Source organism: Lepidochelys kempii, chromosome 1 (genome assembly GCF_965140265.1).
Source record: "Lepidochelys kempii isolate rLepKem1 chromosome 1, rLepKem1.hap2, whole genome shotgun sequence".
In the NCBI taxonomy this organism is placed as follows: Eukaryota; Metazoa; Chordata; order Testudines; family Cheloniidae; genus Lepidochelys; species Lepidochelys kempii.
Window position 1 is genome coordinate 5,727,584 of NC_133256.1, and position 72,089 is coordinate 5,799,672.

Consider the following 72,089-nt stretch of genomic DNA (forward strand, 5'->3'; position numbering starts at 1 on the left):
CCCCCTGCCGCAGGCCAGAGCCTGCACTCCAACCCCCTGCCCCAGTCCAGAACTCACACCCAAACTTTCTCCTAGAACCTGACTCCCCACACTCCCTCCCATACCCCAACCCTCTGCCCCAGGCCAAAGCCTGCACCCCGCACCCAAACAACCTCCCGCAGCCCAACCCCCACACCCATTCCCACACCCCAACCCCCTGCCTCAGCCCAGAAACTGCACCCCGCACCCAAACGATCTCCCAGAGCCCAACCCCCACACCGCTTCCCACACCCCAACCCCCTGCGCCAATCAAGGTACCTCACTTTATTTTCATATACTTCCTATTACTTATAACAGAGGAGGAGGAGGAAGAAAAACAGAATGAAAAATGGGAGGGGCAGATAAGAGAGAATGTTCTTTTCTTGGCTGGGTCCCAAAGGGGGGGACCCAAAGATAAAGCGACGCATGGGGGGCCCCACTAACTCTATGTCCCCCACTGGTAACGACAAGCCCGGATTCCAGGAATAGAGCCTGTGGCAGGGCTGGAGCTGCCGTCCAGTTGGGCAGCATCACCGGGCGTCCCCTGTGAATTGGCCTCCGGCAGTTTGCCATTGGTCACACCAGGGGTTAAAGCTGATGCGTACAAAGCCAGGCAGCTGACATTCCCTGATGGCCAAGAGGCCCCCGAGGGACTGTGCCGGCAGGCTTCATAAAGACAGTTGCCTCCCTCTCTGAACAGAGACTGCCTGCTGCTGATGCAAACGCTCCGATGACTCCTTGTCCCTTAGGGTGAAGACCTCGGGTGTCAGCGGCTCCCCTTCTAGCAGGAATTGGGTATGTTGGCAGGTTTCACTATCTTTAAAACGTGAAGTGGAGGGGAAAGGCTGGAAGCTGTTTCCATTGGCAGATGTTCTGTGCAGTGGCAGAGGACACAGCGGGGCTGTCGGGTGACTCAGTGAGGGCTTTGGAAGACAGGCAGCATTAGGCAGCTTGGGAACTGTGCTCCACGGTGGGCTCTTCAAGCTACACAGAAATCTGACATTCAAAGTGACCTCAGGCTATGACAATTCCCATGCCCTGCATCAGGATTTCTCAAGGGGTCCTATTTCTAGAGGTGCCGTATGCTCTGGGCCCGATCCTGCCTGGGGCTCAGCGAGAGGAGATCCCACCGATTATCAGTGACTAGTTCCCAAATCACCTCAGGTTTCTTTGCTCCTGGAATTTTATTCAGCAAATGCATTTTGAAAGGTTTTATTGTCTGGCTCAATTGTGAACGCAGGAATTCAGAGCTGCAGATGCTCCGGGTACAGGCTACAGACTGACAGAACAGAACCTGAGGAGACCCAGTCAACTGTGAACCCACGGACAGGGGAGCTATTAGACTTTTGCTTGCTGACAAGCGACTGAATGAGGGTTGAGACACTGTGATCTTTTCAGATTCTGAAGAAATCCAGATGAAAGACGCTCCATTTTAAGTCCCATTGTATCCTGAGAAATCATAGAATATTATGGTTGGAAGAGTCCTCAGGAGGTCATCTAGTCCCAGCCCCTGCTCAAAGCAGGACCAATTCCCAACTAAATCATCCCAGCCAAGGCTTTGTCAAGCCTGACCTTTAAAACCTCTAAGGAAGGAGATTCCATCACCTCCCTAGGTAACCCATGCCAGTGCTTCATCACCTTCCTCGTGAAACATTGTGTGTATTAAAGGACAGATGTGCAAATGTTATATCAAAACTTGGCATTGTAATACAAATATTACAAATCAAACTTTCATGGCATGCCTGTATATTGATAGCCAGCAGTAGAATTGTTGGAATCTCCACAGGAAAGAGTAGTGGAAACTTTACTGCTTAATGGCTTTTGCATTAGAAAATATTTCGGAAATACTCCACATACTGGTTGTAACGGGTTTCTGCTATGAACTCTTTGTTCAGTGAACAGTTTTATAATACTGTCTCCTGGTTAACTGACCAGAAGCTGTTTCTAACACTTACATTCAGGGTCATGTACACACTCCCTCTGCAAATCTCTCTTTCAGTAGTACAAAGCTCAGGTGCAGGAAAGAGAAGTGTTATAGAGGTTGTATGAAATTTACAAATATCACCTCTTACATGAGCATGGCAGAAGTAACTTGGACACTTGATTGGATATTAGGAGAATCCTAGTGTTTGCACACGTCACCCATGTCTGACGCCAACCCCTCCCCCATCCAGCTGAAGTAACTGTCCATGTTAGCTTATAACTTGCCAGATAACTACAATCCCTTGCATGGGGAAAGGATGCAGGTCCTATGAGGATGAAGAGGAGGCTGTAGGATGATCCACATCTCTGGATTCAGACAACACTATTCAGGCAAAGCACTTCAGCTTCTCTTGGAGGGATTCTTGGGGCTCAGATTGTATCACCGGGAGCATTTGGTAAGGGAAAGTTGATAGTTCCCAGTTCTGATCAAATTTACACATTGAAATCAAGAGTGATGCAGTTGAAGTCACTATTATTGAATTAAGATCCTGGCCCTAAGAATTTATCCCATGTACCTTAAGAGACAGTGGCATAATTTGGACTCTCAGGAAGTGAAAAAATATATAATGAGGCATTGAAACACGTTTATGAATAGCTTCCATGCAGGGCAGATAAATACAATGACCATTTTCACCATGCACTTGCCATATGTTTCCACACATGACATGATACAATGGGCCATACTCAGAAGTTAAGAGCCAGAAAGGGTGTCTCTGCGAAGGTCACAACTGTAAAATAACAGCGTTCAAGTAGGCTGCAGAACTCAAAGCCACAAGACATCAATGGGGCCAAGAGCTTAGAAACTTTCAAAGACTGACTGGGTGTGTATATGGGTAACCAGAAAATACAATTCCAGTACTGAGGATTGTTTTTAAAAGTCTAGGAAGGGCCCACAACCTTCCTGATTTATACCAAAAAATATGTCTTACTAGTGGGTGTCAAGGGAACCTTTTCCTGGGAGCAGGTCATCTCATAGCTGCCTATTACAGGGCTTCTTGCACCTTCCACTGAAGCATCGAGAACTGGTCACTGGATACTAAGCTAGATGGACTGCAGGTCCAGTCTGGCAGTGCCTATCTTCTTAACCATGGTGTAATACCAAGACTATGTTTTTGCTGATCTTCCTTGAGCTCCTGGGAGTCTCTAGGATTGCACAGAGAGCAGAATGATGTCTCATTAAATATCACCTTGTCAACTGTTCTTTTTCCTTTCAGGAAGGAAAGTCCAAAACTCTTGGGACCTCCCGTGTACATTATGTCAGCTGTCAATGACACCAAACTCAACTCTGCAATGTTCCTTCTCACTGGCATAACTGGGCAGGAAGAGGCCCATCTCTGGATCTCTATCCCCTTCTGCTTCATTTATGTTTTTTCAATATTGGGAAATTCAACCATTCTGTTCATTATAAAAACAGATCCAAGCCTCCATGAGCCCATGTACATTTTACTTTCCATGTTGGCTGTCACGGACCTTGGCTTATCGATATCCACCACACCGACTCTAGGCTTAACTCTAGGGAGATCAGCCTCAATGCCTGTTTTGCCCAGCTGTTCTTCATCCACTCACTTGCAATGATTGAATCCTCCATACTCTTTTTGATGGCGTTTGACCGCTTTGTTGCAATCTCTAACCCACTGAGAAATGCTTCCATCTTAACCCTGCCGAGGATATTCAAGATGGGACTGGTATGTGTGCTAAGAGGGGTGGCTGTATCATTCCATTTCCCCTTTCTCCTGAAACGGTTCCAATACAGTCGAGTCAATGTCCTCTCCCATTCCTACTGCCTGCACCAGGATGTCATGAAGCTGGCTTGTTCGGATATCACAGTCAACTACATCTATGGCTTGTTTCTTACAGTCTCCACGGTGGGGTTGGATTCACTGCCCATCTTCCTCTCTTATGTGATGATCCTCAAAACGGTGCTGAGTGTTGCATCCCACACGGAGTGCCTCAGGGCCCTGAACACCTGCGTCTCCCACCTCTGCCGTCCTGCTCTTCTACACACCAGAGATCGGCTTGTCTTTGATACACAGCTTGGGGAAGGGCTCTTCTCCCTTACTACAGATTGTCCTGGGCTACATCTACCTGCTCGTCCCGCCCTGATGAACCCAATCGTGTACAGTGTGAAAAGCGAACACCTTCGTGGGAGGATAATCAGAGTGTTCATCAATTGAGTGGTCAATGCTGGCTACAGTGCTGCTGACCTGGGAGATGAAAACCATGGGCCACCTATTCCTTGTTGGACCCTTACATCTGAGAAGACATGAGCTACTGATCTCCAGTCTGTAGAGAGAGGTTCACACAGTGTTTAAGGTCTGGAGCAATGGGAGAGGGGCTGGTGAAGGAGGACAGCTCACTGCGGGATGGAGACCAAGACAGTCAGCAGCATTTACAAAGGGCTTGTCTACACTTCCAAGTTTTGTCAATGAAACTTATGTTGACCCGAAAACAATCGACAAAAGCAAAGTCGCCAAAGCAAATCTACATTTGCTCCCTCTGTCAACAGATTGTGTCCACATTCGGGGCACCATTCTCGACAGCATGAGCGATGCATTGTGAGTTTGTATCCCACAGTGCCTGGTGACACCATTCTGACATTTCACCCTATAATGCTTTCTGGAAATATGCTCATGAATGTAAATATAACTGGACTATGTTTGATTCTACGTATGCCATGTAACATATCACTGTAAAGGTTATGATCTACTGAATATATTCATCCTATTTGTATGCATGTGTCATTATTGTGTTAGAAGTTATGAATAGTGGCTGTGTACTTGTTTGATTTTAAGTAGCCTTAGTAAGGCATTTGGTTAGCTTTTTAAGAAAGGAATTTGCAAGTTAAGTGCCCAATCAAGAAACACTTAATTGACAATGAAACCTTGGAAGACTCCAATCCACATAAAAAGTCTACTTATGATGTTCAAGGTAGCATGTGAACAATGGCTGCCACTTGTAAAGTTCTGAGTCATGCATGGACATGTGACTTGCCCATTTGACTCAAAAACTGCAGCTTGTAGCTATGGATTCTGCATAGGAGAGAGAAGGGGTTTCCACCCACAAGAGAAAATCTATTTAAGCCTGGGGGAGACCCCTCCATTTTGTCTTCAGCTGGCTCAAGAGATAGCCTTTCCACCCCCAAAGGATACCTGAAAAAAACTGGAACAAAGGACAGGAACCACAGGGGTGTGAGTGATGGTTGGACCCAGACTAGAAGGAGGCTAGTCTGTCAAAGAAACTTACTGGAACATCTCTGAGGATGAGATTTCATCTGTAATCATTTTCTTACTTTACTAGGTTTAGACTTGCATGCTTTATTATATTTTGCTTGGTAATTCACATTGTTCTCTCTGTTATTACTTGGAACCACTTAAATCCTACTTTCTGTATTTAATAGAATCACTGTTAACTTATTAATTAACACAGATTATGTTTTAATACCTGGTGGGGGGGTATTTGAAATACAGCTATATAGTCCATGTTGATAACTTCAGGTAGAAAAATGAAACATGCACACAAATAGGATAATAATATTCAGCAAATCCTAACTTTTCCAGTGACACTTCACAAGACCTATCTTATACCAGATGCATCATAATTATGTCATAATCATGTCATAATTTACCACTATCATCAATATGGGGTGTAGCATCACAACCTCCTTTACTGACACCTCAATGTGGGACTCAATTTGTCTCCTAAAAAGAGGGACTCGGGTGTGGGAATCTCCCTCACATCCTCTGCAGTGAACACCAATGCTTTCATAAATAAAAAGGGAAGGGTAAACCCCTTTAAAATCCCTCCTGGCCAGAGGAAAAATCCTCTCACCGGTAAAGGGTTAAGAAGCTAAAGGTAACCTCGCTGGCACCTGACCAAAATGACCAATGAGGAGACAAGATACTTTCAAAAGCTGGGAGGAGGGAGAGAAACAAAGGGTCTGTGTCTGTCTGTATGATGCTTTGGCCAGGGACAGAACAGGAATGGAGTCTTTGAACTTAGTACGTAATCTAGCTAGGTATGTGGTAGATTATGATTTCTTGAAATGGCTGAGAAAAGAGCTGTGCTGAATAGAATGACTATTCCTGTCTGTGTGTCTTTTTTGTAACTTAAGGTTTTGCCTAGAGGGATTCTCTATGTTTTGAATCTAATTACCCTCTAAGGTATCTACCATCCTGACTTTACAGAGGTGATTCCTTTACTTCTATTAAAAGTCTTCTTGTAAGAAAACTGAATGCTTTTTCATTGTTCTAAGATCCAAGGGTTTGGGTCTGTGGTCACCTATGCAAATTGGTGAGGATTTTTAGCAAACCTTTCCCAGGAAGTGGAGTGCAAGGGTTGGGAGGATTTTGGGGGGAAAGACGTTTCCAACCTAGGTTTTTTCAGAAACCCAGATAAAGTCTGGTGGTGGCAGTGGAAGTCCAAGGGTAAAATAGTGTGTACCTTGGGGAAGTTTTAACCTAAGCTGGTAAAGATAAGCTTAGGAGGTTTTCATGCAGGTCTCCACATCTGTACCCTACAGTTCAGAGTGGGGAAGGAACCTTGACCGGGGCCACTGGGTGACTGAGGTGCTAAAGGAGCATTCAAGGAAGATGAGGCCATTGCAGAGTGGCTAAATGAATTCTTTGCATTTGTCAAAGTTCCTCCCCCACTCTGAACTCTAGGGTACAGATGTGGAGACCTGCATGAAAACCTCCTAAGCTTATCTTTACCAGCTTAGGTTAAAACTTCTCCAAGGTACAAATTAATTTTACCCTTTCCCCTTGGATTTGCACTGCCACCACCAAATTTTATGTGGGTTTACTGGGAAACGTAGTTTGGACACGTCTTTCCCCCCAAAATCCTCCCAACTACTTGGATCTTAGAACAATGAAAAAGCATTCAGTTTCCTTACAAGAAGACTTTTCATACAAGTAAAAAGAAAAGAATCACCTCTGTAAAATCAGGATGGTAGATACCTTATAGGGTAATTAGATTCAAAACATAGAGAATCCCTCTAGGCAAAACCTTAAGTTGCAAAAAAGACACACAGACAGGAATAGTCATTCTATTCAGCACAGCTATTTCAAGAAATCATAATCTAACACATACCTAGCTAGATTACGTACTAAGTTCTAAGACTCCATTCCTGTTCTGTCCCTGGCAAAATCATCATACAGAAAGACACAGACCCTTTGTTTTTCTCCCTCCTCCAAGCTTTTGAAAGTATCTTGTCTCCTCATTGGTCATTTTGGTCAGGTGCCAGCGAGGTTACCTTTAGCTTCTTAACCCTTTACAGGTGAGAGGATTCTTCTTCTGGTGTTAAAGGGGTTTACCCTTCCCTTTATATTTATGACAGCCCCACTCATTGTTTGACAGGCTTCCTGCTTCTGATGTACTATAAAAAATTGTTCCTAATTTTTATGACTTTTCCTAGTTTCCCTTCACATCTTTTGAACTACTTGCGCAGTATTGCCAAGCCCAATTCAAAACTATGAGCCACACCCCAGAAAATCATCACATGGTTCAAAATAATGAGATTTAGAACTATACTTATGAGAGCCCTGTTATGCCACAGACCTCCGGACATAACAGTGACTACCTCGCAGAGCCATTTGGTACCTGAGACACAACTCAGTCTCTCCCCTTCTTCAGCCAAGAGACATGCAAACACTGGGTAAGCAAGGCTATGTACATTCTGAATAGAAAGAGGCATGACCCAAATCCAGCTACAACTCTCTGTTGGAACCAAACAACCCCCTCCCCCTGATCCAGCTACCCCCAAACTGGGTGATAATGGAAATTTGGATGCAGAGTGTGAGGTCTATCACCAGCACTAGAGCAGCTCTCACTGATCATGGAGCAGGTGGGTGTCAGGAACAAAGTGAGGGGCAGCCCAGCAGGGCTCTGTTTGCCCAGGCAACACTCTCCACATCCTTCACTCTCTGAAACCACGTCCTGATTCTCCCTCTTACTGCCGAGCTGCAGGAGGGGCCCAGAACTCCCTCATCAAAAGGCGCTGTGCTAATGACAGGCCTCATCACCACGGGGTGTTGGGAAGAGTTCAGGTTCTCCACCCAATACTCCAAATCGTCCTTAAGAGGCATAGAGCTGAAATCTCTCTAAAGCTCTTAGCTCCAGCCCCAATTATCGTAGCATCCGAGCGCCTGTCAATCTGTGACATATTTATTAATACAACACCCCGTGCGGCAGGGCAGAGCTACGAACACCACTGGGCAGATCCCAAAGCCAGAAGGCACCACTGCTATCTCGTAGTCTGACCGCCTTTACAGCACATGGCAGAGACCTGCACCAAAATAAGTCCTTGAGCAGAGCTGTTAGAACTACATCCTGACTTGATGTAACAATTGTCAGTGATGGCAAATCTACTACGGCCTTGGTAAATTCATCCAATGCTTAATTACCCTCATTATTAGAAAATATTACACCTTAGTTCCGGTCTGAATGTGTCTAGCTTCGACTTCCAGCCACTGGATCCTGTTATAACTTTCTCTGGTAGATTGAAGAGCCCATTGTTAAATGTTTGATCCACATGCAGGCACTTACAGACCGTGATTAAATCACCCCTTTACCTTCTTTTCCTTATGCTAAATACATTGAGCTCCTTCAGTCTATCACTCTAAGCCCTTGTCTAAACTTGGAGTTGAGGTTGAATTTAGCAGTGTTAAATCGATTTAACCCTGCACCTGTCCACACAAAAAAGACCTTTTTTTCCACTAAAAAGGCTCTTAAAATCGATTTCCTTACTCCACCCCTGACAAGAGAATTAGCGCTGAAATCTGCCTTCCTGGGTCAAATTTGGGGTATTGTGGATGCAATTAGACGGCATTGGCCTCCAGGAGCTATCCCAGAGTGCTTCATTGTGACCGCTCTGGACAGTACTCTCAACTCAGATGCACTGGCCAGGTAGACAGGAAAAGGCCTGCAAACTTTTGAATTTCAATTTCCTGTTTGGCCAGCATGGCAAGCTGCATGTGAGTACAGAGCTCATCAGCAGAGGTGACCATGCAGAGCTCATCAGCAGAGGTGACCATGATAGAGTCCCAGAATCACAAAAGAGCTCCAGCATGGACCGAACGGGAGGTACGGGATCTGATTGCTGTATGGGGAGAGGAATCGGTGCTATCAGAACTCCGTTCCAGTTTTCGAAATGCCAAAACATTTGTCAAAATCTCCCAGGGCATGAAGGACAGAGAACATAACAGGGACCCGAAGCAGCACCGCGTGAAACTTAAGGAGCTGAGGCAAGCCTACCAGAAAACCAGAGAGGCAAATGGCCGCTCCGGGTCAGAGCCCCAAACATGCCGCTTCTATGATGAGCTGCATGCCATTTTAGGGGTTTCAGCCATCACTACCCCAGCCATGTTGTTTGACTCCTTCAATGGAGATGGAGGCAACACGGAATCAGGTTTTGGGGACAAAGAAGATGATGATGATGAAGTTGTAGATAGCTCACAGCATGCAAGCAGAGAAACCGGTTTTCCCAACAGCCAGGAACTGTTGTTCATCCTGGACCTGGAGCCAGTAGCCCCAGAACCCACCCAAGGCTGCCTCCCAGACCCGCCAGGCACAGAAGGGACCTCTGGTGAGTGTACCTTTTAAACTACTATACATGGTTTAAAAACAAGCATGTTTAATGATTGATTTGCCCTGGCCTTTGCGGCTCTCCTGGACGTACTCCCAAAGCCTTTGCAAAAGGTTTCTGGGGAGGGCAGCCTTATTCCGTCCACCATCGTAGGACACTTTACCACACCAGGCCAGTAGCACCTACTCGGGAATCATTGTAGAACAAAGCATTGCAGGGTATGTTTGCTGGCATTCAAACAACATCCGTTCTTTATCTCTCTGTGTTATTCTCTGGAGAGTGATATCATTCACGGTCACCTGGTTGAAATAAGGTGCTTTTCTTAAGGGGAAATTCAGAGGTGCCCATTCCCGCTGGGCTCTTTGCCTGTGGCCAAACACAAATGTTCCGCGCTGTTTGCCACGGGGAGGGGGGCAGGGGAAGCGGCTAGCCACGCACTGGTGGGAGGCAAAATGCGACCTTGGAACGGAAGCACATGTGCTGTGCATGTAATGTTCACAGCAAGGTTTACCCTGAAAGAGTGTACCCCTTGTTCTATAAAATGTGTCTTTTTAAATACCACTGTCCCTTTTTTTTTCTCCACCAGCTGCATGTGTTTCAAGGACCACAGGATCTTCTCCTTCCCAGAGGCTAGTGAAGAGTAGAAGGCGAAAAAAACACACTCGTGATGAAATGTTCTCTGAGCTCATGCTGTCCTCCCACACTGACAGAGCACAGACAAATGCGTGGAGGCAGACAATGTCAGAGTGCAGGAAAGCACAATATGACCGGGAGGAGAGATGGCGGGCTGAAGAGAGGGCTGAAGCTGAAAGGTGGTGGCAGCGTGATGAGCGGAGGCAGGATTCAATGCTGAGGCTGCTGGAGAATCAAACTAATATGCGCCAGTGTGTGGTTGAGCTGCAGGAAAGGCAGCAGGAGCACAGACCGCCACTACAGCCCCTGTGTAACCAACCGCCCTCCTCCCTAAGTTCCATAGCCTCCTCACCCAGACGCCCAGGAATGCCACTCCACCCCAGAGGATTGCCCAAGCAACAGAAGCCTGGCATTCAATAAGTTTTAAAGTTTTATACTTTTAAAGTGCTGTGTGGCCTTGTCCTTCCCTCCTCCACCACCCCTCCCGGTGCTTCTCTCCTCCACCACCCCTCCCGGGCTACCTTGGCAGTTATCCCCCTATTTATGTGATGAATTAATAAAGAATCCATGAATGTGAAGCAACAATGACTTTATTGCCCTGCAAGCGGTGATCAAAGGAAGGAGGGGAGGGTAGTTAGCTTACAGGGAAGTAGAGTGAACCAAGGGACGGGGGATTCATCAAGGAGAAACAAACAGAACTTTCACACCACAGCCTGGACAGTCATGAAACTGGTTTTTAAAGCTTCTCTGATGCGCACCATGCCCTCCTGTGCTCTTCGAACCGCCCTGGAGTCTGGCTGAGTGTAACCAGCAGCCAGGCGATTTGCCTCAACCTCCCACTCCACCATAAACGTCTCCCCCTTACTCTCACAGATATTGTGGAGCATACAGCAAGCAGTAATAACAGTGGGAATATTGGTTTCGCTGAGGTCTAAGCTAGTCAGTAAACTGCGCCAACGCACTTTTAAATGTACAAATGCACATTCTACCACCATTTTGCACTTGCTCAGCCTGTAGTTGAACAGCTCCTGACTACTGTCCAGGCTGCCTGTGTACGGCTTCATGAGCCAGGGCATTAAGGGATAGGCTGGGTCCCCAAGGATAACTATAGGCATTTCAACATCCCCAATGGTTATCTTCTGGTCTGGGAAGAAAGTTCCTTCCTGCAGCTTTTGAAATAGACCAGAGTTCCTGAAGATGCGAGCGTCATGTACCTTTCCCGGCCATTCACGCTGACGTTGGTGAAACGTCCCTTGAGATCCACCAGAGCTTACAGCACCATTGAAAAGTACCCCTTGTGGTTCATGTACTCACCGGCTTGGTGCTCTGGTGCCAAGATAGGGATATGGGTTCCGTCTATCGCCCCACCACAGTTAGGAGAATTCCATTGCAGCAAAGCCATCCACTATGACCTGCACATTTGCCACGGTCACTACCCTTGATATCAGCAGATCTTTGATTGCGTTGGCTACTTGCATCACAGCAGCCCCCACAGTAGATTTGCCCACTCCAAATCGATTCCCGACTGACCGGTAGCTGTCTGGCGTTGCAAGCTTCCACAGGGCTATTGCCACTCGCTTCTCAACTGTGAGGGCTGCTCTCATCTTGGTATTCATGTGCTTCAGGGTAGGGGAAATCAAGTCACAAAGTTCCATGGAAGTGCCCTTACACATGCAAAAGTTTCACAGCCACTGGGAATCGTCCCAGACCTGCAACACTATGCGGTCCCACCAGTCTGTGCTTGTTTCCTGGGCCTAGAATCGGCGTTCCATGGCATGAACCTGCCCCATTAGCACCATGATGACTGCATTACGAGGGCCCATGCTTTGAGGGAAGTCTGTGTCTATGTCCTTATCGCTCTCGTCACCACGCTGACATCGCCTACTCACCCGGTTTGCCAGGTTCTGGTGCTGCATATACTGCTGGATAATGCACGTGGTGTTTAATGTGCTCCTAATTGCCAAAGTGATCTGAGCGGGCTCCCTGCTTGCCGTGGTATGGCGTTTGCACAGGTAACTCAGGAAAAAGGCGCAAAACGATTGTCTGCCATTGCTTTCACAGAGGGAGGGAGGGAGGGCCTGATGACATGTACCCAGAACCACCCGCGACAATGTTTTTTGCCCCATCAGGCATTGGGATCTCAACCCAGAATTCCAATGGGCAGGGGAGTCTGCGGGAACTGTGGGATAGTTACCCACAGTGCAACACTCCAGAAGTCGATGCTAGCCTTGGTACTGTGGAAGCACTCCGCCGAGTTAATGCACTTAATACACTTAGAGCATTTTGTGTGGGGACACACTCAATCAAGTATATAAAAATGATTTCTAAAAAACGACTTCTACAAATTCAACCTAATTTCAAGGTGTAGACAGAAGGCTGGTTTTCTAATCCTTTAATCATTCTCATGGCTCGTCTCTGAACTGTCTTCAATTTATCAACGTCTTTCTTGAACTGTAGACAAAAGAACTGGACACAATTTTACAGTAGTGGTTGCAACAGTGCCAAATATAGAGGAAAAATAACCTTTGCTCAAACTAGAGATTCTCTTGCTTGTACATCCTGGATTGCACTAGCTTTTCCTTTCTTAGTGTAACACTAGGAGCTCATGTTCAGCTGATTAAAGACTCTGACCCCCCCAAGTCTTTTTCAGGATCACTGCTTCCCAGTTATGCAACCCCCATCTAATAGGGATGGCTAGCATCCCTTGTTCCTAGATCTACAACTTTACATTGAGCCGGATTAAAACACATATTGCAGAGGATAGATGGACTAAGTGAGTTGCCCAAGGTCACAGAAGAAGTCTTTGGAAGATCATGGAACTGAAGCCACTTCTTAGGAGCCCCGGGTTCTCATTTTAACTCTGAACCATCCTTCCTCTCTGGCCAAGTGACTGAGTGGGGGCAGCTGGCAGCTCAGCATGCTGCGATTACCAGAAACTCATGCAATTACACTCCTGTGACAACACTAAACAGGAACCCAAGAACAATTCCTTTTCCAGACAATAAGGCTGAGTCATGCTTTCTCCTGAATCTCCTGAGGGACAGATCCATCGGCCAGGGCACAGAGCAGGGTCATAGTGGACAAGCAATTCCACAGGAGATCCCAGTGTGACTCAGAATGGCCTAATGTGATCCATAGGGACATGAGACAGGAATGGACCTCCTGGGTCAATGAGCCCAGTCCCCTTTTATGGCAGGCGACGCTGCCATATCACCCAGTGCATAAACCTGTCAAGCTCTATTTTCAAACGTTGTTTCCCCCCCTTTCTGTTGGGCAGCTGTTCCAGAACGTCCCTACTCTAATGCTCAGAAACCAACTTCTCATTTCCAGCCTCAGTTTGCTCTTGGCCAGTTTCTCCTCATTTGTTCTTGTGCCAATGCTGTCCTTTAGCTTCAGGAGCTTGGCTCCCTCCCTGGTGTTTCCCCCTTCCCTGACCCGATGTATTTATAGAGCAATCTGATCCCCGTGCAGCCTGCATTGTCTTATGCTGAACCAGCCAAATTCTTCCACTCTCCTCCAAAAGCCGGGCCCTCCATTGCCCTGACCATCCTTAGAGCCCCTCTTTGCACCTCTTCCAATCTGAATTCTTTTTTCTGTAATATGCGTGACCAGAATTTTACATAGTTTGCCAGAGGAAGTCTGACCAGTGTCTGTTATAAGGATCTTAATACTTCCCTATCTCGCCTCACACTTTCTAGGATCTCATTTGCTTTGTTCACTCCTGCAGCACACTGGTGGCCCACAGTCATCCTGGGACTGACTAATACATCCTCCTCGGTCACTTCCAACTTACCCTTGGCTGTATAAACTGGCATGTAGTGAGTCGAACTCGGGAAGATTCAGAACTGACTTGATAATAGTGTGCAAGCCCTTTTACAGGAATGAAATACCAGGTACTAAAGTGCTCTTTAACCTTGCCAGGAAATGTATAACAAGGACCAATGGCTGGAAACTGAAGCCAGAGAAATTAAATTTGGAAATGAGGCACACGTATTTTTGACTGTGTTGGTCATTAACCAGAGGAACAAACTCTCAAAGGACGTTGTGGATTCTTCTGATATCTCCAAACCAATATTACATGCCTTCCTAAAAGATACGCTTTAGAGGAACAGAAGTGATATTTTAGTCAGATACAAGTCATTGGGCTCATATGGGGGTAAACTGGGAGAAAGTGTCCAGGAGGTCAGACTCGATAATCTAATGGTCACTTCTTTCCTCAACTTCTATAAATCTTTCATTTATTGTCTTGAGTGAATTTCTATTTTGGATGCAACTGAAGAAAATTGCTATTCTGAATGCTTAAAACCACTCAACAAGAATATATGCTGGCCTAGAAGACTCAAGACTGCCACAGTGAAACCAGGATATATGGTCTCTTTACCCTGTAAACCAGATCCTTTCCTGTCATGAGAGGAATCTCACAATTTAATCATGACGGGTGTGGAGAAAGTACACAGGGAAGTGTTATTTACTCCTTCTCATAACACAAGAACTAGGGTCACCAAATGAAACAAATAAGCAGCAGGTTTAAAACAACAAAAGGAAGTCTCTCTTCACACAACGCACAGCCACCCTATGGAACTCCTCGCCAGAGGATTTAGTGAAGGCCAGGATTATAACAGGGATCAAAAAAGAACTAGATAAATTAGTGGAGGAGAGGTCCTTCAATGCCTATTAGCCAGGATGGGCATGGATGGTATTTCTTGCTTATGTTTCCCAGAGGCTGGCAATGGACGACAGGAGAAGGATCACTTGATGATTCCCTGTTCTGTTCATTCCCTCTGGGGCACCTGGCATTGGCCACTATTGGAAGACAGGATACTGGGTTAGATGGAACATTTGTCTGACCCACTATGGCTGTTCTTGGATTCTGATGTTTTTAGTTGTCCCACTCTTTGAGCTGGGAACAACATCCCATCAATGATAAAAGCTTATCACCCAGCAGCACTGAATGGACACTTGACACTCTTACTTGTGACCAGAGCTATACAGTCACCCCCAGACTCCTTGAAATGAGGAGCTTTCGTAGCAAACAGAACTGGCCCAACTTACATTCTTTTGGGACGACAAGAAGCTCTTGGGACCCAGCCTAGTTTCCCTGTGGCTCTTAGAGCATCGTCCCATCTGTCTTTCCTTTTTGGGTGGAAACAACCTTTGCTGAAACCTGTATGAGCCTGGGCGCAGCAACCATAGTGCTCAGTCTCGTCTGTGTTACAGGGCCTAGGTGTGAAGCTGACCTTTGCCCTCAGACTGCTTTCTCTCAACCAGACAATCAAAGAGCAGGCACCCGAGGCCATAGATCCATAGTTTGGCAGTGAGACCCATTTAGCCTCAATGGCTTACAATCACTGGTTCTGTGACTGTGCTGAACCTCCCTACGACACTCCAACATTTCCCTCAGAAATCCACTACTTAACCTTCACTGTCGCCCCCACATCTGCCACAGACACTAAGGGGCTGGAGTCATGGGGCTTCCCAGAAGCCAGCTGTCACAGGAGGTTGTGGTAAGAGGCCTTTTATAGACGAATATCAGAGGTGTTGCTCTGTGGAAACCTGACACAGCCCTGATCTTAGGGTCTCAGAGTATCGAACTGCATCGAATGTATTTATCCTCCCACCACCGCTGTGAGGCAGGGCAAGGCTATTATCCACCTGTGCAGAGATATCCAATGGCTTGTCCACAGTCATGCATGGCCTGGGAATCAAACCCAGCTATCTGGAGTTGTAGAGCCATGCCCAGACAACAGGACCAGCCTTCCAGACACCTGAGCAGTGACAGGCCTGGTTGCATTCTCTGAAGCACCAGCAGACCTCCCCCCTGCGCTGTATAGAGTGGGGATGGCCATGGGCCAGTTACAGGGCTTTAATTCACTGGCCTGTTTTCTCCTTCCCTCAGCAGAGTTTAGAACAGCCTGCGGGCTAGGATGACATCTGCCCATTGGAAACGACTTCCAAGAGCACAGCCCACTTTGGCCAAGTCCCTGCGGATGGAGCCACCCCAGAGTGCCCCCTTGGGGTCTGAGGTGGCCCTGCAGGAACCCTGCCCATCCCTCTATGGTCCTTGCAATCACTTACTGTCAGCCTCGGATATTTAAAACAAGAGCCCCCTTCGTGGGGTTGCATTTCTTTAGTCTTCTCCAAAACACAACATCTCTTACCCTCCAGCCCCAGCCTTCTCCTGCACTCAGGATCACCCCCACGGTCCTGATTACTACAGTCAGCGTTGGTTCAGATCCTACTCCCCTTTTTCCCCTGAAGCCCTGTCCTCTGCCTCATATCTTCTCATGAAGCCCAGCCTCTTGCTCCTCCACTTTCCCCAAGGCTCTCCCTCTGAGCCAGACCAGAGTCGGGCCATTGAAAGAGCTGCTCTGGGAGTAAAGGTTGCTGTGGGGAGCCCAAGACTCTCCACATTCCCTGACTTGTACATCCTGGGGGATAAAATGTAGAGGGTGTAGTGCACCTCACCGCGGCTCTGGCTCCCTGTGCAACTCTTAGAAAGGCCTGACGCTGGCTAAGGGGCAGAGTCTCGGGTAAAGGGGAATAGGAGAGGTGTGGTCTTTGGAGAAGAGATGGGCCAGAGGAAAGGGCTTCATGGGCAGAGGATAAAGGATGGAATTCGTGGCCATGCCCATCGCTCCTGTTTTTCCTCCCCCATGTCACCAGCACTGGAGCCAGGTGATGAACTGACCCTTCACTTGACAAATGCCCTGATTATCCTCTCACGCAGGTGTTTGCTTTTCACACTGTACACAACTGGGTTCATCAGGGGCGGGACCAGCAGGTAAATGTAGCCCAGGATAATCTGAAGCAAGTGAGTAGAGCTATTTCCAAATCTGTGTATCAAAGACAGGCCAATGTCTGATATGTAGAAGAGCACGACAGCGCAGAGATGGGAGACACAGGTGTTCAGGGCCCTGAGGCACTCTCTGTGGGATGCGATACTCAGCACTGTTTTGAGGATCATCACATAAGAGAGGAAGATGAGGAACGAGTCCAACCCAACCGTGATGACTTTAACAAACAAGCCATAGATGCTGTTCACTGAGGTGTCTGAACAAGCCGCCTTCATGATGTCCGGGTGCAGGCAGTAGGAATGGGAGAGGACATTGTCTCAACAGTACTGGAACCGTTTCAGGAGAATGGGGAGTGGGAGTATTAGGGCCACCGATCTCACCACAGCCACCAGGCCCATCTTGGATATTCTCGGTGGAGTTAAGATGGAGGTATATCTCAGTGGGTTACAAATTGCGATGAAGCGGTCAAAGGCCATCAACAAGAGGACAAAGGACTCAATTTTTGAAAGCGAGTGGATGAAGAACATCTGGGCAAAACAGGCCTCGAGGCTGATTCTCCTAGAGTTAAACAAGTATATGCCCAGTATCGTCGGTATGGTGGTTATGGATAAGGCAAGGTCTGTGACGGCCAACATGGAAAGGAAAATGTACATGGGCTCATGGAGGCTTGGATCTGTTTTTATAATGAATAGAATGACTGAATTTCCTACGATTGAAAGAACATACATGAAGCAGAAGGGGATAGAGATCCAGAGGTGGATGTCTTCCAGCCCAGGTATCCTGGTGAGAAGGAACATTACAGAGTTGAATTTAGTGTCATTGACAGCTGACATAATGTACTGGGCAGGTCTGGGGAGTTTTGAACTTTTCTTCCTGAAAAAGAAATAGAAGAGGAAACTAGGTGATAGTTAGCGAGAAATCTTTCTGCTCTCAGTGCAAATCAAAAGATTCTCAGGACCTCCAGGGAAAATCAGCAAAAACATTGTCTTGGATTTATACCCTCAATACAAAGATAGACTGTAGGTCTGATCAGTCCAGCAGTGCCTGTCTAGTCAAGTCTCCACTAGGCGTTACGAGATGCTGCAAAGGAAGGTGGAAGAAGCCCTGCAATAGGGAACTAAGAGATACTCTGATCCCAGGGAAAGTTTCTCCCTGACACCCACTAGTTAGACACATTTTGTCATGTAAGTCAGGAAGGTTTAGAATACTTACATCTGTAGTCTGCAAGGTCTTGGAGAAAATTTTGAAGGAGAAGGTAGTTAAGGACTTTGAAGTCAATGGTAAATGGGACAAAATACAACATGGTTTTACAAAAGGTAGATAGTGCCAAACCAACCTGATCTCCTTCTTTGAGAAAGTAACACATTTTTTAGACAAAGGAAATGCAGTGGATCTAATTTACCTAGATTTCAGTAAGGTGTTTGATACTGTGCCACATAGGGAATTGTTAGTTAAATTGGATAAGATGGGGATCAATAGGAAAATTGAAAGGTGGATAAGGAATTGGTTAAAGAGGAGACTACAATGGGTCCTACTGAAAGGTGAACTGTCAGGCTGGAGGGAGGTTACCGGTGGAGTTCCTCAAGGATAGGTTTTGGGACCATTCTTATTTAATCTCTTTATTACTGACCTTGGCACAAAAAGTGGGAGTGTGCCAATAAAGTTTGCGGATGACAGAAAGCTGGGAGGTATTGCCAATTTAGAGAAGGACTGGGATATCCTACAGGAGGATCTGGATGACCTTGTAAACTGAAGTAATAGTAATAGGATGAAATTTAATAGTGAGAAGTGTAAGGTTTTTACCTTTAGGGATTTACATTTACATTTAGGGATTGTCAAGGTTCCTTCCCCACTCTGAACGCTAGAGAACAGATGTGGGGACCTGCATGAAAACCTCCTAAGCTTATCTTTACCAGCTTAGGTCAAAACTTCCCCAAGGTACAAAATATTCCACCCTTTGTCCTTGGATTGGCCGCTACCACCACCAAACTAATACTGGTTACTGGGGAAGAGCTGTTTGGAAATGTCTTTCCCCTCAAATACTTCCCAAAACCTTGCACCCCACTTCCTGGACAAGGTTTGGTAAAAAGCCTCACCAATTTGCCTAGGTGACTACAGACCCAGACCCTTGGATCTTAAGAACAATGAACAATCCTCCCAACACTTGCACCCCCCTTTCCTGGGAAATGTTGGATAGAAAGCCTCACCAATTTGCATAGGTGACCACAGACCCAAACCCTCGGATCTGAGAACAATGAAAAAGCATTCAGTTTTCTTAAAAAGAAGACTTTTAATAGAAATAGGAGTAAATAGAAGTAAAGAAATCCCCTCTTTAAAATCAGGATGGTAGATACCTTACAGGGTAATTAGATTCAAAACATAGAGAATCCATCTGGGCAAAACCTTAAGTTACAAAAAAGATACACAGACAGAAATAGTTATTCTATTCAGCACAATTCTTTTCTCAGCCATTTAAAGAAATCATAATCGAACACATACCTAGCTAATTTATTTGAGCATGAGCTTTCGTGAGCTACAGCTCACTTCATCGGATGCATACCGTGGAAACTGCAGTAGACATTATATACACACAGAGATCATGAAACAATACCTCCTCCCACCCCACTGTCCTGCTGGTAATAGCTTATCTAAAGTGATCATCAAGTTGGGCCATTTCCAGCACAAATCCAGGTTTTCTCACCCTCCACCCCGCCACACACAAACTCACTCTCCTGCTGGTAATAGCCCATCCAAAGTGACAACTCTCTACACAATGTGCATGATAATCAAGGTGGCCCAAGTCCACGCAGTGTGCAGCGGCAGTCAAAAAAAGCAAATGAGCTGTTAGGAATCATTAAAAAAGGCATAGAGAATAAAACGGAGAATATCTTATTGCCCTTATATAAATCCCTGGTGCACCCACATCTTGAATACTGCGCATAGATATGGTCCCCTCATCTCAAAAAACATATACTGGCATTAGAAAAGGTTCAGAAAAGGGAAACTAAAATGATTTGGGGTTTGGAAAGGGTCCCATATGAGAAAAGATTAAAGAGGCTCGGACTTTTCAGCTTGGAAAAGAGGAGACTGTGGAGAAAGTGAAAAAGGAAAAGTTATTTATTTGTTCCTATAATATAAGAACTAGGAGCCACCAAATGAAATTAATGGGCAGCAGGTTTAAAACAAAGAAAAGGAAGTTCTTCTTCACTCAGTCAATCTGTGGAACTCCTTGCCTGAGGAGCTTGTGAAGGCTGGGACTATAACAGGGTTTAAAAGAGAACTGGATCCATTCATGGAGGTTAAGTCCATTAACGGCGATTAGCCACGATGGGTAAGGAATAGTGTCCCTAGCCTCTGTTTGTCAGAGGGTGGAGATGAATGGCAGGAGAGAGATCATTTGATCATTACCTGTTCGGTTCACTCCCTCTGGGGCAACTGGCATTGGCCACTGTTGGTAGACAGGATACTGGGCTGGATGGACCTTGGGTCTGACCTAGTATGGCCATTCCTATGTTCTTATGTAATTGGATTTCCTGATTACCCATTTAATCAGCCCTTCCCTCTTTGAAGCCTGCTACGTTCTTCGCCACATTGATATCTTGTGGCTGCGAGTTCCATAGCCTACTTGAGTACTATGTGATTTTACAGTTCTGACTTTCATACAGACACTCTTTCTGGCCATGCACTTCTGAGTTGGTCTATTGTATTATGATGCACATGGCAAGTGCATGGCGAAGACGGTCATTTTATTTATCTGCCCTGCATTGAAACTATTTATAAACGTGTTTCATTGCCTCACAGATATACTTTTTATTTTCTGCACTCCTGGGACTTCAAATTATTCCACTCTCTCTTTCCAGCACATGGGATAAATTCTTAGTGCCAGGTTCTTAATTCAATAATCGTGACTTCTACTGGGTAGCTCCAGATTTACATGTGTAAATTCAGTCAGAACCAGGCTATGTTAACTTTCCCTTACCTTATGCTCCCGGTGATAGCATCTGACCCCCAAGAATCCCCCCAAGGGAAGCTGAAGTGCTTTGCCTGGCCAATGTTAACTGAAGCCTGAGCATTCGATCTTCCTCACAGGACCTGCATCCTCTCCCCAGGCACGGGTCTATAGATACTTGGCAAGTTACAAGCTAACACACGCAGTTACTTCAGCTGGGCGGGAGAGGAACTGGTGTCACAAACGGGTGAATATGCAAACACTACATTTGCACTAATACCCACTTGTGTGTGCAAATTACTTCAGGCATGTTCATGTAAGAGGTGATGGGTGCAAATTACTTACAACTAATAGAACACTCCCCTTTCCTGCACCTCAGCTCTGTAACATTACTGAAACAAAGACCAGCGGTTCTGTTCTCTCAAAACTTTATGGAAAGACTTCCAAAGACTTCCAGCGGTATTTGTGAGGAATTATGTTCATGATCAACAGCTTCTGGTCAGCTACCAGGGGATATGATCATACAGCTGTTCACTGCACAAGAGTTATTAGCACAAACCATTGCAAAAAGTATGGAAGAACTTCTGAAATACTTTTTAAAGTAAAAGCCATTAAGCAGTAAAGTTTCCACTGCTCCTCATGAAAGTTTGGTTTGCAATATTTTATTACAATGAGAAGTTTTGGCAGAACATTCACACATCTGTCGTTTAGCACACACCTGTCAACCCATTCCTTCCCCTCTGATCTTCTTTCAGAGATGATTTCTCAGCTTACAATGGGACTTAAAATGTAGGGTTTGTCATCTGGATTTCTTCAGAATCTGAAAAGATTGCAGTGTCTCAGCCCTCATTCAGTCCCTTGTCAGCAAACAGAAGCCGAGTAGCTCCTCTGTCCCTGGGTTAATAGCTGACTGGTTCTCCTCAGGTTCTCTTCTGTCAGTCTGTAGCCTGTATCCAGAGTGGTAACAAGCCTTGGAGTCAGGATAGAAAATATTCATTCCCTGAGCTCTGACTCACTCGTACATCGTAACCCCAGCACTGGTTATTCATCCATGGTGAGGGTTTGCAGGAAGTGGATTTGAAAGTCAAATGCATGAGTATTCATGGAAATGGAACTTCATTTCCCCATGAAAGTAGTCTATTGCTCTCTCTCTCTCGCTTGCGCTTTGACTGTCTCCGTCCTGTATTCATAAACTATGTGGCATCTGGGAACAGCATTGTGACAGACATGGAGCTGAGCTGCCATAATGAATGTGTATGTTAAACCCAGTTCTTGGGATGTTTGCTGCAGAGCTATATTGAGTTAACATTTGTGATGTTTATGTTATGGCTCTATTGGGTGAAATCAATATGGATCTTCCTAGTTTCATAGCAGGCTGCTGGAAAACAAGCAAGAAGGGAAGCAATAGCTCAAGAAAAGCCATCGCTCAGTCCCCACCCCAGGGAGGACAAGAGACAACACAGAAGCTACAAGCTGGGAAGAGCCCGTTTCTGAGTTCCAGTTGCATTCCACAGCTTGTTTTGCCAGTTCTGTCAGTCTGTCCAGAGGTGGGGCAGCTGTTGTGAGAATCTCTTCAGACTGACAGGCACAGACACTGCTGGGAAGTCTGAAGGCCCTCAGCCTGCCTGGGTCCCTGTCGGAGCAGAAGGGCTTGGGGTCAGAGATCTGTACAGATTGCTGTTTTAAAACTCTCTGATTCTCCCATGTTCCACTTTCTTCCTGCTGTTCGGATTCAACAGTATTTTGGTTCTCGAAGGCTGGCTGGTCTCTCATCTCACCACTGGTCACAGACTCCCAGAGGGGAGAACCACAGACACTCGGACCTGCTCACCAAGCACAGTCGACCCGCAGTGTGTTGTAGCCCAGAGCCTAGTCTGAGGGTGGGAGAATCGTGGGATTCCACCCCATGAGAGGGAAGACTACAAGGCCTGACATCTGGCATTCAAAGACCAGAGAGGGGACAGAGATACTGGTAGCCCTGTAACTCTGAGGGGTAGCTACAATGTAGAAACAATGGAGCCCTCAGCCAGTCAGGAAATGGAAATATGCCCTAACATTTTGTGGGTGAGGAATGAAATTTGGGCATAGGAGGAAGGATTTCCAGCAATTTGCCCAAAAAAGAGGCGACCCACCTCGACAGAGTACTCCATTTTCTATTCTTTCTTATTCTATTTCTACTCTATCTCTCTCTATTTAGTCTATCGATCTGCAATGCCTGCTACTATTAGTAGGCTATACTTGTTCTTCTTAAACTTTAAGTTTCAAAGGAAATAGGCGAAGCTTGGTTTCCCTAAGTTTTTATTCTTTGTTTATTAGGTTTTGATTTTAAGTTTAAGTTAGTCAAGTAAACCTTAAGTTCACTTCAATAGCTCGTAGCATTTGTGTCTTCTACGCACTGCATCCCTCAAGAATTCAGAAACCTGAACCGCAAGGCTGTTCCTGTGTCTCTTACCACCAGGTTATCAAGGAAGGCTGTGAGTATATTAAGCAAAGCTTTGTTGCATATAATACCATATTATCAAATGTATCTTTTGAATAGCAGTAATGCAACTGTAACTTTGAAACTCTGAGTATTTTACCATTGACTTACTATTATTCATTTTAAGAAAAAGTCTTTAAGGCTATATCTGTCTCAGCGTGAGCTTCCCGTGATACCCCGAGGGTCCTTTGTAAATTCTGTGGAGCCTGATTTCGGACAAGAACTTTTATCTTCTGATCAAACAGATTGGCAAGCCTAAAATCCATACTATTAATATTTGTAATTAATTAGTATTAATATTATTAATCAAATTAAATTAAATTACATTAAAATAAAATTGAGCAGACGTAGGGGAGGGGTTCCCAAGCTACCTAGCGCTGCCTGCCCTTCAGCCTCCTCACTGAGTCACCCCGACAGCCCAGCTGAATTCTCTGCCATTGCACAGAACATCTGCCAATGGAAACAGCTTCCAGCCTCTCCCCTTCACTTCACATTTTAAAGAAAAAATGAAACCTGCCAACGTACCCAGTTTCTGCTCGGCGTGGAGCTGCCGACACCAGAGGTCTTCACCCAAAAGGACACGGAGTCATCAGAGAGGGGGCACAGGCAGCAGGCAGTCTCTGTTCAGACGGGGAGGCAGGTGTCTTTATGAAGATGCCGGCACAGTCCCCTGGGAGCCACTTGGCCATCAGGGAACCTCAGCTGCTTGGTTTCATGCGCATCAGCTTTAACCCCGTCATGGCCAATGGCAAACTGCAGGAGGCCAAATCACAGGGGATTTGTGGAGATGCTACCCAACTGGACTGCAGGCCAGCCCTGCTGCAGGCTCTGCTCCTGGACTCCGGGCTTGTCATCACTGTTTATGGTTCCAATTAGTCTCAAGGCTACCTCGAGGGCAGCTGAGCGGTAACGATGATCATAGAATCATAGAATCACAGAAGATTCAGATGGAAGGGACCTCTGAACTTCATCTAGTCCTATCCCCTGCTCAAAGCAGGACCAACACCAACTAAATCATCCAAGCCAGGGCTTTGTTAAGACGGGCTTTAAAAACCTCCAAGGACGGAGATTCCACCACCTCCCTAGGTAACCCATTCCAGTGCTTCACCTCCCTCCTAGTAAACCAGTGTTTCCCAATATCCAACCTAGACCTCCCCCACTGCAATTTGAGACCATTGCTCCTTGTTCTGTCAGCTGCCACCACTGAAAACAGCCGAGCTCCATCCTCTTTGGAACCCCCCTTCAGGTAGTTGAAAGGTGGTATAAAATCCCCCTTCTGCAGGTATCATAGAATCATAGAATATCAGGGTTGGAAGGGACCCCAGAAGGTCATCTAGTCCAACCCCCTGCTCGAAGCAGGACTAATTCCCAGTTAAATCATCCCAGCCAGGGCTTTGTCAAGCCTGACCTTAAAAACCTCTAAGGAAGGAGATTCTACCACCTCCCTAGGTAACGCATTCCAGTGTTTCACCACCCTCTTAGTGAAAAAGTTTTTCCTAATATCCAATCTAAACCTCCCCCACTGCAACTTGAGACCATTACTCCTCGTTCTGTCATCTGCTACCATTGAGAACAGTCTAGAGCCATCCTCTTTGGAACCCCCTTTCAGGTAGTTGAAAGCAGCAATCAAATCCCCCCTCATTCTTCTCTTCTGCAGGCTAAACAATCCCAGCTCCCTCAGCTTCTCCTCATAAGTCATGTGTTCTAGACCCCTAATCATTCTTGTTGCCCTTCGCTGGACTCTCTCCAATTTATCCACATCCTTCTTGAAGTGTGGGGCCCAAAACTGGACACAGTACTCCAGATGAGGCCTCACCAATGTCGAATACAGGGGAACGATCACGTCCCTCGATCTGCTCGCTATGCCCCTACTTATACATCCCAAAATGCCATTGGCCTTCTTGGCAACAAGGGCTCACTGCTGACTCATATCCAGCTTCTCGTCCACTGTCACCCCTAGGTCCTTTTCCGCAGAACTGCTGCCTAGCCATTTGGTCCCTGGTCTGTAGCGGTGCATTGGATTCTTCCGTCCTAAGTGCAGGACTCTGCACTTATCCTTATTGAGCCTCATCAGATTTCTTTTGGCCCAATCCTCCAATTTGTCTAGGTCCTTCTGTATCCTATCCCTCCCCTCCAGCGTATCTACCACTCCTCCCAGTTTAGTATCATCCGCAAATTTGCTGAGAGTGCAATCCACACCATCCTCCAGATCATTTATGAAGATATTGAACAAAACCGGCCCCAGGACCGACCCTTGGGGCACTCCACTTGATACCGGCTGCTAACTAGACATGGAACCATTGATCACTACCCGTTGAGCCCGACACTCTAGCCAGCTTTCTACCCACCTTATAGTGCATTCATCCAGCCCATACTTCCTTAACTTGCTGACAAGAATACTGTGGGAGACCGTGTCAAAAGCTTTGCTAAAGTCAAGAAACAATACATCCACTGCTTTCCCTTCATCCACAGAACCAGTAATCTCATCATAAAAGGCAATTAGATTAGTCAGGCATGACCTTCCCTTGGTGAATCCATGCTGGCTGTTCCTGATCACTTTCCTCTCATGCAAGTGCTTCAGGATTGATTCTTTGAGGACCTGCTCCATGATTTTTCCAGGGACTGAGGTGAGGCTGACTGGCCTGTAGTTCCCTGGATCCTCCTTCTTCCCTTTTTTAAAGATTGGCACTACATTAGCCTTTTTCCAGTCATCCGGGACTTCCCCCCTTCGCCACGAGTTTTCAAATATAATGGCCAATGGCTCTGCAATCACAGCCGCCAATTCCTTCAGCACTCTCGGATGCAACTCGTCCGGCCCCATGGACTTGTGCACGTCCAGCTTTTCTAAATAGTCCCTAACCACCTCTATCTCCACAGAGGGCTGGCCATCTCTTCCCCATTTTGTGATGCCCAGCGCAGCAGTCTGGGAGCTGACCTTGTTAGTGAAAACAGAGGCAAAAAAAGCATTGAGTACATTAGCTTTTTCCACATCCTCTGTCACTAGGTTGCCTCCCTCATTCAGTAAGGGGCCCACACTTTCCTTGGCTTTCTTCTTGTTGCCAACATACCTGAAGAAACCCTTCTTGTTACTCTTGACATCTCTTGCTAGCTCCAGCTCCAGGTGCGATTTGGCCCTCCTGATATCATTCCTACATGCCTGAGCAATATTTTTATACTCTTCCCTGGTCATATGTCCAACCTTCCACTTCTTGTAAGCTTCTTTTTTATGTTTAAGATCCGCTAGGATTTCACCATTAAGCCAAGCTGGTCACCTGCCATATTTACTATTCTTTCGACTCATTGGGATGGTTTGTCCCTGTAACCTCAACAGGGATTCCTTGAAATACAGCCAACTCTCCTGGACTCCTTTCCCCTTCAAGTTAGTCCCCCAGGGGATCCTGGCCATCCGTTCCCTGAGGGAGTCGAAGTCTGCTTTCCTGAAGTCCAGGGCCCGTATCCTGCTGCTTACCTTTCTTCCCTGCGTCAGGATCCTGAACTCAACCAACTCATGGTCACTGCCTCCCAGATTCCCATCCACTTTTGCTTCCCCCACTAATTCTACCCGGTTTGTGAGCAGCAGGTCAAGAAAAGCGCCCCCCCCCAGTTGGCTCTTCTAGCACTTGTGCCAGGAAATTGTCCCCTATGCTTTCCAAAAACTTCCTGGATTGTCTATGCACCGCTGTATTGCTCTCCCAGCAGATATCAGGAAAATTAAAGTCACCCATGAGAATCAGGGCATGCGATCTAGTAGCTTCCGTGAGCTACCGGAAGAAAGCCTCATCCACCTCATCCCCCTGGTCCGGTGGTCTATAGCAGACTCCCACCACTACATCACTCTTGTTGCACACACTTCTAAACTTAATCCAGAGACACTCAGGTTTTTCTACAGTTTTGTACCGGAGCTCTGAGCAGTCATACTGTTCCCTTACATACAGTGCTACTCCCTCACCTTTTCTGCCCTGCCTGTCATTCCTGAACAGTTTATAACCATCCATGACAGTACTCCAGTCATGTGAGTTATCCCACCACGTCTCTGTTATTCCAACCACGTCATAGTTCTTTGACATCACCAGGACCTCCAGTTCTCCCTGCTTGTTACCAAGGCTTTGTGCATTTGTATATAAGCACTTGAGATAATCTGTTGATCATCCCTCATTCCCAGTATGAGGCAGGAGCCCTCCCCTCACAGACATTCCTGCCTGTGCTTCCTCCCGGTATCCCACTTTCCCACTTACCTCAGGGCTTTGGTCTCCTTCCCCCGGTGAACCTAGTTTAAAGCCCTCCTCACTAGGTTAGCCAGCCTGCTGGCAAAGATGCTCTTCCCTCTCTTCGTAAGATGGAGCCCATCTCTGCCCAGCACTCCTCCTTCATGGAACACCATCCCATGGTCAAAGAATCCAAAGCCTTCTCTCCGACACCACCTGCGTAGCCATTCGTTGACTTCCACGATTCGACGGTCCCTACCCAGGCCTTTTCCTTCCACGGGGAGGATGGACGAGAACACCACTTGCGCCTCCAACTCCTTTATCCTTCTTCCCAGAGCCACGTAGTCCGCAGTGATCCGCTCAAGGTCATTCTTGGCAGTATCATTGGTGCCCACGTGGAGAAGCAGGAAGGGGTAGCGATCCGAGGGCTTGATGAGTCTCGGCAGTCTCTCCGTCACATCGCGAATCTTAGCCCCTGGCAAGCAGCAGACTTCTCGGTTTTCCCGGTCAGGGTGGCAGATAGATGACTCAGTCCCCCGGAGGAGAGAGTCCCCGACCACCACCACCCGCCTTCTCCTCTTGGGAGTGGTGGTCGTGGAACCCCCAACCTCAGGACAGCGCATCTCATGCCTTCCAACCAGCGGAGTCTCCTTCTGCTTTCTCGCCCCAGACATATCATCTGGTCCACTCTCCGCAACGGTACCTGTGGAGAGAACATGAAAGCGGTTAGTTACCTGTGTCTGTGTTACTAGAACCCGGACATTCCGCTTACCTCTTCTGTAGGTCACATGTTGCCAAGCTTCTTCACTGGCCTCTTGGCTCCTCTGTGCAACCTGCTCTATATCTTTAGAGCTTTGTGCCCCTAGAAGCCTATCCTGAGTTTTGTCCAGAAAATCCTCAGTTTCTCGTATGCAACGCAGGGTCGTTATCTGTTGCTCCAGACCTTCAATCTTCTCTTCCAATATGGAGACCAGCTTGCACTTTGTACAGACAAAGTCGCTTCTGTCCTGTGGAAGAAAGACAAACATGGCACATCCAGTGCAGGTCACAACAGCTGAACCCCCCCCTTCCATATCACCTTCCTACTATGAGCTTCCTCAGAGCAGTTTGCAAGACGTAAGCCTCACTGGGCTCACTCCAGGCGAACTCCCAGGCAAACTCCTGCTGTGTGCTGCTCTGCTGTCCCCCACTGCTCAGCTGGTTCGCCGCCGCTCAGCTGGTTCGCGAAGCTCTGGCTATTTTTAAACAGAGATAAGTCCAATAAGTCCAATAAGTCCAGTTCATTTGGCCTCTCCTCAGAAGTCATGTGCCCCAGACCACCTAATCATTTTCGTTGCTCTCCACTGGAGTATCTCTAATTTGTTCACTTCTGTAGTGGGGGGAACCAAAACTGGACACAATACTCCAGACGTGGCCTGACCAGTAATGAATAGAGAGGAATAATCACCTCCATCTGCTGGCAATGCTCCTACTAATACAGCCCAATATGCCGTTGGCCTTCTTGGCAACAAGGCACACTGCTGACTCATATCCAGCTTCTCGTCCGCTGTAACCCCTATGTCCTTTTCTGCAGAATTGCTGCTTAGCCAGTCGGTCCCCAGCCTGTAGCAGTGCATGGGATTCTCCCTTACTAAGTACAGGATTCTGCACTTGTCCTTGTTTAGCCTCATCAGATTTCTTTTGGCCTAATCCTCCAATTTGTCTAGGTCACTATGGGCCCTATCCCTATCCTCCAGCTTATCTACTGCTCCCGAAGCTTATTGTCATCTGCAAACTTGCTGAGGGTGCAATTTATCCCATCATCCAGATCTTTAATAAAGATGTTGAACAAAACCTGCCCCAGGACCAACTCTTGGAGCATTCCGCTTCCTACTGGCTGCCAACTAGACATCGAGCCGTTGATCACTATTCATTGAGCCGGACAATCTAGCCACCTTATAGTCCATTCATCCAATCCTTACTTCTTTAACTTGCTGACAAGAATACTGTGGGAGAACGCATCAAAAGTTTTGCTAAAGTCAAGGATAACACGTCCACTGCTTTCCCCATATCCACAGAGCCAGTTATCTCATCATGAAGGCAATCAAAATGGATTCCTGCAGGACCTGCTCCATGATTTTGCCAGGGACTGAAGTGATGCTGACCAGTCTGTAGTTCCCCGGATTCTCTTTCTACCCTTTTTTCAATACGGGCACTATATTTGCCTTTTTCCAATCATCCGGGACCTCCCCCAGTCGCCACGAATTTTCAGAGATAATGGCTAATGGCCATTTCATGGGGTCAACAAGCTGGTGAACAAGGGGCATTCAGTGGATATAGTGTCCTGAGTTTTATCAGGGTCCCTCAACAAAGGTTCTTAAGCAAATTAAGATGTCAGGGGATAAGAGAAAAAACAATGAGGAGTCCTTGTGGCACCTTAGAGACTAACAAATTTATTTGGGCATAAGCTTTTATGGGCTAAAACCCACTTCATCAGATGCCTGGAGTGAAAAATACAGTAAGCAGAATATATATCAAAGCACATGAAAAGATGGGAGCTGCCTTACCCAGTGGGGGTGGGTCAGTGCTAATGAACCAATTCCATTAAGGTGGAAGTGTTCTATTCTCAACAGTTGACAAGAAAGGGTGAATACCAAGGGAAGAAAAATGCTAATGAGGCCAGTGGAATCAGTTTGGCCCATTTCCAACAGTTGACAGGAAGGAAAATTACTTTGTGTAGGGAATTTCTTCTCATGGATTTGTAACTGGTTAAAAGATAGGAAACAAAGGGTAGGGATAAATAGTCAGTTTCAGAATGGAGAGAGGTAAATAGTGGTGTCCCCCGGGGTGTCTGTCCTGGGACCAGTCCTATTCAACATCTTCATAAATGATCTGGAAAAAGGGGTAAAGGGTGAGGTGGTAAAATTTGCAGATGATAGAAAACAGCTCAACATAGTTAAGTCCCAAGCAGACTGCAAAGCACTTCTGAATGATTTCACAAAATTGCATAACTAGGCAACAAAATGGCAGATGAAATTCAATGGTGATAAATGCAAAGTAATGCACACTGGAAAACATAATCTCAACTACACATATAAGATGTTGGAGTCTAAATTAGCTGTTACCACTAAAGAAAGAGATCCTGGAGTAATTGTGAAGAGTTCCCTGAAAACATCCACTCAATGTGCAGCGGCAGTCAAAAAAAAAATACCAAAATGTTGACAATCATGAAGAAAAGGAGAGATAATAAGACAGAAAATATAAATCCATGGTATGCCCACATCTTGAATACTTGTGCAGATGTGGTTACCCTATCTCAAAAAAGATATATTGGAATTGGAAAAGGTTCAGAAAAGGGCAAGCAAAAGGAATAGGTGAATGGAACGGCTGCCATGTGAGGAGAGATTAATAAGACTGGGACTTTTCAGCTGGAAAAGAGACGACTATGACAGAGGTCTATGAAATCATGACTGGCATGGAAAAAGTAGATAAGGAAGTGTTATTTACTCCTCCTCATAACACAAGATCTAGGTGGCAGCAAATGAAATCAATAGGCAGAAGGTTTAAAACAAACAAAAGGAAGTATTTTTTTCACATAACACACAGTCAACCTGTGGAACTCCTTGCCAGAGGATGTCATGAAGGCCAGGACAATAACAGGGTTCAAAAAAGAACTAGATAAATTCATGGAGGATAGGTCTATCAATCTATATTGACCAGGATTGGTAGGGATGGTGTCCCTAGCCTCCTTTTGCCAGAGGCTGGGAATTGGGAGACAGGAGATGGGTCACTTGATGATTATCTGTTCCATGCACCGCTACAGGCTGAGGACCGACTGGCTAAGCATCAGTTCTGCAGAAAAGGATCTGGGGATTACAGTGCATGAGAAGCTGGACAAGAGTCAACATTGTGCCCTTGTAGCCAAGAAGGCCAACTGACTATTGGACTTTATTAGTCGGAGCATTGCGAGGAGATCGAGGGAAGTGATTATTCTCCTCTACTCAGCACTGGTGAGGCCACACCTGGAGTACGGCCTCCAGTTTTGGTCCCCCCACTACAGAAGGGATGTGGACAAATTGGAGAGTGTCCAGAGGAGGGCAATGAAAATGATTAGGGGGCTGGGGCACATGACTTATGAGGAGAAGCTGAGGGAACTGGGATTATTTAGTCTGCAGAAGAGAAGAGTGAGGGGGGATATGATAGCAGCCTTCAACTACCTGAAGGGGGGTTCCAAAGAGGATGCAGCTAGGTTGTTCTCAGTGGTTGCAGCTGACAGAACAAGAAGCAATGGTCTCAAGTTGCAGTTGGGGAGGTCTAGGTTGGATATTAGTAAACACTATTTCACTCGGAGGGAGGTGAAGCACTGGCATGGGTTATCTAGGGAGGTGGTGGAATCTCCATCCTTGGAGGTTTTTAAGACTTGGCTTGACAAAGCCCTGGCTGGAATGATTTAGTTGGTGTTGATCCAGCTTTGAGCAGGGGATTGTCTAGACAATCTCCTGAGTCTCTTCCAACCCTAATATTCTAGGATTCTATGATCATTCTCGTAGATTGGTGAGGCATGATTTCCCTTTACAAAAAACATGTTTACTCTCCCCCCCGCCCCCCCCCCCAAATTATATTCAACTATATGTCTGACAATTTTGTTCTTTACTATAGTTTCAACCAGTTTGCCCACGACTGAAATTAGTCTTACCAGCCTGTAATTGCTGGGATCATCTCTGCAGCCCTTTTTAAAAATTGGCTTCAAAATTAGCTACCCTCCAGTCTTTTGGTACAGAAGCTAAGTGATAGGTTCCAAAACATAGTTAGTAGTTCTGCAATTTCACATCTGAGTGTGTGGTAGGGTGCCCATTGGTCCCGTTTTGGCTTGTACAGTCCCTTAGTTAAGTCCTCTCACAGCTGACCTGACATTTTTTTCCAAAAGAGGCTTTTGTCCCATATGCTCTTGCTGACTTCCTAAGTGCTAACAGGAGAAACGTCTGTTCCTGTCAAAACGGTGGGGAGCAGAGGAATGTTCGTTGGAGATGAATGGAGACGCCAGCTCCCTGTATGGGGTAGGCAGAGCTGGAGGCAGGGAGGCAGGTTCCAGCCACAGGAGACAGCCTTGCACAGGAGGGGACAGGGGTGGCCTCTGGCGAGCAGCTGGGTGTCTCCTGTTTTCTCTTTGGAAATATGGTCACCATAAAGGACTGCCCAGTGTGGGAGTGCTGCCACCCAGGGCTGTGGTCCTATAGCACAAGGGAGAGAGGCTGATGCTGGGCTGGAAAACACCGTAAATAACTGAGATTCAAACTGAAATGTTCCCCTTTCACCCATTTATTCAGGAGGAGTTTTCATAGGAAACGGATCATTTTTCTCTGAAAGCTCAGCTGTCATGGTGCTGCCGAGCTGCAGCTGCCTGGATCCCCAAGAGAAATTGAAGGCTTTTCATCTGCCTGGTCCTTATAACATCAATGAAGGTTGCACTGACGGAGTCTATGGCTGCACAGTGGGTATGGAAATGTCAGAACCTCCTGACCAGTCTGTGGCTGGGGTACTGTGCCCCTCAACTACTCTACCCAGCCCTCCCATCTCTGTGCAGTCCCCTCCACCCTGTACCATACCACTTCAGCAGATCCTGTGGGCAGTGGCTGCTGTGACAGGCCTGGTAGCAGATCTCTGATGAACCTGTGCTAGCAGGGAGCTGGAGAGGGTCCTAGAGCAGTTGTGGAGGCCCAGAGACTGGGGTGGTTGGGCCTTTCTACCAGTGGATCACTGAGATCTGTGCCGAACTCTGGTTATCCCTGGAGGCTGGGTCCTCCTTTTCATTCCTCAGGGAAAAGGTAAGGAAAGCTCTCCACAGAACAATCCCAGGGAAATTTCCCTGTACGGAGCCTTGTGGAAGCTCCCTTCCATGGCCTGCACCCTGGGTTTGTAATGCAGGAAAGGGGGCTGACGGGGAGAAATCAGGTCCCATATTATTATTCTATTTTAGTTTATTTCAGCACCATCACACCTCTGGCAGCATCCCCGAGGTAGCCATGTGACTAATCGGAACCATATGAAGAGTGATGACCAGGAGTGGATTAACCATGAAACAAACCGTGTGGTGACATGGGTCCCCCAACAACAGGAGGGGCTCACAACATGCAGGAGAAATCTCATCTGACAACCTGTCCCCGAGTCCTGGCTGGAGGCGTAGCAGGCCTCAGGCAGGCAGCCTGCTTGCATGCTGTGGCTGGTGGCCCCATGCCACGTCCAGTAGCAACCAACTGCTGGCACGTCTCTGTGCACCCCTGGAATGGGGTGGGAGGTGTGACGGTGCCCCCCATAAGGCTTTATGGAAATATGCTTATAAATATATATGATATAACTTGAATATGTTCTAGGCAACATATGCCATGTAATATATCTATGTAAAGGTTATGATCTACTGAATCTATTAATCCTATTTGTATGCATGTCTCCTTTCTGTATTCAAAGTTATCAATATTGGCCATATACTGGCTTGATTTCTAAATAACCTCAGTAGAGCATTTGGTCAGTCCCTGGAGAAAGGAATTCACAAAGTTAAGTGCCCAATCAAGAAGCACTTAAGGAACAATGCATCTTGAAAGGCTCCAGTCCACAAAAGAAATCTTCCTGGAGACATTCAAGATGCCACGTGGGCAATGGCTTCTGTCTGTCAAAACAGTGAGTCATGCTTGGACATGTGACTGGCCCAGGTGACTCCAGAACTCCATCTTGGAGCTGGACTGTATTCAGTTTGATTCAACATAGACTTTTGCCATTGGTCACGACAGGGGTTAAAGCTGGTGCGTGCAAAGCCAGGCAGCTGACATTCCCTGATGGCCAAGTGGCCCCCGAGGGACTGTGCCGGCAGGCTTCATAAAGACAGTTGCCTCCCTATGCGAACAGAGACTGCCTGCTGCTGATGCAAATGCTCCGATGACTCCTTGTCCTTTAGGGTGAAGACCTCTGGTGTCAGCGGCTCCCTTCTAGCAGAAATTGGGTATGTTGGCAGGTTTCACTGTCTTTAAAACGTGAAGTGGAGGGGAAAGGCTGGAAGCTGTTTCCATTTGCAGATGTTCTGTGCAGTGGCAGAGGACACAGCGGGGCTGTCGGGTGACTCAGTGAGGGGTTTCGAAGATAGGCAGCACGAGGCAGCTTGGGAACCGTGCTCCACGGTGGGTTCTTCAAGCTACACAGAAATCTGACATTCAAAGTGAGCTCAGACTATGAAAATTCCCATTCCCTGCATCAGGATTTCTCCATGGGTCCTATGTCTAGATGCCATGTTCTCTGGTTTCAATCCTGCCAGTGGCTGAGCGAGAGGAGATCCCACGGATTATCAGTGACTAGTCCCCAAATCGCCTCAGGTTTATTTGCTTCTGGAATTGTATTCAGTAAATGCATTTTGAAAGGTTTTATTGTCTGGCTCGATTGTGAAGTCAGGAATTCAGAGTTGCGTTGCTCTGTGGTAACAGGTCCGATAGGGTGTATGTCTGTTTCCTGAATGGCTGAGGGCTATAGAATCTCTGCCCTGTAGAAACCCCTCAGAGTTACAGGGCTCGCAGCATCTCCGTCCTCTCTCTGATTTCCTAGTGCCATTTTCAAAGATTTTACTCTCTGGCTCAATTGTGAATGCAGGAATTCAGAGCTGCAGATTCTCCATGTACAGGCTGCAGACTGACAGAACAGAACCTGAAGAGACCCAGTCAGCTGTGAACCCAGGGACAGGGGAGCTACTAGACTTTTGTTTGCTGACAAGCGACTGAATGAGGGTTGAGACACTGCAATCTTTTCAGATTCTGAAGAAATCTAGATGACAGACGCTCCATTTTAAGTCCCACTGTATCCTGAGAAATCATAGAATATTAAGGTTGGAAGAGACCTCAGGAGGTCATCTAGTCCAATCCCCTGCTCAAAGCAAGACCAATCCCCAACTAAATCATCTCCACCAGGGCTTTGTCAAGCCGGGCCTTAAAAACCTCAAAGGATGGAGATTCCACCACCTCCCCAGGTAACCCATGCCAGTGCTTCACCACCCTCCTCATGAAATAATGTGTGTATTAAAGTACAGATGTGTAAATGTTATGTCAAAACTTCGCATTGTAATACAAATATTACAAATCAAACTTTCATGACATTCCTGTACATTGAAAGCCAGCAGTAGCATTGTTGGAATCTCTACAAGAAAGAGTAGTGGAATCTTTACTGCTTAATGGCTTTTGCTTTAGAAAGTATTTCGGAATTACTCCACATACTGGTTGCAATGGGTTTCTGCTACTGACTCTTTGTTCAGTGAGCAGTTGTATGATACTGTCTCCTGGTAACTGACCAGAAGTTGTTTCTAACACTTACATTCAGGGTCATGTACACACTCCCTCTGCAAATCTCTCTTTCAGTAGTATAGTGTATATATCACCTCTTACACGAGCATGGCAGAAGTAACTTGGACACTGGACTGGATATTAGGGAAATCCTAGTGTTTACACACGTCACCCATGTCTGACGCCAACCCCTCCCCCATCCAGCTGAAGTAACTGTCCATGTTAGCTTATAACTTGCCAGATAACTATAATCCCTTGCATGGGGAGAGGATGCAGGTCCTATGAGGATGAAGAGAAGGCTGTAGGATGATCCACATCTCCGGATTCAGACAACACTATTCAGGCAAAGCACTTCAACTTCTCTTGGAGGGATTCCTGGGGCTCAGATTGTATCACCGGGAGCATTTGGTAAGGGAAAGTTCATAGTTCCAAGTTCTGATCAAATTTACACATTTAAATAGAGAGTGATACAGTTGAAGTCACTATTATTGAATTAAGATCGTGGCCCTACAAATTTATCCCATGTACCTTAAGAGACAGTGGCATAATTTGTGCTCTAAGAAGGTGAAAAAATTATATATAATGTAACCCTGCTGCCAGTCAGAGTTGGCAGCAACAAGGGCTGGGTTCAGTATCTAGGGGTTCCATTCCAATAACACAATGCAAAACCAGCTCGAGCCCCCACCCAGTGACCTGGGACAAATATATACCACCCCCCTGGGCATGTCCAAGAGGCAATACTTCCCCTCTCGCAAGCACAGAGTCTGAGTGTAGCAAAGAGCCTTTTAATAACAAAGGGAAATAATGTGGCATTATTTTGGGGAAACACCATCAACCGGATTCATAACACAACCCATGAGCAAAAAACCCACCCCAAGCAAACTGGGACGTGTTCTTTCCCTTTTGTTCTTGAGTCCAGCAACCCAAAATCACTCAAAGTCCCAAAAGTCCAACAACCCAAAAGTCTCTGTCCCTGCTCAGGGCAGCCTCAGTGTTCAAAAGTTTATCTGCAGAGTTTTACCTCCAAACCTGGGTGGAGATGTGGTGGGCAGGGGGTTAAGGGGCACCTTACGTGGTCCAAAGCTGATTGCCCCACCTCTCCATGGGACTCCGCTCTGCCAGCCACCCCCATGAGCTGCTCCAGGCATCCGACAAACTGCTCTGCTCTACCAGCCGCTCTCCTCTGCCAGCCATCCCACAAACTGCTTTGCAATATATCTTCAGGCTCCCCCACTGTTTAACACGACACTCAGTTATTTCAGCTCTCAGTAAGTTTAGCTCTTTTGTGATTTTACCTTGTAGTAGGGGAGCCTCAGTACTACTGCACCATTAACCCAAAGTGAATTCAGCTCAGCAGCCTATAACAAAACTCCAAAGAGAATCAAAATTAGCTCTGACCGTCCCCAGTGAACAGAGAAGGAAACGCAAATAGCATGTAATACCTTCACTAGAGGACCCATACCACCAAGTATTAATATCTGTCCCTATCCTCTCTCCAGTCACTGGGTTTTGGAACCCATGACCCTTGCCTAGCGAGTGCTGCTTAGTTGATGGTGAGTCCCTCCATTATAACAAAAGTCCAAGTACAGTTCCACTGTCCTTGATTCACATAATCAGGAAAATAACAGTTTATTCCTGCCCCAAAAACAGAGAAACTGGGGCTCTTAGAGCAGCCAAAGTGACCACTAGGCAGGGTGGGTGTGCCTATGCAAATGAGATCAGCCACTGAAGTTCTTTTCCACAACCCACCATGACTTGCCACCAGATGTCAGGGTAGAGCTCATCCTGACTCTGCTTACATATATATATAAAGAGGCAATGAAACACGTTTATAAATAGCTTCAATGCAGGGCAGATAAATACAATGACCATTTTCACCATGCACTTGCCATGTGTTTCCACACATGTCATGATACAATGGGCCATACTCAGAAGTTAAGAGCCAGAAAGAGTGTCTCTGCGAAGGTCACAATTGTAAAATAACAGCGTTCAAGTAGGCTGCAGAACTCAAAGCCACAAGATATCAATGGGGCCAAGAGCTTGGAACCTTTCAAAGAGTGACTGGGTGTGTATACGGGTAACCAGAAAATACAATTCCAGTACTGAGGATTGTTTTAAAAAGTCTAGGAAGGGCCCACAACCTTCCTGATTTATACCACAAAATATTTCTTACTAGTGGGCGTCGAGGGACCCTTTTCCTGGGAGCAGGTCATCTCATAGCTGCCTATTATAGGGCTTCTTGCACCTTCCACTGAAGCATTGAGAACTGGCTACTGGATACTGAGCTAGATGGACTGCAGGTCCAGTCTGGCAGAGCCTATCTTCTTAACCATGGTGTAAATCCAAGACTATGTTTTTGCTGATCTTCCTTGAGCTCCTGGGAGACTCTAGGTTTCCACAGAGAGCAGAATGATGTCCAATTAAATATCACCTTGTCACCTGTTCTTTTTCCTTTCAGGAAGGAAAGTCCAAAACCCTTGGGACCTGCTATGTACATTATGTCAGCTGTCAATGACACCAAACTCAACTCTGCAATGTTCCTTCTCACTGGCATAACTGGGCAGGAAGACATCCATCTCTGGATCTCTATCCCCTTCTGCTTCATTTATGTTTTTTCAATATTGGGAAATTCAACCATTCTGTTCATTATAAAAATAGATCCAAGCCTCCATGAGCCCATGTACATTTTCCTTTCTATGTTGGCCGTCACAGATCTTGGCTTATTGATATCCACCATACCAACAATACTGGGTATGTACTTGTTTAACTCTAGGGAGATCAGCCTCGATTCCTGTTTTGCCCAGCTGTTCTTCATCCACTCATTTGCAATCATTGAATCCTCCATACTCTTGTTGATGGCATTTGACCGCTTTGTAGCAATCTCTAACCCACTGAGATATGCTTCCATCTTAACCCTGCCGAGAATATTCAAGATGGGACTGGTATGTGTGCTAAGAGGGGTGGCCGTATCATTCCCATTCCCCTTCCTCCTGAAACGGTTCCAATATTGTCGAGTCAATGTCCTCTCCCATTCCTACTGCCTGCACCAGGATGTCATGAAGCTGGCTTGTTCGGATATCACAGTCAACTACATCTATGGCTTGTTTCTTACAGCCTCCACAGTGGGGTTTGATTTACTGCCCATCTTCCTCTCTTATGTGATGATCCTCAAAACGGTGCTGAGTGTTGCATCCCACACGGAGTGCCTCAGGGCCCTGAACACCTGCGTCTCCCACCTCTGTGCCGTCCTGCTCTTCTACACACCGGATATCGGCTTGGCTTTGATACACAGATTGGGGAAGGGCTCTTCTCCCTTACTACAGATTGTCCTGGGCTACATCTACCTGCTCGTCCCGCCCCTGATGAACCCAATCGTGTACAGTGTGAATAGCAAACATCTTCGTGGGAGGATAATCAGAGTGTTCGTCAAGTGAAAGGTCAATGCTGGCTCCAGTGCTGCTGACCTGGGAGATGAAAAACATGGGCCACCTATTCCTTGTTGGACCCTTACATCTGAGAAGACATGAGCTACTGATCTCCAGTCTGTAGAGAGAGGTTCAGACAGTGTTTAAGGTCTGGAGCAATGGGAGAGGGGCAGTGAGGGAGGACAGCTCACTGCGGGATGGAGACCAAGACAGTCAGCATTATTTACAAAGGGCTTGTCTACACTACCAAGTTTTGTCAATGAAACTTATGTCGATACAAAAAAATTGACAAAAGCAAAGTCGCCAAAGCGAGTCTACATTTGCTCCCTCTGTCAACAGATTGTGTCCACATTCAGGGCACCATTCTCAGGGGCAATGCATTGTGAGTATGTATCCCACAGTGCCTGGTGACACCATTCTGATGTTGCACCCTATAATGCTTTCTGGAAATGTGCTCATGAATGTAAATATGACATAACTGGAATATGTTTGATTCTGCCTATGCCATGTAACATATCCCTGTGAAGGTTCTGATCTACTGAATATATTCATCCTATGTGTATGCATGTGTCATTATTGTGTCTGAAGTTATGAATAGTGGCTGTGTACTTGTTTGATTTTTAGTAGCCTTCGTAAGGCATTTGGTCAGCTTCTTAAGAAAGGAATTTGCAAGTTAAGTGTCCAATCAAGAAACATTTAAATTGACAATGGAACCTTGGAAGACTCCAATCCACATAAAAAGCCTACTTGTGATGTTCAAGGTAGCATGTGAAGAATGGCTGCCACCTGTAAAGTTCTGAGTCATGCAGGGACATGTGACATGCCCATGTGACTCGAAAACTGCAGCTTGTAACTGGATTCTGCATAGGAGAGAGAAGGGGTTTCCACCCACAAGAGAAAATCAATTTAAGCCTGAGGGAGACCCCTCCATTTTATCTTCAGCTAACTCAAGAGATAGCCTTTCCACCCCCAAAGGATACCTGAAAGAAACTGGAACAAAGAACAATAACCACAGGGGTGTGAGTGATTGCTGGACCCTGACTAGAAGGAGACTAGTCTGTCAAAGAAACTTACTGTAACATCTCTGAGGGTGAGATTTCATCTGTAATCATTTTCTTACTGTACTCGGTTTCAACTTGTGTGCTTTATTTTATTTTGCTTGGTAATTCACTTTGTTCTGTCTGTTATTACTTGGAACCACTTAAATCCTACTGTTTGTACTTCTGTTAACTTATTAATTAATGCAGAGTTTGTATTAATACCTGTGGTGGGTATTAATACAGCCGACTGTCAGGTCCCTACTGGTGCCACTTGCCACTCTGCTGTGACCTCTGCAGGTCAGTCACTTAGGGATTGCTGACTCATATTTTCAGCTTTTAAGAGGTTAGTCACAAATGCTGGACCCCCACAAGTGATTTCATCTCTCATTTGAGTACTTAAAAGAAAAGGAGGCTCTTAATGGAGCCTATTCAGCTCTATCGTTGAATAGTGGGAAGGAACAAGTTAAACCAGACTGGGGACCCTATGTTAAACCTGTCCCCATCCCTCTCACAGGACTCTGGCATTTGAGTCCCTGGCTTAGCGAGGTCCTTTCAGCTGAGCGTAACCCCCTCATTTGGGAGACATTAAGCACAGTTTCTCTCCCCTTTGTTCATACAATAAAGACAATAACATTGACAACATTTCATTACCCCTGCATTCAGTACTGCAGTGATTTGTAATCTAAGACCAACCAAAGTTGATCACTTTGAGCAGTAGTGCTCTATCTGCTGGATATCTAGGCAAACCAAGAGTGTTCATGTAAATACTGTTTGAAGACTCTCTCATTCCCAGCTAGCTGTCAGGGGAGAACTCATTCAGACCCTGCTTACAGAGGCTTATGCACCGAACACTATGTTGGGGTCACATGTCATAAAAGGGGACTGGGCTCATGGACCCAGGAGGTCCCTTAGAGGCCTATGTCCCTACGAGCCACATTCACCCATTTTGGGTCACACTGGGAGCTCATGTGGAGTTGCTTGCCCACTATAACCCCCCTGCTCCATGCCCTGGCCAATGGATTTGTCCCTCAGTAGATTCAGAAGAAAGCATAACTTAGCATTATCGTCTGGAAAAGGAATTGTTCTTGGGTTCCTGTTTAGTGATGTCACAGGAGTTTAATTCCCTGAGTTTCTGGTAATCTCAGCATGTTGAGCTGCCAGCTGCCCCCTCCCCAGCCTCTAGCCCCAGAGAGGAAGGATGGTTCAGGGTTGAAGTGCTGGCCTGGGAGTCAGAGGAACTAGCTTCAGTTCCAGGCTCTTCCACAGACTTCTTCTGCGACCTTGGGCAACTCACTTAATCCCTATGGGCTGCAGCCACAGGTGTTTTGGTATGGCTCAATGTGAAGGTGTACAGTAGAAACAAGAGATGCAGGCCATCCTTACTAGATGGAGGACCCAATGCTGGGAAGCAGTGACTCTGAAAAAGACTTGGGGTCTGAAGTGGGGTGACTGCCCCACTCCAGTAAGCAGGGGATAAAAGCAGCCAAGCTAGGCTGATTGGGGAAGCAGCCACAGCGGTGGCCAGCTCAATTAGGGCCCAGCTGGCCCTGATAAGAGGGCTGTGGGCCAAAAGCTGGAGGAGTCTCACTCTAGCCCTGGAATGGGAAGGGCTAGCTGCCTGGGAGCAAGGTACCTGAAGAGGAGCAGTGCTAGGGAAGGGAAAGGGAGCTTAGGAGCTCCAGACTCGTAAACCCTCAGGCTGCAGGCCTTGTTGATGGCCTACAAAAGGTACTGGGGCTGCACAGGGGATAGGTAAAGGCAGCAGGTCCTAACCCCTTGCCAATGATGAGTGGCCATTACACACTTCAGTCTGCCCCAGTGAGCAGGAACTAGATGATGACTGGCAGTAGCCACTGAGGCAAGGTGGGCATAGAGGTATAACCATGCTGGTTCTGGTGGGACCCAACTGAGAGTGCCAATTCAGGATAAATTGCTTCAAGCAGGGCGGTTACAGCCCAACACTGGAGTTTTCCACCTCTAAGGCAAACCAAACAAGCCAGACAGAGAGGACTTTGGTTTGGTTTGGTTTGCTAGCGGAGGGCAACAAAAATGATTAGGGGACTGGAACACATGAGTTATGAGGAGAGGCTGAGGGAACTGGGGATGTTTAGTCTACAGAAGAGAAGAATGAGGGGGGATTTGATAGCTGCTTTCAACGACCTGAAAGGGGGTTCCAAAGAGGATGGCTTTCTAGACTGTTCTCAGTGGTAGCAGATGACAGAACAAGGAGTAATGGTCTCAAGTTGCAGTGGGGGAGATTTTGGTTGGATATTAGGAAAAACTTTTTCACTAAGAGGGTGGTGAAACACTGGAATGTGTTACCTAGGGAGGTGGTGGAATCTTCTTCCTTGGAAGTTTTTAAGGTCAGGCTTGACAAAGCCCTGGCTGGGATGATTTAATTGGGGATCGGTCCTGCTTTGAGCAGGGGGTTGGACTAGATGACCTCCTGAGGTCCTTTCTGACCCTGATATTCTATGATTCTATTCTATGATTTACCCCACTGCCTATGCACAAGTCTCACAAGCAATTCCCTTGGACACTCCAGTTTCCCAGTATCACCGCCAGTGCCACTCGTTAAGGGGATAAATGGTTATGGAAACCAATACCCCAATAAAAGAAAAAAAGTTCTCTCTATCCCAAAGGACCAAGCCCCAGACCCAGGTCAAATAATAACTTAGATCTTACCCCAAATACACATTTATAGTCAATTCTTTTATTAACTAAACTAAAATTTATTGAAAAAGAAAAGAGAGAGAGAGCGTTGGTTAAAAGATCAATATACATACAGACTTGAGTTCAATTCTTGAGGTTCAGCTATATAGCAGAACTGAGCTTGCAGTTGCCAAAAGTTCTTTTAGAAATAGTCGATAGGTTATAGTCCAGTGTCCATATTCACTGTGACTTCAGTCAGTGACGGGGGATCTCAATCCTTATGGCTTACGGTTTCCCCCTCTTGAAACCCAAAACAGATCTGAGGTGAAGAAAGATCGTGTCCCAAGGTTTTTGTACATTTTCCAGCCATTTGGCCTGAGAAAACAATAGGCTTAACTTTTCTTCTTCCAAACATCCTGGCAATTAGCACAGAATAAATTATCCATTAAACAGTTCAGACACAGGTTATCACAACCTCAAAGAGACATAGACAATAATACTATTTCACTCAAGTATCTTCCTAAATGTTAATATTCCTTTTTTGATCTTTGAATCAAAACTATAGCAATAGACAAGACTTGTTTGCTTACATCACAAGATCTGAGCAAACATCTACTCTTCTATCTCTAAAAATACAGGCTGCATTTCAAAGCTCTATTCATTTACAGATCTTTCTAACCAGTCGTTAAAGTTCGGCCATAGGTCAGGTCAGTCTGAGAGTTAATTAACACTTTCTGGCCCTGTCACCTTTCAATGAGATATATTACACTCATAACGTCACAAGAGGGCTGAGGGTTCCCCTGGAAGGGGAGACCCAGAACATGGGGGTACTGCTGGGGCAGAACCCCAAGATAAAGGGGTACTGGGGTCCAGGAGGGACACGGGGCCTGAGGCAGGCGAGCCACCAGCCTGCAGAGGGCTCTCCAGGCTCTAATTGAGCTAATTCCCAGGAAGATCAGCAGGAGGCGCCGCACCAGTGAGTCTTCACATCGCTACAGGGTCATAGTAGATAAGCAGCTGAACATTAGCTCCCAATGCAAAACTATGGTTGAAAAAGCTAGTGCAATCAGTGATGTATAACCAGGGGAGTCATGAGTAGGAGCAATGAGTTAATTTGACCTCTATCTTTGGCACTAGTGCAACTACTTCTGGGATATTATGCCCAGTTCTGGTGTCTAAAATTCAAGGATGTTGATAAATTAAAGAGAATTCAGAGAAGAGCCACAAGAATGATTAAAGGATTAGAAAACCTGCTTCCCAGTGAGAGACTGAAGGAGTTCAGTCTGTTTAGTTTAACAAAGATAAGGTGAAGGGGTTACTTGATCACAGGCTGTAAGTATCTGCCTGGGGAACAGAGGCTTAACCATGGGCTTTTCAATCTAGCAGAGAAAGTTATAACAGGATCCAATGGCAGGAAGTTGAAGCTAGACACATTCAGACTGGAACTAAGACATAATTTTTTAAACAATGAGGGCAATTAACCATTGGAACAATTTACCAAGGAATGTGGCAGATTCTCCATCACTGACAATTGTTACATCTACACAGGATGTGGTACTAACAGCACTGCTCTTGTTGTCCTGGGTTTGTGGGGTGTGTACCCCAGAATGTGATCAACTCAATTGTAACCATATTGTGCGCATTCAGCCACCATGAATTAATGATCTAGAATACCACATCGTGAAGGGTTCATTTGAAAACAGGCTTTCAGAAGCAAGGTCATATCTAGTTGGCAGGTTTTACTAATCAGAATGGGAGGAGGGGACAGACAAGTAAACAACTGAGACTGAAACCTTGGTGCTTGGAAAACCTTTTATCTAGATGCTCTTACATTAAAAGTTTATTGAAAGTTAGAAAAGAGATGCTTTAATAGGGGCCATTATGAACTATGTGTTTTGCAGAAGTTAGTTATAAAAGATTAGCTAATATAGTGTATTCTTGAGCTATCCTGGGGGACACGTTTTTCTGGACATCTTTACTCCCCAGCAGGGAGGCGTTTGGTCAGTGCTGACTGTTAGAGGGCTTATTCCTTCACCCACTTACTTCCCTGGTCCTTCTCGCATGAACAGAGAGCAACAATACCCGAAGTCCAAAGGCGCAAACAATTCAATGTTTATTGGGGTGAACTTCCAGCAAGCATGAATCCAGTTTCCTTCCTTAGTATCCTCCTTCCCAGCTCTGACACCACTTACACCTGTGTCCCTGTTCCCATTCCTGCCCTTAGCCAAACAGGATTCCAACTTCCTTACTCCCATTCCCTGTTCCCATTTCCCCCTTTAGCAAAACATGATTCCAATTTTCTTACCCCCATTCCCTGTTCCCATCTCCCCCACCCACACACACACACACCCCCTCCTACCCACACCCAGTCACTTCCTCATTGACTACAGATTATATACTAAAACTTGAGTTCTGCTTAGCTATACCTTAAGCAATCATTTTCCTGAAATTTAACTAACCAATCCTAACATATTGTAACATGATTATGTAACCAATTATATCCCACCACCTGAATTAGTTTACACCCAGCAAAATTAATTATACAGCAGACAGGAACAATCACAGAACCAGACAGAGATTATACAGACAAACAATAGCAAAGTGGGAACTATAACGACAAGACAATACAGAAGTGAGGATTTCACATCCCAGTATTGATAAGTGAGTTCTTGCCAGACAGGATGCTGTCAAACTAAGTTTCCTTTTACATTTTCTAGGCACTTCCCTTTCTCTGGAGGTGATAGGAATACAATCCTGTCCTGATAGTGCCTAACAGCCCAATAGCACCTTATTTCAATGTGACTAGTTTGGAATGTGAGGATGTGACTGTTCGCTTCCTAGCTTATGGCTGCCTCTGCTGCTTAGCCAAAGGCCTTAGCCTAAGAACAGGGCCTCAGACTGTCACAGTAAGAGAAGGCCCTTACACCAGCAGACAGTGATTTTGATTCTTTCTTTCTTTTATACCTCTATAACTAGCCAAGCAATAAGAATACACCTAAATTCTTAAAGTACAGGCCTTTGCAGACAGGCCTGAATATCTATATCCTAACACTGACCCATAGTAGATTATCAATATCATCTCAGAATGTAGGCAAATATCTGGGATGTTCTATAACTTTTGCTTATGTCTGTGTTTGCTTAAATCTAATAAACTGCAGTGTTTGACAAGACCATGGGTGAGATGGTGCCAGAGCATGGACAGGACCAGTTGGTTAAGCACCAGCACTCTCCCTTGGAGGGAGAGGCACCAGAGCAGTCCTGTCCAGCCCCGCAACCACCCAGTCACCCTGCTCTCTAAACCGTGCCTGTAGTCCTGAAGAGATGGATAAGTGGCAGAAAGGTGTGAGTGATTGCTGGACCCAGGCCATAAACCACAACGTTGGTCTGAAAAGGATTGGGCCCAGACTAGGAAGGAGTCTAGTCTGTGAAAGAAGCTTATTGGAACATCTCTGAGGGTGAGATTTACCTGTATTCAGTTTCCTAGAATCCCAAGAGTTGAAGGGCTATTAAGCATGAGCACTTCCAAGCAGTCTTAGAAGAAAAGCTCCCATCAAAGTTTCCAGAATAAATTGAGGAATACTGGAGCCAGATGAAAGCAGTAATCATCAATGCCTGTGAGGTAACCATAGGCTACCAAACCAGAAAACATCAGGGCTAATTTGATGAGAATGATGCTGAAATTGAGCAACTATGATAAGAGAATGGCATTTTGTGCTTGGCAGAACAACATAAATTGCAATATAAAGAGAGACGCTCATGCCAAGGTGAGGGCGGAAGTCCAAAGTAAAACCCAGAGAACTCAAGAACAAATGGTGGACTGAGAAAGCACAAGAACTCCAACATCTTCCGGACATCCACAATACATGTGGTTTCTCTAGTGCCACCAAGGCTGTTTATGTGCCAGTTTGTCATGGTATGAATCCTCTTCACTCTAAGGACGGAACTACACTTCTGAAAGACAACAAAGCTATCAATTCTTGCTGGAAAGAACATTTTGAAGATCTCCTTAACCATAATTCTATGTTTGCAGATCAAGTCCTTCCGCAAATCCCTCAACAACCATTTAGGGATGAGCTCGGAGACCCTTCCAATTTGTATGAGGTACACAATGCTACCAAGCAGATGAAGAACAACAAGGCAGCAGGTTTAGATGGGATCCCTGCTGAAATCTTTAAAGATGGTGGACCAGAGCTAATGTGGCAGTTTTATCTGCATATCCTTAAAATCTGGATAAAGGAGGAGATACCCAGTGAAATGAGGGATGTCTTGATTGTCACCCTCTTCAAGAAAGGGGATAAACAGATTGTGGAAATTATCACGGTGTCTCCCTCCTAGCCATTGCAGGCAAAGTTGTGGCGTGGAACCTTGCAACCCGCCTTCTGCCCCTGTCAGAAGAAATTTTACCAGAGTCACAGAGTGGTTTCCAACCATGTTATAGAACAGCAGGTACGATCTTCACAGCACAGCAGCTGCAAGAAAAGTGCTGGGAGCAAAACCAACCACTGTACATGGTTTATTGATCTAACTAAGGCCTTTGACTCGGTGAATCGCCAGGCCCTCTGGACTGTACTCTCTAAGACTGGATGTCCTGACAAATACATCAATGTCCTAAAATTGCTTCATGATAACATGAAAGTGACTGTTCTGGCTCCCAGAGTGAACCTTTCAAAGTACAAACAGGAGTCAAACAGGGCTGTATCATTGCTCCAGCTGTGTTTGCAGTTTTTATTGCCATCATTCTTTACCTAATTGCTGGGAAGTTTACAGCTGGCGTTGAAATCATTTATGGAATGGATGGAAAGCAGTTCAGGCTTAGCAGGCTGAAAGACAAGAGTAAGATCTCCACAACATCTATTGTGGAACTTCAGTATGCTGATGACAATGCAATTTTTGCCCACTCTGAGAAATATCTTCAAACTATCTTGAATGTGTTTGCCAATGCTTACGCATGTCTTGGTTTCACTCTTAACATCAAGAAGACTAAAGTGCTCTATCAGCCCTCTCCAAATGAGGTAACCCATGCCCTATCTATCAGAATCAACAGAGTGGCACTGGAGAATGTTGATCGTTTCCTCTACCTTGGAAGTCATCTCTCATCCAAGGCAGATGTTGATACAGAAATTCAACACCGCCTGAGCTGTGCCAGCATAGCTTTTTCTCGTTTATGGCACAGGGTCTGTGAAGGTCACAACATTCAAACAGACACCGAGCTTCTCGTTTATCAAGCCATTAGTCTCCCAACACTGTTGTATGGGTCTGAAACTTAGACAACCAATAGTCACCACTTGAAAGTCCTTGAGAGGCACCATCAATGCTTCCTTCGAAAGATTCTGAAGATCAAATGGGAAGACAGGCACAGTGTCTACTGAGACAATATTACTGTCCTGGAAGAGGCAAAGACCACCAGTATCGAGGCAATGACCATCCATCAGCAATTCCTCTGGACTGGTCATGTTGTCCGGATGCCAGACCATCGCCTCTCAAAACAGGTCCTGTTCTCTCAGCTGAGAGAAGGGTTCTGTAACGTGGGTGGACAACGGAAGCATTACAGGGACTTGCGGAAGGACAACCGAAAAAAGTGTAATATTGACACTTGGGAGACACTTGCCCAGGATCGCTTAAAAGGGAGTGAAGTATTACGTGATGGTCCCCTGCATTTTGAACTTGCTCACCGACAAGCTGAAGAGGACAAGAGGCACAGGAGGAAGGAGAGACTGGCTTCCAGTCATGGTCAACAGCCGCCCGCTGAGCCTGAAAACATCTGCCCTCATTGTAATAGAACTTGTGGTTCAAGGATTGGCCTTATTAGCCACCTGAGGACCCATAATTTCCATGGAAGATGATCATACTCGGTAACGAGTGATCGGCCATCATCATCATCATCATGCTTAAGTGAGCTGTAGCTCACGAAAGCTCATGCTCAAATAAATTGGTTAGTCTCTAAGGTGCCACAAGTACTCCTTTTCTTTTTGCGAATACAGACTAACACGGCTGTTACTCTGAAACCATGCTTAGACTTGTGTGTTTTGTTTTATTTTGCTTGGTAACTTACTTTGTTCTGTCTGTTATTACTTGGAACCCCTTAAATCCTACTTTTTATACTTAATAGTATCACTTTTGCTTATTAATTAACCCAGAGTAAGTGAATAGTACCTGGCAGGGAAGGACCGGGGGGACAGCTGTGCATATCTCTCTATTACTGTTAGAGAGGGCGGACTATGGAGGGAAGCCTTCTCTGGCAGGGGGTTTGTTCTCAGTGAACTCCCAGCACACCTAGTGAGAGTCTTGAGGGAGTTTCTGTGAATGTATCATCGTTATGTTATAACCATGTTATAATAATGTCACAATGAAGAATATGGCGTTCAGTGTCACGCAAAGATCAATGGTTCTTTCCACTGGTGAAAGGCCTGAAATTACATAACAACAACAGTTGGAAACAAACCTGAGTGAAGGTTGGGACACCCATGCTGCAGTTCTGTGGCTTGCCAGGGCAAAGAGACCCTGAGACCTGCCCGCACGGACTCAGTGCCAGGAAAAGTCCCACCGCTGGCCTTGGACCAACAATCAGAACGAAAAATGTAATTTCAGCAGCGCTGCCTGCCTGTCTGTGTACATGCCACTCCGGGCCCCCACCCCCAGTGCTGCTCACCTGTCCATGTACCCCTGCCTGCCCCAGAATCCCCAGCACTGCCTGCTTGTCCATCCGTATATACATGCTGCTCCCTGCCCCCACCACCCCCAGCACTGCTTGCCTATACCTATACACGCCCTGCCTGTCCCCGCAACCATCAGCACTGCCTGCTTCCCTGTGTACACATCCCTCCCTGCCCCAAACCCCCCAGCACTGCCCACCTGTCCATGTACACCCCGCTCCCTGCCTTCATAACTTTCAGTGCTGGCCACTTGTCGATGTAGGTCCCCCACCCCCACAACTTCCAGCCCTGCCACACAGTTATACCCCTCACCCAGGACCAAAACCAGGTGCCAGACCCCACAGCGACTGCTCACAGAAATGTCTCCTCAGACTAGATTAAACTCAGTGTCTGCCTGCACTGGGGAAAAGGGGGAGATCAGCCTGAACTGCCCCTCCAGGGATGAGAGGAACCCCAGGAGCAGCTCAGCCTGTGCAGGGAAGCAGAGAGGGAGAGACTCGGTGGGAGAGAGAGAGGACGTGGAGACTAAAAGGAGCCAGCGTGAATAACTCTTCCTCAAAACGACACAAAGCTTTAAAGTATTGCAGCCCATTAGAAACCCAGACACCCCTTCCTGAGGCTGCTTTTCTGTGTTGGCAATTGCTGATGTTACCACAAGCTGTAGTGGGGTTTCTCACAACAAGAGGGATGGTCCAGAGAGGGGAAGGTGTCAGAGACAAACTGCTACAGTGTGGTCCACATTACGTTACAGTCTGAGACACCCCCCTGCCCAGGAGGTCTTGTTACACCTCTTTGGTCTGTGCATTAGGCAGGATACGCATTCCCTACTTCACCCAGTTTCAGGACTCTGCACCACTGTGATCTGGATATTGCACGTCACTCGCCCCCCTCCACACACACACACTGTGCATTGCTTGACCTCCCCTTGTGAGATTTCCAACACCACCAGGTTTCCTCTAAGCCAGAAACATGCTTTTATATACTTTTATTTTTATTGCATTTTGGTGCTTCTCACCCTCTCCAGATTCAGAGATGCAGGAGCATGGAGAGAGCAGACCCTTCTTCCTCCCTGAAAAAAATTGTTATCCTGATTGTTCTGAACCGCTAAGCCTGTGAGTTTGAGATTTCAGCAACTCTCTTGCCAGGTCTTCTTTGGTCCAAATGAGATGACCCACAGGACAACTCCAGTTGAAATCACTGGAGGCTCATGGTGAATGTAAATAAGTCCATTTTATTTTTGTCTCTACATGTGGATTTACAGTGAATGCTTGGCCATGTTGGGAGTTTTGCCATTGGTCTCAGTGGGTCCAAGATTTCACCCTTAGTGTTTAACTTTCAGCTTCTAGCTGCAAAAATCATGCCTTCGGGTCCTGCTACAGAGATGGCTATTCTGTTAGGGTGTTGAACTAGTCTGAAGGCAGACCTGCAGTTCATGTGTCGTTCTAAGTCTCGGTATGAAAGATGGGGATTTCAAAACACAGGGCCCCTGATTTTATTCTCAGGGAAGCCAGTGTCAATCTGGAGTGATCAAGTGAAGGCAGAATATGAGAGCAGAATCTGGCCAGTGTACAACCCATTCTTGTTGTGAGCCCTCTGGTAACACAGATACGCACTGCAGAGGCTTTGGCTGCACTACCTAACAGGGCAGTGAAGGTGTTGAATTGGAAAATTCCTCGAGCAAACCAGAGGAAAAAACACACCGCCCAAAAAAAAGGAAGGTACTGAGACAGATAGAAGGACACACTAAGAGACAAGGAACTGATCTTAAAACCAAATATTTGTCTAAACTATTTCCAATATAATTGTAGTTACAATTTTACCAGGTAAATCCCTTGGTATTTCTCACAATACGAAAGAGCTCAAGTCACTGTGCTGGTGAATTCCTGCACAGATGGTTCTTGACTTGAACCTTGAACTCTGAACACTTACCACTAACTTTAATGAAGAAAGAGGCAACTCACTGAAATCCCACTCAGCAGTCTCCTTACCACGAAAGGGAGGTGGAGCCATGAGAATCAGTGTATGAATCTCACATATCTGACACTCAGCGTGCTGGACAGCGACCTTTATGATTCCCCTGTATAGTCCCTTTGGACTCTCAGATTCACCAGAAGTCCCAGACCATTCCCTCGGCTTTGTGATCAGCGGGAAGAGCAGAAAACTGACCCTGGAGATCTTCATCTTGAGAACCTTCCCCTGGGAGTGAAGAAATGATTCGCTGATACCAGAGGCTCAGATTGTCAGGCCAAACTGAGTTTTGCAGTGTCTTCAGCCTAGGAATTGACAATTTTTTTTTTCCTGGGTGTAATGTGCTGCCATCTGCACTCTGTGTGGGAATGCTGCCACAAGATACAGGACCAAAAAACCATTTTCAATTGATCGTAGTAGCGTGGCACTGCATACCACCCGTGCAATTGTAATAGCCATTCCATTAGCCTCTGAAAAGTCACTGCCATGCTGTGGAGGCCGAATGATGTGTTCCTGAATTGATTCAAGTTGAAGGGTGTGGAAAAGGCTTTCTTCTCCCAGGCTTGTGGCATCAATGGAATTTGTCAGAATCCCTTTGTGAGATCTAAATTGGATATGTATCTGGCAGCTCAAACTGTTCTTATGGTTCATCTACTCTCTGCATTGGGTAAGCATCACATTTCAATACTGTGCTGACCTTTCAGAAATCGATGCGGAAACGTGATGTGCTATCCTGCGGCAGAAGTGGGAGAATGGGACTTCTCCACTCACTGTGTGATTCCTTCACCGCTCCCAGGGCCAAAATGACCTGCAGTTAATCTCCCATGTTATCCCACATTTAGGGAACAGCCACAGATTTTCCCTAATCTGTTGCCCTGGGGCCATTTCAGTGTAGTGGTATTTTAGGTAGGTGTACCCTGCTGGGGTGAGAACAGGGTGGTAAAGGAATCAAACAACGGCTACATCTGGATCATTTGTTTGAGCTATAGTCCCTCCCAAGTGCTTGCATGACAGGTGCCTGGGGGCCTTATTTGGGCTCCAGAGGGTATGAGTGTGACAGGCTGTCACCCTTAGGGTGTAGCCTGGGAACCGTGGGAACTGCTGTTCCTCTGTAACCACCCAGCTGGGCTGGCCCTTTTCACCCTGCTTTGCTGGTGATTCCACCTTCCCAGGCCCTGTGATCACCCAACACATCAGCAGATGGCGCCACACACCCAAACTGAGCTTCCTGAGGGCTTTCCTAAACCACCCAGCTACAAATAGCAGACATCACCCAATTTCCCAGCTTCCCAGGCTCACCTCCTCCCGGAGTATAAACCTAAAATTATACTCTCTTGCCCTGCATAGGGATCTGTACAACGTAAGCTTATTAATAGAGTGAATGGAAACTAAAATGGAACCAGATTGTTGGCACTTAACATTAAAAAGGTCGTAAAGCAGTTTGTAAACTAAGGGCTGGGGGAAAGCAGACAGGTGCAGAGAAGCACGTGGTTTGGCAGAGACATCCCTTAGGGGAGGATCTATTAATGGAGATTCTTTGTGTTCTAGTAAGAAGAGGATAGAAGATGATAAAATACAAGCAGGATCTGATGAGAAACAGTCAAATGAAAAAAAGTCTCATTCAAGTACATCATGTAATGGGAGACAGCCAAAAAGAGACAGGCTTTTAAAGTGCTTATATACCAATGCTAGAAGTCTAAATAATAAGATAGGTGAACTAGAGTATTAAATGATTGCATTGTATTAAATGAGGATATTGATATAACAGGCATCACAGAAACCTGGTGGAATGAAGATAATCAATGGGACACAGTAATACCAGGGTACAAAAATCTATCAGAAGGACAGAACAGGTCGTACTGGTGGGGGAATGGCACTGTATGTGAAAGAAAATGTAGAATCAAATGAAGTAAAAATCTTAAATGAACTAAACTGTACCAAAGAATCTCTATGGAGAGTGATTCCAGGCTCTAATAATAATATAGCAGTAGGGATCTATTACCGATCACCTGACCAGGATGGTGATAGTGACTGTGAAATCCTCAGGGAGATTAGAGAGGCTATTAAAATAAAAACCTCAATAATAATGGGGGATTTCAATTATCCCCATATTGACTGGGTACATGTTTCTTCAGGACGGGATGCAGAGATAAAGTTTCTTGACACCTTAAATGGCTGCTTTTAGGAGCAGCTGGTCCTGGAACCCACAAGAGAAGAGGCAATTCTTGATTTAGTCCTAAGTGGAGCACAGGATCCGGTCCAAGAGGTGAATATAGCTGGACCGCTTGTTAATAGTGACTATAATATAATTAAATTTAACATCCCTATGACAGGGAAAACACCACAGCTGTCCAACATCGTAGCATTTCATTTCAGAAAGGGGGACTACACAAAAATGAGGAGGTTAGTGAAACAGACATTAAAAGGTTCAGCACCAAAAGTAAAATCCCTGCCAGCTGCATAGAAACTACTAAAAGACACCACAATAGAGGATCAATGTATATGTACACACCAAATTAAAAAACATAGTAAGAGAACCAAAAAAAAGAGCCACCATGGCTAAACAACAAAGTAAAAGAAGCAGTGAGAGACAAAAAGGCATCCTTTTAAAAGGGAAAGTTAAATCCTAGTGAGGAAAATAGAAAGGAGCATAAACTCTGGCAAATGAAGTGTAAAAATATCATTAGGAAGGCCAAAAAAAAAAATTTGAAGTACAGCTCGACACAGACTGAAAAAGTAACAGCAAAAAAAGAATTAAGTACATAAGAAGCAGGAAGCCTGCTAACCAAGCAGTGGGGCCACTGGACAATCGAGGTGCTAAAGGAGCACTCAAGGATGATAAGGACATTGCAGAGAAACTTAATGAATTTTTTGCCTTGGTCTTCACGGTTGAGGATGTGAGGGAGATTCCCAAACCTGAGCAACTCTTTTTGGGTGAGAAATCTGAGGAACTGTCCCAGATTTAGGTGTCATTAGAAGAGGTTTTGAAACAAATTGATAAACTAAACAGCAATAAGTCACCAGGACCAGATGGTATTCACCCAAGAATTCTGAAGAACTCAAATGTGAAATTTCATTACTACTAACTGTAGTCTGTAACCTGTAATTTAAATCAGCTTCTGTGCCAAATACGGGAGGGTAGCTAATTTGATGCCAATTTTTAAAAAGGGCTCCAGAGGTGACCCCCGGAATTACAGGCTGGTAATCCAAACTTCAGTACCAGGAAAACTGGTTGAAACTATAGAAAAGAACAAAATTGTCAGACAAAGAGATGAACACAATTCGTTGGGGAATAGTCAACATGGTTTTTCTAAAGGGAAATCATGCCTCACCGATCTATAGAATTCTTTGAGGGGGTCAACAAGAATGTGGACAAAGGGGATCCAGGGAATGAAGTGTACTTAGATTTTAAAAATCCTTTGACAAGGTCCCTCACCAAAGACTCTTAAGCAAAGAAAGCAGTCATAGGATAAGAGGGAAGGTTCTCTTATGGACTGGTGACTGGTTAAAAGATAGGAAACAAAGGGTAGGAATAAATGATCAGTTTTCAGAACGGACAGAAGTACATAGTGGTGTCCCCAGGGGTCTGTAATTGGCATAGTACTATTCAACATATTCGTAAATGATCAGGAAAAAGGAGTTGTCATAAATATAAAGGGAAGGATAAACCCCTTTAAAATCCCTCCTGGCCAGAGGAAAAATCCTCTCACCTGTAAAGGGTAAAGAAGCTAAAGGTAACCTTGCTGGCACCTGACCAAAATGACCAATGAGAAGACAAGATACTTTCAAAAGCTGGGAGGAGGGAGAAAAACAAAGGGTCTGTGTCTGTCTGTGTCAAGGTTCCTTCCCCTCTCTGAACTCTAGGGTACAGATGTGGGGACCTGCAGGAAAGCCTCCTAAGCTTACTTTTACCAGCTTAGGTAAAAACTTCCCCAAGGTACGAATTATTTTACCCTTTGCACTTGGATTTCCACTGCCACCACCAAACTTTATCTGGGTTTACTGGGAAAAGTTGTTTGGACACGTCTTTCCCCCCAAAATCCTCCCAACCCTTGCACCCCACTTCCTGGGGAAGGTTTGGTAAAAATCCTCACCAATTTGCATAGGTGACCACAGTCCCACACCCCTGGATCTTAGAACAAAGAAAAAGCATTCAGTTTTCTTACAAGAAGACTTTTCATAGAAGTAAAGGAATCACCTCTATAAAATCAGGATGGTAGATACCTTACAGGGTAATTAGATTCAAAACATAGAGAATCCCTCTAGGCAAAACCTTAAGTTACAAAAAAGACACACAGACAGGAATAGTCATTCTATTCAGCACAGCTCTTTTCTCAGCCATTTCAAGAAATCATAATCTAACACATACCTAGCTAGATTACTTACTAAGTTCTAAGTCTCCATTCCTGTTCTGTCCCTGGCCAAAGCATCATACAGACAGACACAGACCCTTTGATTTTCTCCCTCCTCCCAGCTTTTGAAAGTATCTTGTCTCCTCATTGGTCATTTTGGTCAGGTGCCAGCGAGGTTACCTTTAGCTTCTCAACCCTTTACAGGTGAGAGGATTTTTCCTCTGGCCAGGAGGGATTTTAAAGGGGTTTACCCTTCCCTTTATATTTATGACAGTCTGTATGATGCTTTTGCCAGGGACAGAACAGGAATGGAGTCTTCGAAATTAATAAGTAATCTAGCTAGGTATGTGTTAGATTATGATTTCTTTAAATGGCTGAGAAAAGAGTTGTGCTGAATAGAATGAATATTTCTGTCTGTGTGTCTTTTTTATAACTTAAGGTTTTGCCTAGAGGGATTCTCTATGTTTTGAATCTAATTATTCTGTAAGGTATCTACTATCCTTATTTTACAGAGGTGATTCTTTTTTACTTCTATGAAAAGTCTTCTTGTAAGAAAACTGAATGCTTTTTCATTGTTCTAAGATCCAAGGGTTTGGGTCTGTGGTCACCTATGCAAATTGGTGAGGATTTTTACCAAACCTTCCCCAGGAAGTGGGGTGCAAGGGTTGGGAGGATTTTGGGGGGAAAGACGTGTCCAAACTACGTTTTTTCAGGAATCCAGATAAAGTTTGCTGGTGGCAGTGGAAATCCAAGGGTAAAATAGTTTGTACCTTGGGGAAGTTTTAACCTAAGCTGGTAAAAGTAAGCTTAGGAGGTTTTCATGCAGGTCCCCACATCTGTACCCTAGAGTTCAGAGTGGGGAAGGAACCTTGACAGGAGTAAACAGTGAGGTTGCAAAAACTTGCAAATGATAGAAAACTACTCAAGATAGTTAAGCCCCAGGCAGACTGGGAAGAGCTAGAAAAGGATCGCTCAAAACTATGTGACTGGGCAAAAAAATGGCAATTGAAATTCAATGCTGATAAATGGAAAGTAATGCACATTGGAAACCATAATCCCGACTATACGTATAAAATGATGGGGTCTAAATTAGCGGTTACCACTCAAGAAAGAGATCTTGGAGTCATTGTGAAGAGTTCTCTGAAAACATCCACTCAGTGTGCAGCTGCAGTCAAAAAAGTGAACAGAATGCAGGGAATAAATAAGAAAGGGATAGATAATAAAATATCATATTGCCCCTATATAAATCCATTGTACACACGCATCTTGAATACTGCATGCAGATGTGGTCGCCCCATCTCAGAAAAGAAATATTGGAATTGGAAAAGGTTCAGAAAAGGGCAACAAAAATGATTAGGGGTATGGCACATCTGCCAGATGAGAAAGGATTAATAAAACTGGGACTTTTCAGCATGGAAAAAAGACGACTAAGGGGGGATATGATAGAGGTCTATAAAATCATGACTGGTGTGGAGAAAGTAAATCAGGAAGTGTTATTTACTTCTTCTCAAAATACAAGAACTAGGGGTCTCCAAATGAAATTAATAGGCAGCAGGTTTAAAACAAATAAAAGGAAGTATTTTTTCACACAACACACAGTCAAATTTGTGGAACTCCCTGCCAGAGGATGTTGTGAAGGCCAAGACTGTAACAGTGTTCAAAAAAGAACTAGATAAATTCATGAAGGATAGGTCCATCAATAACTATTAGCCAGAATCTGCAGGAATGGTGTCCATGGCCTCTGTTTGCCAGAAGCTGGGAATGGGCGACAGGGGATGGATCACTTGGTGATTCCCTGTTCTGTTCATTCCCCCTGGGGCACCTGGCACTGGCCACTGTTGAAAGATAGGATACTGGGCTAGATGGACCTTTGGTCCGAACCTGTATGGCTGTTCTTCTGTTCTTATCAGTACGCCCACCCCTCGATGTGGGAAGAATATGCCACAAGCATGTGTTAACCAAGCTGAGATATTCCCCAACATTTCACTCAAATGCACACTGATTTAGGTAAAGCAAAAAACAAGTTTAACTACAGAAAGATAGATTTTAAGCAATTATGATACCAAACAGATCAAAGCAGATTACCTAGCAAATCAACAAAAACACAAACTAAGCCTAAAATACTGGTTAGTATTTAGCAGATGACACCACAAACCCAAACGGAGCTACCTGAGGGTATACCTGGGCCACTCAAATACAAACAGCAGACACCAGCCAATTTCCCAGCATCCCAGGCTCACCACTCCCAATCCGATTGAGTATAAACCCAAAAGTATACTGTGTTGCACTACACAGGGACCTGTACAGAACTTCACCAAAGTGGTTCCAGTCCCTGCACGATATGACCGGAAAGGTGAGATATTGGAAATAATTTCCCTACTAAGTATATTCAGGTTTAGCACAACTAAGTTTCCACACAAGAATTCCATTATTAGTGCAAAGGGAAAGGGAACTTGGTGCTGATTACGTCCAAAATACAATTACAAGCAGATACACACTTATGTGTAAAAAGAAAAGGAGGACTTGTGGCACCTTAGAGACTAACAAATTTATTTGAGCATAAGCTTTCCTGAGCTACAGCTCACTTCATTGGATGCATCTCTGAAACACTTATGTGTTTCATTCTTGCAACCACACAGTGATATGCATTAGCTAAATATTCACCTCAGGATCAGAAAATACCTTCCCATCATGGCATGACTCCAGAGGCGTAAGGAAAACCTCTGACAAAGGAACCCTTAAAAAAATTACTCTTTATAAGAACAGCCATCCTGTGTCAGACCAATGGTCCATCTAGCCCAGTATCCTGTCCTGTGACAGTGGCCAGTGCCAGGTGCTTCAGAGGGAATGAACAAAACAGGTCATCATCAAGTGATCCATCCTCTGTCACGCATTCCCAGGTTCTGGAAAACAGAGGCTAGGGACACTTGAGAGCATGATTTTGTATCCCAGCCCATCCTGACTAATAGCCACTTATGGACCTATCCTCTGTGAACGTATCTAGTTCCTTTTTGAACCCTATTGTAGTCTTAGCCTTCACAACATCCTCTGGCAAAGAGTTTTACAGGTTGACTGTGCGTTGTGTGAAGAAATACTTCCTTTTGTTCATTTTAAACCTGCTACCTATTAATTTAGTTTGGTGACCCCTAGTTCTTGTTATGAGAAAGAATAATTAACAGTTTCTTATTTACCTTCTCCACATCAGTCATAATTTTATAGACCTCTATTGTATCCCCCCTTAGTCATATCTTTTCCAAGCTGAAAAATCCCAGTCTTATTCATTTCTCCTCATATGGTATGTTCTATACCCCTAATAATTTCTGTTGCCCTTCTCTGTACCTTTTCCAATTCCAATCTATCTTTTTTGACATGGGGCGCCCACATCTGCATGCAGTATTCAAGATGTGGGCATACTATTGTTTTATATAGAGGCAATATGCTATTTTCTGTTTCATTACCTATCCTTGTCCTAATGATTCCCAACATTCTGTTAGCTTTTTTGAGTGCTGTTAGACATTTTGTGGATGTTTTCAGAGAACTGTCCACAATGACTCCGAGAACTCTTTTTTGAGTGGTAACAGCTAATTTCAACCTCATCATTATATATGTGTAGTTGAGATTATGTTTTCCAATGTGCATTACTTTGTATTTCTCAACGTTGAATTTCCTCTGCCATTTTATTGCCCAGTCACCCAGTTTTGCGGGATACCTTTGTAACTCTTCACAGTCTACTAAGGACTTAACCATCTTGAGTAATTTTGTATCATCTGCAAATCTTGCCACCTCACTTTTAACTCCTTTCTCCAGATCATTTAACAATATGTTGAACAGTAGTTGCCCCGGTATACCATCTGGTCCTGGTGACTTATTGCTGTTTAATTTATCAATTTGTTCCAAAACCTCTTTTAATGACACCTCAATCTGGGACAGTTCCTCAGATTTGTCATCTAAAAACATTGGCTCAGGTTTGGGAATCTCCCTCACATTCCAAGCTGTGAAGATCGATGCAAAGAATTCATTAATTTTCTACGCAATGACCTTTTTTGGTCTTCTTACTGTGTTTTTTTAATGTGTGGTATACATTTCAATTGAGCATCTATTATGATGTCTTTAAAAAGTTTCCATGCAGCTTGCAGGGATTTCACTTTTGGCACTGTACCTTTTCATTTCTGTTTAACTACCTTCCTCAATTTTGTGTAGGCCCCCTTTCTGAAATTAAATGCTACAGTGGTGGGCTGCTGGGATGTTCTCCTCAAATAGGATGTAAAATTTTACAATGTTATGGTCACTATTATGAAGTGCTTCAGCTATATTCATCCCTTAGACCAGATCCTGTACTCCACTTAGGGCTAAATAGAGAATTGCCTCTCCGCTTGTGGATTCCAGGACTAGATGCTCCAATAAGCAGTCATTTAAGGTATCAGGAAACTTTGTCCTTGCATCCTGCGCTGAGGTGACATGTGCCCTGTCAATATAGGGATAGCTGAACCCCCCCCCCACACACACACACACACACTATTACTGAGTTTTTTATTTTTAGAGCCTCTGTAAGCTCCATGAGCTTTTCTCAGTCAGTATCACCGTCCTGGTCAGGTGATATCCACACTGCTAAATTCTTATTATTATTCTATGGTACAGTTTGGTTCATTTAAGATTTTTTTCTTCAGTTGATTCTATGCATTCTTTCAAATATAGTGCCACTCCCCTCAAGGACGACCAGTTCTCTCCTCATCGGGTAAGTCTCAAATTTCAATACTGTGTTCATCTTTCAGAAATTGATGCACAAGTGGGTTGTACTATCCTGCATCAGAACTAGTACCATGGGACTTCTTTACTCACTGTGTGATTCCCTCACCACTCCCAGGGCCAAAATGACCTGCAGGCAGATTGTATACGTTTCTGAAGTTTTTTTCCTATATTTTTTCCTGTATTTTACTCCATTTTCAGTGAACACAGCGTCTCTCAAACCACTGGAAAACTATCTGTAAGTAAAGGAGAAAACTGCATCTGCCAGTTCACTGTATTGTAAAAATGACCATGTCTTGGAATATTCCAATGTCAATGAGAAAGACGAAGACATAAATTTGCTGACTCTAGTGTCCCTAGTTCATTTTCACTCCTTCTTTGGACTTTGCGCCACTTACTCACCTATGACATTTGCATGCCTCTGCTCTTGGTTGATCTCTGGCTCCTATACCTGGCCCAGCTTTGGGACTCCTCGTACTGTGATGCCTGCTGATGCTGGAGCAACTCAGCTAAGGGGGCTGGAACACGGAGGGCCAGGAGGCCAGGGCCCACTTTTTAATGTGGTTCGGTTTTTCACTGACTAACAGCAGGTGGTAGGGACTTCAGGGGTTGGGAGGTCGGTCTGTAGGAGAGGATGGACTCAGTAGGTGGTTGGCAAAGGGCCATGGGGAAAGGAGAGTGGAGGAGAGGAAGGATTCAATGACCAGTAAGCAGGAGAGTGGAGGAGAGGAAGGACTCAGCTAATGGCAGGTGTGGGAAGGAATGGGGGAGCAGGATGGAGGACAGGAGGGACTAAGCAAGCTGCGGGTAGTGGGGCCACAGAGGAGGGGGTGGAGGAGAGGATGGATTCTGGATTAGATGCAACACCGTGGGGAAAGGAGGGCCCCATGGGGCAGTGGAGGAGGGGAGAGGCTCGGTGAGTGGTTGGTTGTGGGGTCCTCTCAGGGAAGGAGAGGAAGGATTCAGCGATAAGCAAAGAGGACCCCGGCAGAGGGGGAGAGCAGGGATAAGAGGAGGTGGAGTGTGAGTGGGACCATGGAGAAAAAGCAGGAGGGGGAATCAGGGTGGAGTGCAGGCTGGGACACCACAGCCCAGGTGACCCCTCTCTCAAAGGTGGCAGGTTGGGGGCTGCACAGCCGAGGGAGGTTTAGCCTCCCCTGGCCTATTATACCTGCTGCCTAACTGGGCCACTTCCTACCACCTCCCTGCGAATGTCCCAAGGTCTCCGTCTGGGGCAAAGCAGCATGAAGGGTGTCTGCTCACCACAAGGAACCTTCTGGTGGTGGCATGTAACAAGGTCTTACTCCTTTCTTCTCAGGCAGCAATGGCCTCTTCCTGTGGTGTGGCCCAACCTCCAAGGGCCAGCTCAGTCCCAGGGCTCTCCCCTGCTGGGATAGTCCAAAGAGCAAATAAAGGGGATCAATCAAGTCCAGCATTCATATGAGAGATGAATGCTTCCCTCTCAGGCTGTGCCTGCAGCAGGCCCTCTCTTCCCTTACAGAGGGACCTTTGGGCAGTTGTTCAGAGGGAGATTCTGCCTTCCCTCTGATCCTCTCCCCTGGAGCTGCCAGTAGCGGGTCTGCTCTCCTCCCTGGTCTGCCATAAAACAAGCTGCTCCCCTGCCTTTTTGCCTTTCTCAAGCACTTCTCTTCAGACTTGTTTTCTCTTCCCCATTTTCCTGTTAATTTACTTGCTGAATGTTTGGCTTCTTTTAACTCAATTTGAAATGTAGCGACAAACTCATTGGCTTTGGGAAGTAATCTTGCTGCTTCGTATAGGTCTGTGTCTTTAGATTGTAGCCGTTTTGAATGAACATTTCCCGTTTCCAGAATTTTTCAATGAGAAAAACAAAACTAAATTTTTCTATTAATTTCTTTAATGTTGGAGGCTCATAAACTTCATCGGCATTTTTGCTCAGGAGAATTATTTCTGTGGGTGCCTTCATTGTTTCTAAATACTGAATCTGAGAGGAAGGAGTGATTCATACTGGTTGTTGATCAATTGTGTAGTCAATTGCTTAACCAAGCTTTCATTTGTTATGAAATAGGTTCAAGAGGCCAAATAAACGTCAGGTTTACTGTTCTAACCTCAAAATAGTACAGGAAAATATCAGTCCTGGGGAAGCCGTCTCTTGCAGTGATGTTACATTCACCTTACTCAGCAAGTGTGCCCCCTAAAGTTACACATTTCAGCTTTTATCATTCATATGAAGATTTCACAACTTACATATCTCTTTACACATCACTAAAATCCAACCCACCCATTTGTCCCAGTTCCCTAATGTAAGTGGGGAACTATTGTGGGGAACTTTCCTGGCTTCTGCATTACCCCAGGGGAATTCGCTGAGGAAAGGGTCTGAATCCCCACTCCCTTTTCCCACAGACCTGCCTGACCTCAAGGACTCCCCTTCCACTCTCCTGTGTGGCAAAATCCTCATAATGGTGACACGGCTGGGTCCAGGATTCCTGGGAGGCTGAACCCCCAGTCTCATCATGGTCAGTTAGGGACAGGGGCTAGGGTGTCCCCACTCCAAGGTACTCTCTTCACACTGGACACTTCCCTGACCCCCGATCACTAAATTAAGTTCAAACCAAATATAATTTATTAAACAGCAACTGTAAGAACAATAAACAAAAACATGGGAAAGGTTCACGGAAACAAGAAACCCCGCTCTGTGGGCACGGGTACATCACAAAGAACCCTCTCTGGGATGCAAGGAAAGATCATAGTCTGGTCCACTCCAAAATCAACTGCGCAAAGCAGAAAGTTATTTTTACTCAAAGGTGATGTCGTAGTTAAATACAGCAGTCCAGTTCTCAAAAACACATAGGTTTCAGAGTAACAGCCATGTTAGTCTGTCTTTGCAAAAAGAAAAGGAGTACTTGTGGCACCTTAGAGACTAACCAATTTATTTGAGCATGAGCTTTCGTGAGCTACAGCTCACTTCATCGGATGCATACCGTGGAAACTGCAGTAGACATTATATACACACAAAGACCATGAAACAATACCCCCTCCCACCCCACTGTCCTGCTGGTAATAGCTCATCTAAAGTGATCATCAAGTTGGGCCATTTCCAGCACAAATCCAGGTTTTCTCACCCTCCGCCCACCCCCCACACACAAACTCACTCTCCTGCTGGTAATAGTCCATCCAAAGTGACCACTCTCTTCACAATGTGTATGATAATCAAGGTGGGTCATTTCCAGCACAAATCCAGGTTCTCTCACTCCCTCACCCCCCTCCAAAAAACCACACACACAAACTCACTCTCCTGCTGGTAATGGCTATTACCAGCAGGAGAGTGAGTTTGTGTGGGGGGGGCGGAGGGTGAGAAAACCTGGATTTGTGCTGGAAATGGCCCAACTTGATGATCACTTTAGAAAAGCTATTACCAGCAGGACAGTGGGGTGGGAGGAGGTATTGTTTCATGGTCTCTGTGTGTATATAATGTCTACTGCAGTTTCCACGGTATGCATCCGATGAAGTGAGCTGTAGCTCACGAAAGCTCATGCTCAAATAAATTGGTTAGTCTCTAAGGTGCCACAAGTACTCCTTTTCTTTTTGCAAAAACACACAGTTTCACAACTCTCCCCAGTAAGCTCTAGTAGAATGTCCTCAATTCCTACAGCAGCTTTCCTGTATTAGGACTTTCCAACTGAAACATTAGGATTATCCTCCAGGTTTCCTGATGGATTCAACGTAGAAAAATCAGGTAAATTTTGCTCATCAGATCACTGTACATATGATAAAGAAGTTCAGCTTTGCCATTTCTTTCTTTTTCTCTTTGGCTATCTGAAAGTGTAGCTTCTCTTTGTAAAACTGAACAAGAACCATGACCACACAGGGACTAATGGAAGACCACTTTGCATCAAAATGCTACAGTATTTTATGGTAGTCTTAGGGCAGGTCAACACTACAGCTGGGATCGACGCTCATAAATCAATCCACCGACGGTCAATTTAGCGGGTCTAGTAAAGACTGGCCAAATTGACTGCAGATGGCTCTGCAGTCGACTCCCGATGAGAAGAGTAAGATAAGTCGATGGGAGATTTTCCCTCCTCAACTGCCCCGTGGTGTAGACTACATGGTAACTTGACCTAAGGTATGTCGACTCGAGCTACATTATTCACATAGCTGGAGTTGTGTAGAGTAGGTTCACTTACCGTGGTAGTATAGACATAACCTTAGAGTCACAGAAAGGCTGAGTAACAGGGTGTGTGGGGAGGTAGGCTGATGGGTGACAATGAAAGAGGTCAGGTGATGGTCAGAGAGATGGAACTCAGCAATAGAAAGAGCAGTGCTTAATGATGGAGTGACAAGATATTGGGTGGGAGGAACTTCTCAGACTGTGAACTTCCATAATGGTTAGCTCAACCAAACTGGGACAGGGTGCCCTTGATTAATGAAGAGATATGCTTTCCCCCTCTAGTCACCCAGTTTAAAGTCAGTGACCACAGGCGATCACCTTCTGCAGGTGTATTTGCCTACTTTGTCACGAAGCTCTTTGGTTTTGACCCCATAAATGATAGGATTGAGCATCGGAGGGATAAGGAGATAGATGTTGGCCCAGATGATGTGAATGTAGGGAGAGATGCCTTGCCTGAACTGGTGTGTGATATTGGAGAAGAGGCCAGGGGTATAATATGTCAGCATCACACAGATGTGGGTTGTGCAAGTGTTGAGGGCTTTCTGGTGGGCTCTCTTAGAGGAGATTCTGAGGACGGCCCTGATGATCAGACCGTAAGACAGGGCAATGAGCGTCAAGTCTAACCCATTGATTACAAACATTAGCACCAAGCCATATATCCTGGTGACGGTGATGTCCCCACACACCATCTTTGCCACAGCTATGTACTCGCATTGCGTGTGGGGGATAATGCGGTTGGCACAGAATGGCTGCTGACTCACGAGCAAGGGCAGGGGCAGAATGAAGAGAACAGCTCTTATCAAACCTGCAAGCCCTAGCTTAGCTAGTCGTGCATTGGTGAAGATGGTGGCATATCTCAGAGGGTTACATATGGCAATGTAGCGATCGAAGGCCATTGTCACGAGGACGGCTGAGTGCATAACAGAAACCATGTGGAGGAAGAACATCTGGGTGAGGCAGCCAGCCACAGTAATACCTTTCAAATTGAACCAAAATATACACAGTGCCTTTGGTACGACAAAGGTAGGTGTTGCGATATCTGTAAGCGCCAGCATGCAGAGCAGCAGGTACATCGGCTTGTGCAGGGTCTGCTCCTTACCTACAACAGACAGAAGTGTGAAATTTCCCAACAGGCTGATAATGTAGAATGTAGTGAAAGGGATGGAAATCCAGATATGGGCAGCCTCCAACCCAGGGATGCCCATTAGGATGAATGTTGAAGGGTCAGAGGAGGTGAGGTTGAAAGCTGCCATGAGGTGGTTGATGCGTCGATACAACTCAGAAATGCTCAAGGTGCCTGTGAAGGGACAGAAGCACAGCAAAGGGGGTTACATACTTTATAACAAATAGTAGGGTAAATATTTTATAGTTATTAACAATCCTTGTGAGTGGGGACTGAAGAACCACTGATAATGTAACTCCCTGCCTTATATAGCTTTAACATATGGCGGGAACCCTTTGTTTCAAAACTTGGTTCCCAGATCAGTTTGTGGGAAAATTACAGACTCCCCAGGCTGGAGTCCAGAGTTATGTGGCCTGGTCACATGCCCTTGTAGAGTCATAACATCCATTACTTATAAGCTGTCTGACGCATTCTCAGGGAGGCTCACAAGGTGGGAGATAAGTTTCTCTTAAGGCCTGTTGTTTCCCCCAATGGCTCATTGCCCTGAATAGGCCTTTCTCAACCAGCTATCTAGACTGAAAACATCTTGCCTAGTGGGCGTTACCCAGGTGTAACTACATTTGAAAAACAGATAAGTATTCAATATTCATAACTTCAGGCAATATAATATAATATGTTATGCATACAAATAGGATAATCATATTCAGAAAGTCATAACTTTTCCAATGGCATATTATAGAATCATAGACTTTATGGTCAGAAGGGACCATTATGATTGTCTAGTCCGACCTCCTGCACAACACAAGTCACAGAATCTCACCCACCCACTCCTGTAACAAACCCCTAACCTATGTCTGAGCTATTGAAGTCCTCAAATCGTGGTTTAAAGACTTCAAGGTGCAGAGAATCCTCCAGCAAGTGACCCATGCCCCACACTGCAGAGGAAGGTGAAAAGTCTGCCCTGGAGGAAAATTTCTTCCCGACCCCAAATATGGCAATCAGCTAAACTCTGAGCATGTGGGCAAAACTCACCAGCCAGACACCCAGGAAAGAATTCTCTGTAGTAACTCAGATCCCACCCCATCTAACATCCCATCACAGGCCATTGGGCATATTTACCACTAAAAGTCAAAGATCATTTAATTACCAAAACCATGTTATCCCAACATACCATCCCCTCCATAAACTTATCAAGCTTAGTCTTCAAGCCAGATAGGTCTTTTTCCCCCCACTGCTCCCCTTGGAAGGCTGTTCCGGAAATTCACTCCTCTGACGGTTAGAAACCTTCATCTAATTTCAAGTCTAAACTTCCTGATGGCCAGTTAATATCCATTTGTTCTTGTGTCCACATTGGTACTGAGCTTAAATAATTCCTCTCACTCTCTGGTATTTATCCCTCTGATATATTTATAGAGAGGAATCATATCTCCTCTCAGCCTTCTTTTGGTTAGGCTAAACAAGCCAAGCTCCTTGAGTCTCCTTTCATAAGACCGGTTTTCCATTCCTCGGATCATCCTAGTAGCCCTTCTCTGTACCTGTTCCAGTTTGAATTCATCCTTCTTAAACATGGGAAACCAGAACTGCACACAATATTCCACCTCCTTATCTCTACTGGAAATACCTCGCCTGATGCATCCCAAGACCGCATTAGCTTTTTTCAAGGCCATATCATATTGGCGGCTCATAGTCATCCTGTGATCAACCAATACTCCGAGGTTCTTCTCATCCTCTGTTACTTCCAGCTGATACGTCCCCAGCTTATAACAAAAATTCTTGTTATTACTCCCTAAATGCACGACCTTGCACTTTTCACTATTAAATTTCATCCTATTACTATTACTCCAGTTTACAAGGTTATCTAATGTTCCTGTATGATATCCCAGTCCTTCTCTGTATTGGCAATACCTTCCAGCTTTGTGTCATCCACAAACTTTATTAGCACATTCCCATTTTTTGTGCCAAGGTCAGTAATAAAAAGATTAAATAAGATTGATCCCCAAACCGATCCCTGAGGAACTCCACTAGTAACCTCCCTCCAGCCTGACAGTTCACCTTTCAGTGTGACCCGCTGTAGTCTCCCCTTTAACCAGTTCCTTATCCACCTTTCAATTTTCATATTGATCCCTATCTTTTCCAATTTAGCTAATAGTTCCCCATGTGGAACCGTATCAAATGCCTTACTGAAATCAAGGTAAATTAGATCCATTGTGTTTCCTTTGTCTAAAAAATCTGTTACCTTCTCAAAGAAGGAGATCAGGTTGGTTTGGCACAATCTACCTTTTGTAAAACCATGTTGTATTTTGTCCCAATTACCATTGACCTCAATGTCCTTAACTACTTTCTCCTTCAAATTTTTTCCAAGACCTTGCATACTACAGATGTCAAACTAACAGGCCTGTAGTTACCCGGATCACTTTTTTTCCTTTCTTAAAAATAGAACTATGTTAGCAATTCTCCAGTCATCCAGTACAACCCCTGAGTTTACAGATTCATTAAAAATCCTTGCTAATGGCTTGCAATTTCATGTGCCAGTTCCTTTAATATTCTTGGATGAAGATTATCTGGGCCCCCCGATTTAGTCCCATTAAGCTGTTCAATTTTGGCTTCTACCTCGGATGCGGTAATATCTACCTCCTTGTCCTCATTCCCATTTGTCATCCTACCATTATCCCTAAGCTCCTCATTAAAGATTGAGGCAAAGTATTTGTTTAGATATTGGGCCATGCCTAGATTATCCTTAACCTCCACTCCATCCTTAGTGTTTAGCGGTCCCACTTCTTCTTTCTTTGTTTTCTTCTTATTTATATGGCTATAGAACCTTTTACTATTGGTTTTAATTCCCTTTGCAAGGTCCAACTCTACATGGCTTTTGGCCTTTCTCACTTTATCCCTACATGTTCTGACCTCAATAAGGTAGCTTTCCTTGCTGATCCCTCCCATCTTCCACTCCCTGTAGGCTTTCTGCTTTTTCTTAATCACCTCTCTGAGATGCTTGCTCATCCAGCTTGGTCTACAACTCCTGCCTATGAATTTTTTCTCCTTTCTTGGGATGCAGGCTTCTGATAGTTTCTGCAACTTTGACTTGAAGTAATTCCAGGCCTTCTTGGCCTTTAGATCCACAAGTTCTTCAGTCCAATCCACTTCCCTAAATAATTTTCTTAATTTTTTAAAGTCATCCCTTTTGAAATCAAAAACCCTAGTCACAAATCTATTTTTGTTTATCCTTCCATTTAGTTTGAACTGAATTAGCTCATGATCGCTCAAACCAAGGTTGTCCCCTACAACCATTTCTTCTATGAGGTCCTTATAGTACATGACTCATCTTGCATAAAATGTATCATAATTATGCTATAAACTATAATCATATCTTAATAATATCCCTATGAACAATATGGGGTACAGTGTCACAAAAATATCAATGGTTATTTCTACCAGTGAAATGTCTGAAGTTACATAACAAAAACAATTGGAAGCAAAACTGAGTAAAGTTTGTGACACCGAGACAGCAGTTCTGTGGCTTGCCAAGGCAAAGAGACCCTGAAACTCCCCAAACACACTCTGTACCAGGAAAGGTCCCAAAGCTGGCCTTGGACCAACAATCACAATGAAAAAAAATTATTTCAGCAGCACTGCCCACCCGTCTGTCTACATGCTGCTCTGCAACCCTGTGATGTTCCCCTCTGGTGTTATCCAGACCAGTGATCTGCTAGGTCACTCCTATCCTTGACTCCTGGAGCCAGCCTTACCCTGCTCACCTGTGAGATCCCCCACTCCTGGGCTGTTTACGTACAGTCTCTGGCATGTAAGCAGTTCCTTGGATTGTGCAGCTGAATGACAGTAGCCAATATATCCAGTCCAAGACACAACCCTAGGAACCTCCGTCTTGCAGTGTCCAGTTATGCCCATGGGACGCTGCAAGCTTATATGAGTTTGTCAATTTAACAAAAGAATTGATATGCACCAGGCTTTTTATCCCAAGGGGAGTCTCTAACACACTTCAAACCAAACACACTGCTTCAGGTAGACTAAACAAACAAATTTATTAACTACAAAGATAGATTTTAGGTGATATTAAGTGATAGGCAAAAAGAGTGGTTACCAAAAATAAACTATAAGGACTCAGTCTAAACTCTCAACCCTATTAGACTGGGCAATATCTAGATTAAGCAGTTTTTCTCACCCCACTGGATGTTGCAGTCCTTAATATACAGATTTGTTCCTTAAACCTGGGTCTTGTCTTCTTCTCGGTGTCTTAGCTGCTTACAGCGAAGGTGGGGGCAGAAGAATGGCACAGTCTGTTTTATACCCTCAGTCCATGTTCTTGGGGAGCACAAGTCCAGGCATTTCTGGGGGGCATTGCTGAGTCTCTCCAAGCAAGGTTAAGCAATTCCCTTTGCGGGGCCTCATGCAGGTGAGTCATTGCATTGGAGCTCCCTTGCTGGACAATGGCTGTTGATGGATTGTTTGACACCCTGCCCGGGCTTTGGTTACTTTCCTTGCTGTTGCCTCTGGGGGTCTAATATCTGGCTGATTCCCCAATTTACAGCATGTTTTAGTGATCATCATACAACACAATTCTCATATCTCCATATGCATTAATGATACACATGTATGGATAGAGACATGACTTTCAGCAGATCATAACCTTTCCTCGATACCTTACAATGTATGCTTTATATGTAAGATCATGATCATATGAAAATGAGGCATATGGGGGTTACAGTACTGTCCCTGAAGGTATAGAATGTCACACCTCCCCCAACAAATCTTTCATTTTGTTTACATATTCCCCATTACTCATCCCAATATCACGCTTAAGTTTCCTTAATTTAACTCTATATGTTTCAGGGGTAATATGAAAACTTCACAAAACAGTATCTTTAAATTTACAATAGTCTAAAGCATCTTCAATAGCCATTCCATTGAATACATTTCGAGCTTTACCAGTTAATTTTGCAATCAGGGTAGGAACTCTCTTATCATGTATCACACACAGCCTGTCGAAGGCAGTCAGATATTCAGCAATATCATCATCTTCACTGTCTGCAGGACATGAGTGTTCCCATTTGTGGATTTTGGGAGTGATGGGAGTCATTGGGGGCTAGGGCCTCTGGTTCTGCTTCTCTATCAAGTCCAGTTGGTGTTTTTGCACTCTCTCTCTCTCTCTTCCATAGCCCTTCTGTGTGCAGCCTCCTCCCTGGCTGCCTCTGCCTCCATAGCCCTTTGGAGTGCAGCCTCCTCTTCTTTGAGCCTCATTTCTGCCTGCCACGTTTGAAAATCACAGTACTTTTCCTTCTCTGCTGCTGCCAGTCTGGCCCACTCTAGTTTTGTAGCTGCCTCACTGGTAGTCATTTTTCTGCATTCTTGTGCTTATTTCCCTCACCTGAAATAAGCAAACATAAAATAACAAAACTGTGACCTCCTCCTGACTTTTCTTAGCCACTGCACTGAAGACTCACTTAAAATCAGAAATATCAGTGCTTAAAGTGTGAACTTCACTTGGAGTAACAAGCTGCACATACACCCTGTTCGCTGCGCCACTGTGACGTTCCCCTCATGTTATCTGGACTGGTGATCTGCTAGGTTTCCTTTCTGTTGCCTCTGGAGAGCTAATATCTGGCTGATTCCCCAACTTATAGCATGTTTTAGTGACCACCGTACAACACAATTCTCATAACTTCATATGCATTAATGATGCACAAATATGGATAGAGAAATGACTTTCAGCAGATCATAACCTTTACCCTGATACTTTACCAGGTATGCTCTATATGTAAGATCTGGAATATGGGGGTTACAGTACACTCCCCCAAGGTATAGAATGTCACAGCACCCACAAAGACTCAGTGCTACTCGCCTGTCACTGTACACACCCTGCCTGCCTCCACAACCCTCAGCAGTGCCCACTTCTCTGTGTACACCCCCTGCCTGCCCCCACCGCCTCTAGCACTTCCAGCCTGACTCTGTACACCCCGCTTCCTGCCTCACAACCCCTGATGCTGGCAGGGGCGGCCCATCCATATAGGCGAACTAGGTGGTCTCC

The 72,089-nt window shown here is 45.4% G+C and overlaps 3 protein-coding genes across 3 annotated transcripts; 1 reads left to right on the forward strand and 2 right to left on the reverse strand.

The window, feature by feature from the left end:
* Positions 1-16,907: 16,907 nt before the first annotated feature.
* Positions 16,908-17,843, reverse strand: LOC140897710 (olfactory receptor 51G2-like). Its single transcript, XM_073310702.1, is given in 1 exon segment — positions 16,908-17,843. A coding segment is annotated over 1 exon segment (936 nt).
* A 20,592-nt stretch (positions 17,844-38,435) lies between these two features.
* LOC140897763 (olfactory receptor 51G2-like) lies at positions 38,436-39,371 on the forward strand. Its single transcript, XM_073310819.1, has one exon. It carries the CDS (start codon positions 38,436-38,438, stop codon positions 39,369-39,371), a length of 936 nt encoding a protein of 311 aa, XP_073166920.1.
* A 25,866-nt stretch (positions 39,372-65,237) lies between these two features.
* LOC140897814 (olfactory receptor 52P1-like) lies at positions 65,238-66,212 on the reverse strand. Its single transcript, XM_073310946.1, has one exon. The coding sequence runs from the start codon at positions 66,174-66,176 to the stop codon at positions 65,238-65,240; it is 939 nt and encodes a 312-aa protein (XP_073167047.1). The 5' UTR covers positions 66,177-66,212.
* Between the last annotated feature and the right edge of the window lie 5,877 nt (positions 66,213-72,089).

Coding starts and splice junctions, on each gene's coding strand:
- LOC140897814 (XM_073310946.1), bottom strand. CDS start 66,176: ATGGCAGCTTTCAACCTCACCTCCTCTGACCCTTCAACATTCATCCTA.
- LOC140897763 (XM_073310819.1), top strand. CDS start 38,436: ATGTCAGCTGTCAATGACACCAAACTCAACTCTGCAATGTTCCTTCTC.